The sequence below is a fragment of the Silene latifolia genome, chromosome 10 (assembly GCF_048544455.1).
Source record: "Silene latifolia isolate original U9 population chromosome 10, ASM4854445v1, whole genome shotgun sequence".
NCBI lineage: Eukaryota > Viridiplantae > Streptophyta > Magnoliopsida > Caryophyllales > Caryophyllaceae > Silene > Silene latifolia.
Genome location: NC_133535.1, coordinates 109,301,987 through 109,372,164, shown reverse-complemented (window position 1 = coordinate 109,372,164; position 70,178 = coordinate 109,301,987). Strand labels below are relative to the sequence as shown.

The following is a 70,178-nucleotide window of genomic DNA, read 5'->3' as shown; positions in this document are numbered from 1 at the left end:
ATGCAAACCCTTGACTAGGCTTTGGGTCATGGGTCAAAAGACACTAGTATGACACAATCTAGGGTGTTTTACAACCATTCTAGTAGGCAAAGTCTTAAGTTGAAAAAGTATTTGTAATGAATTAGTTGCTTTTGTCAAAGTTCTCAATTAGGCACTTTTCAAAATATTTCATCTAAATGCAACTATATTCCATGATGCAACTAATATATACATCCTAATGCAAGTGATTCTACCAACTAATATGACATATAAACTAAATGCAAGTCCTAAGTTCACATTGTTGTACCGCATCAATCAAAATAAAGCCACATAGTCATTAACATAAAGAGGAAAAAGGAGATTGGAAAGATCATACCATGCGGTCTTCATGATCCTCATGCCTCGGATGTGGCGTAGTCAATCAATGTGAACAAGGATAGAACAAACACAATATATACAACAATATATACACGACTACACTAAAAAGGAAATAAACTTGTTTTTGGTTTTTCCAGTTTTCAAATTTTTATGATTTTTTCGAAATTTTTTAGTTTTTTTGGATTTTTGAATAAAGTTAAGTTAGAATTTCCCATCCCCACACTAATATGGGCATTGTCCTCAATGGCCAAAATGATGGGAAATTATGCACATATGATGCACGATTTCTACACTAAATGCAAGCTACACTAATCTACACTACATGATGCATAGTTTTTGTTTATGACGGAGAGGATAATTTAGATTACCTCCCGTTGTGTATGCATTGACTTCCCCAAACCGAGTTAGACATTATTGCTAATGTCCTAAGGATGGGTGTAGTTCATGCACACACTATGCAATGCATGAAACAAATTTTGTCATTTTTGATTTTGAAAGGTGGGAACAATAAAATGAGAACACCTCAATGGGGCCGAGGTGTTAGTCCTCTATGGTGCTAGGACTACTCCAACAATATAATGATCAAGATAAATAAATAAAACAAAGAGAGAAATAGATAAACCTCAAGAGGGTAGGAGCCTCTAAAGCTTGCTAATCTTCCATCATATCATCACTATCATCATCTTCCTCACAAGAAGTGGACTCATCACCACTTTCTTCTTCACTTTCTTGTTCACCTTGCTCATCATCCTCTTCTCCTTCTTCACTAGCTTCTTCATCAATGTTATCATCAACCTCTTCATTACCGACAACCTCATTATCACCCGGAACAACCCTAGATGCACTCGGAAAGAAGACTTCCCTATCCGCCCAACTAGACAAAGGATATGAAGGGTCAAGTAGTCCTTGCCTAGCTAAGTGAAGGAGGGGTGGATATTGGGCTAAGTAAGCATCTTTCTGACCCTCGAAATCTTGCTTGTGCATCTCTTGCTTAAGAAGAGTCAAATAATCATTTCTTGCTTCAACACCTTCGGGCTTGAACTCTTGGTACTCAAAAGGATAGGGTGGTGTGACAATGGAAGAGGAGGGCATTTCAATTTCACCCTTTTGTTGTCGGATAATGTACTCGGCCTGTTTTGAAAGAGGAAGTAGATAGTTGGTCCGGTGGACACTTAAACGACAAATCTTCGAAGGCAAAGTGAAAGATCTAGCCTCACTAGTGAGCCATCCATACTTGGTGTCAAGAGGGTTATGGGTAACCCACTTGTACTTGTATATCATAGTATTAATATCAATGAGATGACCACCCTCTTTCGCCTCATACTTGTTATCCTTGTTGAAGTTTGGATCAAAGTATTTAGCTAGGATAGTGACTAGGCCTCCATTCACAATAACGGTAGTGCCTTTCTTCCCACAATCAATATTTAGCCATCTATCCACCAAACGCCTTAGAGAGTTGAAAGGCTTGGTGTGTTCCCTTCCAATGTTCAAAGCCGACTCAAGAAGAACAAAATCGAGTTTGGTGAAATGGTTGGTGTCTTTTCTTGCAATGATGGTGTTTCCTATGACCTTGTGCCACACTCTAATGCCCGGATGGTGGACTAATAGAGCGCGACTAGCATGAAAGTCCTCAAATTTCCTTCCGGAAATCGCCTCCCAAAGAGGGTCGGGGTCATACTTGCCAACATTCTTAAAATAACTCGGTGAATCATCAAGACCCAAAGCTTTACCCATTTCCTCAAAGGAGATGCACCAACTAACATTAGCTAGGCGGAACTCGATGTTTTCCCTAGTCTCAACCTTGTTAACTTTCAAAGAACTCAAAAATTCTAAGGTAAGGGAGGGGTATGTCAATTCTTTTGATTCAAACAATTTCTCCAACCTCATGGCTTTAAAGAAGGCTCTAGTTTGCTCAAGGACACCCAACTTATCTAAGGTATCTTCACAAATAAACTTGGTGGATAGAAATGATTTTCTAGCAAACTTGGCAAAAGTGTCCCTATGGGATTTGGAAATGAAAATTACCTCCGGATAATTCGAAAGTTGAGCAATTTCCGGAGTAGTAGATGTTGTTGTTCCCATGGGAGGTTGTTCTTGTTGCACTTCCAAGTTTGGGCTAGCTACCACCATAGCCAATGCTTTCTTTTCTTGAAGACTCTTTTGTCTTGATGAGAGTGCCTTTGCCTTTGGTGCCTTTGCCTTTGTTGCTTTTGTTGCTCCCTTAGTCCTTGCCATTGATGAATAAACCAAGAAAAGAGTGAAAAATCTTCAATTTCTAGTGCACCCAAATCGATTTAAAGATGAAAGGCTTTGCCTTTATGAATTCAAAAATCGACTCAAAGGTTGAAGATTTTGTGCTTGGTTTTGATTTTTGTTGAAAGAGGAGTGATTGATTTGTTGTTAAAAGGATGTTTTGATTTGATTTTGGTGAATGTTGTTGAGGAATCTTGTTTTTGTGATGGAGAGGATGAGGGTTTTGAAGTTATGGGGTTTATGAGTAGTGTTATGAGTGAAGGAATGAAGAAATGAAAGTGGGAGGGGGTTTATAAAAACCCGAAAAATTTGAAATGCAGGGGCAAGACGGGCGGTTTTTGCTCGAGACGCCCGGATTCGGCCTGTTCTGGGTTGAGAAATTCTCGCCTAAAGACGGGCGTCTTTCAGTGAAGACGCTCGGATTTGCAAACGCGGGACGGGCGTCTTCTACAGAAGACGGGCGGATTCCTTTACAGGGATTTTTCTTGTTTTCCTCAGCCAAGAAGACGGGCGTCTTCCTTTCAGGATGGGCGGATTTTTGATGACGGGTGGATTTCAATGCAGGACGCTCGGATTCGTTGACAGTCAGAAATTTCAAAAATTCAGCTCATGATGGACGGGCGTCTTCTACCCAATATGCCCGGATTGCCTGAAGACGGGCGGATTCTCCTGAATCCGCTCGGATTCGACCCCTTTTACCCGGATTCAGTTCCATCCGTGTACTTCGCATATCCCTTGTCATTTTCCATTCTTCTTCATATATCGTGTTCTTCATTGTGGGGGCACTACTAAGGCATGGATAGCCTAGGCAATTGCCATCCCCACACTAAGCTAAAGCACTACACATTAATTGAAATTATTAGTCCCTCCCTCACTTCTCTCAAACATGATAATTATCTTGATCAAAGTATAAAAATCCAAAAATAACAAAAATGCAATATAAGAATTGAAACGCAAGTCAGGGAGTTAGAAATATTTACAAATGGTGGTTTAGGGAGGACTCCACCAAACTCTCATTCTTGATGAGATGTCAAGGGGGCATGTTCAAGGTGTTGTTGATGTTGCTCAACACCTTGAAAAAGTAATCAAACGCTTGTTCATTGTCATGATAAAGGTCTTCAATGGACCTTGGCCCTTGTTGTCGGTCTTGATCGATGGCATTACCAATGTAGGGATTAAAAATCCCTTCAAATTCGTCGTCCCAAAGACCACAAACTTCATTAAGTTGATCATTGAAAATCTCTTGATTTGGTGGAGACAACTCTCCCATTTCCTTTTCTTGGCCAATAAGGCCATCTTCTTCATTGCTTGACTTTGGTGAGCTTTGCAAGCTCTCTTTGTCACAATTCACTTGCTCTTTGAATGGAGCATCTTCAATTTTCTTCTTCAATTGGAGTTCCGACTTCTTCTTTTCATCCTTCTGACTATAATGATCGATCATAAAACACGGTTCATGTAAACGGGGAGCTCTCATAGTCTTGTCAAGATTAAAAGTTATACTCTCATCTCCCACTTCTAGAGTGAGCTCAGCATGTTTTACATCAATCACCACACCCGCGGTGTGTAAGAAAGGTCTTCATAAAATGATTGGAATGTTGGAGTCTTCCTCCATATCAACAATGACAAAGTCCACCGGGATGAAAAACTTCCCAATTCGTACGGGAACATCTTCCCATATTCCTAATGGTGTCTTCGTCAATCTATCGGCCATTTGGAGTGTGATATTGGTGCATTTAAGCTCTCCCATCCCCAACCTTTTACTCACCGGGTACGGCATAACACTCACACTAGCCCCTAGATCACATAAGGCTTTGTTGATCGTGGTGTCGCCAATGGTACACGGTATTGAGAAGCTTCCCGAATCCTTTAGTTTTGGAGGTGAACTCCCTTGAAGTATTGCACTACTCACCTTAGTGAAGGCGATAGTCTCAAGTTTCCGGATCGACTTCTTCTTTGTGAGGATGTCTTTCATGTATTTCGCATAGGCCGACACGTGATTGATTAATTCCGTGAAAGGAATTGAGACTTCCAAATTCTTCTCAATTTCCATAAACTTTCCAAGTTGGTCATCAAATTTGGGCTTGGCTTGACGACTTGGAAAAGGAAGTCTAATCAAAATGGGCTCCTTCTCCTTGACCTTGTCTTCATTTTTCCTTGAAATTTCTTCTTTTGATGGTTCTCCATCCTTGGAGTTTTGCACAATTTCTTCCTTATCACTAGCTTTAATAACTTCATCCTCAACTTGCTTCTTCGGTGCTTCATAACTTGTACCACTTCTCAAGTGAATGGCACTAACCGTTTCATGTCTTGGGGGATTACTTTGAGGCGGTAATTGCCCCTTTTGTCTTTGTGAGCTTGAAGATGCTAGTTGAGTCAATTGGGTTTCCAACATCTTGGTGTGAGCTAGAATGTTGTTGATGGTGGTTTCCTTTGCTTGACTATCTTTTTACATTTGAGTGAAAAATTCTTGTTGATTCTTTTGCATTTGGAGGACCGCTTTTTGAACATCAAAACCTTGGTCATTTTGGTGATTGTATGGATTTTGATTTTGGTAACCTTGGTTTTGGTTGTAAAAGGGTCTTTGATTTTGGTTTCTCATGGGAGGTGGGGTGTATGTTGTTTGATGGTTTTGAACATTTTGGCTTTTGTATGAGAGATTTGGATGGACTTTGGTGTTTTCATTGTAATAGTTGGAATAAGGGGTACCACTCTTGTATGCTTGGAAAGCATTCACTTGTTCATTTGTTCCCCTACATTCACTTTGGTCATGTCCCAAAGTTCCACAATTCTCACATATCCCACTTGGGATTGATGAAGATGCCGTCATGGCATTAACATGATGCTTTGGTGATTTTGAGGCTTCTTCAAGTCTAGCCATAGCTTTTTCAAACTTCAAATTGATTGTGTCAATGTGAGCACTAAGTTGAGCACCCAATTGAGTAACAGAGTCAACTTCATGCTTTCCTCCTCTAGTAGCCTTGGAGGTCTACTATATTGTGAGTTATGGACCGCCATTTCCTTAATTTTGTTCCAAGTTTGATTGTCATCAACTTCGGTGAACATTCCATTTGATCCCATGTTGAGAATGTTCCTTGAATCTTCATATAGACCGTTCCAAAATTGTTGTACCAAGAACCACTCGCTAAGTCCATGGTGAGGACACGAGCGACAAATTCCCTTGAACCGCTCCCAAGCTTCATACAAAGATTCTTCATCCCTTTGCTTAAAACCCGTAATTTGAGCTCTTAGCATGTTAGTCTTTCCCGGTGGGTAGAATTTTTTGTAGAAAGCTAGAGCCAATTTCTTCCAAGAATCAATTCCGAGAGTGGCCTTATCAAGGCCCTTCAACCATTGTTTCGCGGTGCCAATTAGAGAAAAAGGAAATAAGACCCATCGAATTTGGTCATGAGTTACACCGGTTTGAGCAATCGCATCACAATAGTCACAAAAGGTTTCCATATGAGAATGAGGGTCTTCACTAGGCATCCCCCCAAATTGGCTCCTTTCGACTAATTGGATAAAGGCGGATTTAGCAATAAAATTTCCGGTCAAATGTTGTGGTGTGGGAGTACCATTGGGTAGGTTCTCCTCGGTGGGTACGGAATGTGATGAAAACTTAGGCATTGTGGGTTGATTTTGTGTGGTATTTTGTGTTGGGTTCTCCTCACCTTCTCTTGAAAAAGGGTTGATGAACTCAATAGTTGGTTGAATATCTACAACCTCACTAATACCTCTCAAATTACTCCTAGCAAGTCTTCTATTGGTTGTCAAAGTTCTTTCAATTTCACGATCAAAAGGTAACAAATCACCTTGTGACCTTCTAGACATGCAAAATATAAAACAACTCGAAAACAATTAGAACAAACTTTGAGGAGTTTTACTTCCCCAAGGCAAAGAAATACACAACTAATAACAATATAAGAAAATCTAAATCAAGTTAACACCGTCCCCAGCAACGGCGCCATTTTTGGTTGGACTAAATCTTTTCGGTAACTTGTCGTTAGGAGCACCTAGACCAAAACACAATTTATAGCTTCACAAACAACTCTACAATTAGTAAAGAGGCAAGTAAAGGTCGGATCCCAAGGGACGGGAATTGAGATGAGATTTCTATTGAAACTAGTGGTGTCTTAGGGGTGTCACAATTTGGATTGATGTAGAAGGTCACTAAACTAAATAGCAATGAAAGTAAATAAGCAAGATGAATTGAAAGGGTTGTAAACAATTGATAAAAAGCACTAGGGTGTCATGGGGTCATAGGGGAATCATGGGAATTGATCATACAAACATGATCTCAAATTATAAGCAAGCAATTATTGTTGTGATGGATTGAGTTGGGTTATATGTTACAATCCTAGGAAAGTTTGGGTCCCGGAGCCGAATCGATTAGATTGTACAACACCTACAAGTCGACTTAGTCTTCCTTACTCAACAACATGCATGGTCTAATGAGACTCGAGTTGGTTTATGTCTTACAAGTCTCATTGAAAAGATAGGTGATGGGTATAAAATGCAAGGATTCATAGGCTTAGCATTTCATCAAACATAACATGTGCATGAGTTGAGATCAAAACAAGCAAGCAAATAAACCATGAAAGCATATTAATTTAAGCATGAATCATTCCCCATGTTGGTTTCCCCTAATTACCCATTAACCCTAGCTAGGTCACTACTCACTCATTATCATGTTGATCATGCTAGCAAGGTTGTCAATCATACCAACAAAATGAAACATGATGAACAAATGAAAGTAATAATTAAAAAGGGATTAAGAGAATTATACCTACTAATGATTCCAATAATAAAACAAAGAATAAAAGAAGTACTTGATGCTTGATTGAGAGGTTGTCAATCTCCCAATAATAACCCAAATAATCTTCAATTACCCAAAATAAAGGATGAACAAAAGAGAGATTAAGGAAATAAAACTTGTATTAAAACTTGATTAATTGTTGATTACAAAACTAAAGAGGGATTTGATTAATATTAACTACTCTAATAATTGATAAGAAGAACATGCTCTTCTAATTAGACTAATGGGGTATTTATAGTGGAAATTAGGTGGATGTATTAGGGTTAACTAAGGGCTAAACTAGTAATTACACTTTTTAGACTTGAGCAGGGAGACGCCGGTATTTTTCGAAGGAAGGGCTTCTTTCTTTGAAGCTTAAAGAAACGGATTTGTGCTTGACTGGAATCCGGGCGGATTGGTGTCGGGACGGGCGGATTCCACGGTCTGGGCACGGGCGTCTTTGGGAGAAGACGGCCGGATTCTGGTGGCTGCTGCCCGGGCGTCTTTGAAGGAAGACGCACGGATTGTGCTGTAGAGGACGGGCGGATTCAGGACAATCCGCACGGATTGCTCCTCAGTCTTGTTTCTTCTTCTTTTATTCCCTTTTCTTCGTAAAATCCTTGGGGATTTCCTTGGGGATGCAAGGATCTTTCCTCAACATTGCTCATCTACTATAATATGTACAAAGGCCTTCTAATCTTGTCTCTCCTTGATGCTTGGTCATTGAATTCAATCAATTTAGCCTCATTTTGCCATGAAAATGCAAGGTTTACACTCATTTCCTACCAAGGACACAAAACCTCAAAGAATATGCAAAACAAAGAACTAAAGACAATAAATGACCCAAATATGCACTAAAAAGCATGGGAACAAGGCTAATTCGGGGACTAAATATGCGCTAATTATGGTCACATCATTCATCCTAGTAGCAATCGACTATTTAACCAAATGGGTAGAAGCGTCTTCCTACACTAGTCTCACGGCCAAAAATGTGGCAAAGTTCATATAAAACAACATCATCTGTCGATACGGTTGCCCACATGAGATCATTAGTGATAATGGATCAGATTTCCAAGTTGAGACTGAGCAATTTCTAGCCAAGTACAAAATTAGGCATCACCACTCTTCGTCCTATAGACCTCAGACTAATGGCGCGGTAGAGGCGGCAAACAAGAACGTTGTCACAATTCTCAAGAAAATGATTGACAACTCTCGAGATTGGCCAAGCAAGATACCTTTTGCTCTGTGGGGATATCGCACATCTCTTAGGACGCCCACTGGGGCTACTCCTTTCTATTTGACCTACGGCATGGAAGCTGTACAATCAATCGAGCTAGAGATACAATCCTTACGTATTCTACTCGAAAGTCAAATCCCAGAAGCCGATTGGAAGAGGGATAGATATGAAGAACTCATCCTCCTGGATGAACGTAGGTTACACGCCTTGCATAACGTCCAAACATATCAAGCACGTATCAAACGAGCTTTCAATAAAAGGGTTAGGCCAAGAAACATCAAGGAAGGAGACTTAGTACTCAAGTCGATTAGAGCTCTTTTACCTGTTGACCCACGAGGAAAATTCAAACCTAATTGGGCCGGGCCATTTCTAGTCAAATCCATACTTACAGGGGGTGCGGTTAGAATCACAGACCTAGATGGGAATGAGTTTTCCAACCCAACAAACCTTGACCAACTAAAACGGTACTATGCCTAGAATAGGAACAAAAACGAGCCTCGCGTAACCTCACGTGTCGCTCTTGTGGCACTAAATAAACGGCCCCTGACCAAGCTAAAATAAGCTAATATCACTTTGCTCTTGCATTTTGACAAATTTGTCATCCTCATATCATCGAATAAACTAAACTGCACCTTCAGAGTAAGCAAAAAGCTCATGCTTATTTTCTAAGTTCATTACAAGCTCTTGCTTAGAACAATTATTCCTTTACATTTATTCGAACTACGCGCAAGGGTTTGATTTTATTTTTAATGAATACGTAGGCAATCCTTTACAGGATACAACCCATTATTTCAAAAATGTAAATAGAAGGACATCTGCATTGCACTTGGAATTCGACAAGAATAATAAATAGAAAATCACAACGGTTTCATAACCAATTAACCTTTTTTATTTCATTCATTTTCTAATAATAATACGCTACATAATAATAAATAAAATAGGCTAGGAGTCTAAAAACCCCACTTTTTTATTACAACAATAATAATAATAATAAATAATAGTAAAGACTCGGGCTATTCTTCTATCTTCCCTTTGTCCTTGTCATTCTTGTCATACTTCTTGTCACGACCTCGAGCTGGACGCTCTTGCGCCACTTCGGACCTAATCACCGACGGTCTTTCTCGAGGCCTAGACTTCCCATTCTTGCCAATCACCATCTCCACGACAGGAGAGGTCTTCGGTTTCTTCGAAGGATGAACAACTCGGAACCCGGCTTCTTCCTCTCCCTCGGTTAAATGCTTCTCTTTCTCTTTTTCCACCTCGCGCACCTTGTAGTCAACGGGCTCGCGCTTCCTCAATCTCTTGCGCTCATCCGGGGTAGTAACTTTCCTCCATCGCAGATAAGAATCCGACACCCATAAGGCATTAGCAGAAGAGTTCAAGAACCACATGTTTCTTTGGGCCTATTTAATGGCCCACTCCCTTCGGCTCTCGGTAGTAAGCGCCACGGCAGTCTGCGGGACGGTATCAAGCTTCGGGATAGTCTGCTTTAGCCTAACCTGTCTCATCAGCCTTTCCGGGAAGATGCACACCATGAATTCCAAGCCAGGAATGCGTACAGATCGAGTAGGATCCAAAGAAGACACTCCAGTGACAGATTTAAGGTGCCACCATCGTACGATCCACCTAATCAAGGGACCATCATGTAATACTCCGTATTTATGAGTCTTGGGGTACTCTATCGAGTAGGCCTTACTCTGTCGAGTAAGGGTGTTTTGCGAAATAAAATAGTTTCTGACCTGTTGGGTACTCGATCGAGTAACTACGATACTCGATCGAGTGGGGGGGGTACTCGATTGAGTACCTGGGCTACTCGATCGAGTAGCCGGTTTACGGGGGTTGTTTTCTCGGGTTTTGTTAATTATGCAATTACGTATATAATCTTTTCGTCATTCACTCTAATTACTTTTCTAAAACCTAAATCACTGTGAGAAGAGAAACAAACTACGTTCATCACCTTAATCGCATTCTTAACAAATCCCGGAGCTTGGAAGGTCGGATTTCACTTGTCTTTACACCGTTGTAATCCTTGCGTCGAGGGTAAGACCTTTATACCGTTTTTATTGTATTTCGTCAAAGTTAGTTAAACCCTAATTTTGGGAATTGGGGATCTTGTTGTATTATGTGCATAGTAGTAATTATGTGCTTGTATCATTAGGAGGAGGATTCGTAGAGGAACCTTTTTGACTTCAGCTGTGAGATCGTCTGACAATTGTGTTTTCCAGGTAGGGTTTCCCTACTCAGTATTACTTACATGTGGTGTGGTGTTGTGCTGTAATTAGTATAATTGGTTGATTCAGACGATGTTGTGATTGTGGCTGTGATTGTTTGTCTGCGGTTCTCGAGATGCGTTCTCGGCTGAGTGGAGTCACTTGCGGGAGTGGCTTCACGCCCTAGTTTCGCCCTTCGTGGAACCCGCCACGGAAGGGGATGTGCACATTAATGGGACAGGGTTATCGCTCGGTATGATGAGCGGGGCTTAGGTGGGAACGGCTGCGGTCCCCCAGCTGGCGTGGTGGTCCGGTGGACGATCGGAGACGGAGATGGAGTGGAGTGCTTGATCGTGTGTGATTGTTTGAGTTGTGTTAGTTACTGTATTGTTAATTATACCTCTTGTGTAAATTGTACTTACCCCGGTGAATGTTTTGAAAACTTGCGGTGATCCATTCGGGGATGGTGAGCAGATATTGAGCAGGTATGACATGAGTACCGGGATAGCTGGGATTGCCACGATCAGATGATAGAAGTCTTCCGCTGTAGTTTAGCAGTTTTTATATACATTTGATTAGTTCGAGTAGAGATGTACCGTTTTGAGAACATGTATTAGTATTTGGTTTGGTTTTTGGATTGTAACCTTTCGCTAAAGTATTACTATTTAAATATCGTTTCATTATTGTTTATTTGATTATCATTGCCTCGGGTAACCGAGATGGTAACGTCCTTATACCTGAGTGGTCCTGGTAAGGCACTTGGAGTATGGGGGTGTTACAAAATGGTATCGAGCGACGATCCCGAAACTTGTAACCAATGAACCCAATGAATATAGGGAGTAAATTAAAATGAACCCGGGATAAAGGTTGTAGGAGCTAATGCAAAGGCTTGGGAGACGTCCTAAAGTCGCGACCTCGCCCTACAATTTTGAACCGGTCACGTGGGGGGAATATCACGTCGCGTCATATGTGTTGTTTGTTATTTGGTGTGTGGATGTGATGAGGTGTGTTGTAAATGTTGGATGTTTGAAGTAGAAGTTGAGAATATGAATGAAATTGAAGAGATATATACATATATGTATAGAATCGTGTTGGAATGAGAAGCATGTTGAGTGATTACTATGTGGCATTAATAACATGATATAATTGTTTGTTAATCGCATGAACAGTTGAGTAGCATAGTATGCATAATGAGGACATGATATCGTGTTTATAAGCTGTTTTACATGTTAGAATATGTCATAGCATGCGGGTAGCATATTCGAGTTAGCATGACTCGATCGAGTGGGACTGACTTGATCGGGTGGGTTTTTGACGTTTTTACGACCAGAATCGAGTTTTAGGGTACTCGATCGAGTAACTAGGGGTACTCGATCGAGTAGGGGGTCACTCGATCGAGTAGCCTCTTACTCGATCGAGTAGGTTGGGACACTCGATCGAGTAGCACCTGGGTAGCATGTTTTCGTGTTTTGAGGTTTAGTACATGTGTTTATGTCTACTCGGTCGAGTATGTTAGAGGTCAGAAGGTCTGTTTGTGTTCTGAAGTCGAGGTACTCGATCGAGTATGGGAGGCACTCGATCGAGTAGCCTCTTACTCGATCGAGTAGGTTGGGACACTCGATCGAGTAGCACCTGGGTAGCCTGTTTTCGTGTTTTGAGGTTTAGTACATGTGTTTATGTCTACCCTTTCTTATATATAGCTTCAAGATGCCGCCTAAGAGAAACGCTTACTATGTGCGAGCTGAGTCCATGAATACGGATGATATTGTTAAGATGTTGGAGCACCAGGATGCTCTTACGGAGGCCTTAAAGAAAGTGAATAAGGATAAGGAGGTTGATCACTCTAAGATCAGCCTTTACATAGCTAGGTTCAACCCAAAGGAGTACAAAGGCACCGGGGAACCAAACCTTCTTGACATAAGCGGCATCGTGAGATGGAGAATATATTGGACTGGTTCCTTTGTCTTTGATGAGATGAGGGTAGAGCAAGCTGCGTTCTATCGAGAGAGAGGCGGTGGTGAGTGGTGGGATAAGGTGAAAGTGAGTGCCAGAGAGATGTATGCTAACCAAGGCTTACCTGCTATACCTTGGGATGAGTTACGTAGGGCTATGAGAAAAGAGTTTGTGCCAGAGCATGTGAGAAGCAAGCTGAGGGAGGAGTTCGACGGGTTCAAGATGACATCGACATGTCCGTGGTTGAGTACTATAAGCGAGTTTAATGAGAAGTCAAGGTATCCGAGGACATGGGATTGAGTGATGAGAATCGCGCCGAGGTTTGAGAGGGGTTGACCACTAGGATCATGGATAAGTCGTTTGTAGGAGTCCTTATCGATGTTAAGGACGCTTATGAGAGAGCCGGGAGGGCCGAGAGGTTAGTGGAGATGGCTCGGGAGAGGTCCGGTGTTGAGAAAAGAAAGGTGAGAGTGAGGGTGGTGGCCAATCTAGTCATAAGAAAGGCAACCACAATCAAGCTAAGGGTTTTCTCATTTGGGTCGGGGTTTAGTCTTTGGGGCTTCCTTCAGGCGTGGCCGTGGGGGTAGCAGTAACAGTTGGGGTATGACTTGCTTTGGCTGTGGCGGTGTCGGCCACAAGTGACATGAGTGCACGAGTGTATCTGGAGCTTTTCAGGGAACGGGTCGGGGAAGTTATTCTCAGGGACCGGCACAGAGTTATGCGAGCAACAGACCAGGTGGATCATGGTCTAACCGGGGGAGCCAGAGCTATCAGAGTGGAGGTAACCGCAACGGCGGTAATTCTTATCAGAAACCAGCTACGAACAACAACAACAACCAGGGATCGGGTGCTAAGCCGGCCACATCAGCCAGTACTGTCCAGGGAGGTGGACAGAAGACCAGTGGAAAGCTGTTCATGATGGACAAGAAAGCAGCTGAGGAGGATGCACATGTTATCACTGGTACCTTTCTTGTTAACGGTATTCATACCTTTGTCTTGTTTGATTCAGGGGCTTCCCAGTCGTTTGTATCGTCAAGTCATGTTAAAAAGTTGGGTTTGAGAGTTTACGAGTCTGTAAGTGAGAAAGTTTTTATACCTTCGGGAGAGTCTGTATCTTGTGGAACGTTGTTTAGGGATGTGTCTATGATAGTTGGGCAAGTCGACCTACCTGTAGACTTGCTAGAGTTTCCTCTTAACGGTTTTGAGATGATAGTTGGGATGGATTGGCTGGGAAAGTATAAAGCTAAGATAGACTGTCATCAAAAGAAAGTGTCTTTAAGAGGGCCTAAGGGTGTTACTGTGTCTTATCGTGGGTTTTTAGTCAAACCCAAAGTTAAGTTGATTGCAGCTATCATGTTGAAGTCCTATCTGAGGAAGGGATGTCCTTTGATTTTGTGCCATGTGAGAGATGACCGGATAGAGAGTCCGACAGTTGACGAGATACCAGTGGTGGAAGAGTTTGCCGATGTGTTTCCTGACGAGATTCCGGGGTTGCCACCGAAGAGGGAGATAGATTTCACCGTTGAGTTGAAACCGGGGACGGGGCCAATCTCTAAGGCACCGTACCGGATGGGTCCTAAAGAGATGGAGGAGCTCAGGAAGCAGTTAGATGATCTGATTGAGAAGGGATACATTAGACCTAGTGTATCGCCTAGGGGAGCACCAGTTCTGTTCGTGAAGAAGAAGGATGGGAGTTTGAGGTTATGCATAGATTACAGAGAGCTGAACAGAGTGACGGTGAAGAACAAGTATCCTTTGCCAAGGATAGATGACCTGTTCGATCAGTTGAGTGGTGCATCAGTCTTTTCCAAGATTGATTTGAGGTCGGGGTACCATCGGTGAAGATTAGAGAGGTGGACATACCAAAGACAGCTTTCACGTCGAGGTATGGTCACTATGAGTATGTGGTAATGCCGTTTGGGTTATCTAATGCACCGACCGTGTTTATGGATTTGATGAACAGAATCTTCAGACAGTTTTTGGACAAGTTCGTGGTGGTGTTCATCGATGACATCTTAGTCTACTCTAAGACTAAGGAAGAGCATGAGGAGCATTTGAGGATCGTGTTGCAGACGTTGAGGGACCATGAGTTGTATGCTAAACTGTCCAAGTGTGAGTTCTGGTTGGAGAAAGTTGCTTTTCTGGGGCATGTGATCTCTAAGGAGGGAGTAGCTGTGGATCCGGCAAAGATTGAGGCAGTGACAAAGTGGGAAGCACCAAAGAATGTCGCTAAGATTAGGAGTTTCTTGGGTTTAGCTGGATACTACAGACGGTTCATGAAAGATTTCTCCAAGATAGCTAGACCTATGATAGCTTTGATGAGGAAAGAGAACAGGTTCCGTTGGGATGAGAGTTGTGAGAAAGCGTTCCAGACATTAAAGGAGCGTTTGACCACAGCTCCTATCTTAGCATTGCCTGAAGGGATCGAGAACTTTGAGGTTTATACAGATGCCTCAAAGAATGGGTTGGGATGTGTGTTGATGCAGAACGGTAAGGTGATTGCCTATGCTTCTAGGCAATTGAAGCCGTATGAGGAGAACTACCCTACACATGATTTGGAGTTGGGTGCGGTGGTGTTTGCTCTCAAGATTTGGAGACATTACCTTTATGGGGCGACCTTTAAGGTATTTTTTGATCACAAGAGTCTCAAGTACATCTTCACTCAAAAGGAGTTGAACATGAGACAGAGGAGGTGGATGGAGCTGATTGGCGATTATGACATGGATATTATCTACCATGAAGGGAAAGCCAATGTCGTTGCAGATGCTTTGAGTAGGAAGAGTGTACACTCCCGTGTACTGACTCTATCTTTGATGAGGTTGAGAGATGAGGTGGGGAAGTTTGGGATACATATGATTCAGAGAGGAGATGCTGTGGGAGATTTGACAGTACAGCCTGGTCTTTATGATGATATTCGAGGTAAACAAGCTTTGGATCCTAAGATAGTTGAGTGGAGAGCTGGGGTAGAGAAAGGGACAGTGTCCCGATTTTCTATTCACACAGATGGTAGTTTGAGGTTTGATGGTAGGTGGTGTGTCCCTAATGATGAGGAGCTGAAAAAGACAATCATGACAGAGGCACATTGGACACCATATTCAGTACATCCAGGCGGAGACAAGCTATATAAGGATTTGAAGAACACGTTTTGGTGGCCTGGGATGAAGAAGGAAACAATTTGAGTTTGTGGCCCGTTGTTTGACATGCCAGAGAGTTAAAGGGGAACAGCGACGACCATAAGGTAAGATTCAGTCTTTGGAGGTACCTGAGTGGAAGTGGGAATCCATTTCTATGGATTTTATCGTGGGTTTACCGAAGGGCCAACAAGGTAATAACATGATATGGGTGATAGTGGATCGACTGACCAAGTCAGCTCACTTTGTTCCAATGAAAGATACATGGACTAAAGCACAATTGGCTAGGGCTTATCGAAAGAACGTGCTTAAGTTACATGGAGTCCGTAAGGACATAGTGTCTGACAGAGATGCGAGGTTTATATCACGGTTTTGGAAAGAGTTGTAGGAATCTTTGGGTACAACTTTGAAGATGAGCACAGCTTTTCATCCTGCGACAGACGGTCAGACTGAGAGAACAATCAAAACTCTTGAAGATATGTTGCGAGCTTGTGTGATGGACTTTGGTGGTAGCTGGGAACAGAGGTTGGATTTGATAGAGTTTTCTTACAACAACAGCTACCACACTAGTATAGGCATGGCACCGTTTGAGGCGTTATATGGGAGGAGATGCAGGAGTCCGATTTGTTGGGACGACAGTGCTGAGGCAGTGGTTCTAGGACCAGAGATGGTACATGAGATGGTTGAACAGATTAAGATGATCAGGGAACGGATGAGAGCAGCTCAGGATCGACAAAAGAGTTATGCAGATCTACACCGCCGGGATATAGAGTTTCAGGTTGGGGATAAGGTTCTTCTGAAAATGTCTCCTATGCGTGGTGTTATGAGATTTGGGAAGAAAGGCAAGCTGAGTCAGAAGTTCATCGGTCCTTATGAGATCTTAGAGCGAGTTGGGGAGGTTGCTTACCGTCTGGCTTTACCTGCTGCTTTAGAGAGAGTGCATAATGTGTTTCATGTATCGCAGCTGCGGAAGTATGTGAGTGACCCGTCACATGTGTTAGAGGCAGAGAGCATAGAACTAGATGAGTCTTTATCATATCTTGAGGTACCTAAGCAGATCCTTGACCGGAAGATTAGGAAGACTAGGAGTGGTGAGACAGTGTTGCTTAAGATCCTTTGGTCTAACCACGAGACAGAGGAAGCTACATGGGAAGCAGAGGAGGTCATGAGAGAACGCTACCCTTTCCTTTTTGATCAGGTATGTTTGGTTACGAGGACGTAACCTTGTTTCTTTTAGGGGGGTAGGAGATGATCGCAAAGAGTTTTTAAGAGTTTTATACCCTTTTTATATGGGGTCGGTATAGTTGTTGTCGTTGAGTCGGGTTGAGTTTGAGTTAGTAACAAGTTTTTATGTTGAGTTTGTTTCGATTGTTGAGTCGGGAGTGTGGTAGTGTGAGTCTTTGTTTTGTGTTGGTTTGAACTTCGGGGACGAAGTTCTTTTTAAGGAGGGAAGACTGTAATACTCCGTATTTATGAGTCTTGGAGTACTCTATCGAGTAGGCCTTACTCTGTCGAGTAAGGGAGTTTTGCGAAATAAAATAGTTTATGACCTGTTGGGTACTCGATCGAGTAACTACGATACTCGATCGAGTAGGGGGGGTACTCGATCGAGTACCTGGGCTACTCGATCGAGTAGCCGGTTTACGGGGGTTGTTTTCTCGGGTTTTGTTAATTATGCGATTAAGTATATAATCTTTTCGTCATTCACTCTAATTACTTTTCTAAAACCTAAATCACTGTGAGAAGAGAAACAAACTACGTTCATCACCTTAATCGCATTCTTAACAAATCCCGGAGCTTGGAAGGTCGGATTTCACTTGTCTTTACACCGTTGTAATCCTTGCATCGAGGGTAAGACCTTTATACCGTTTTTATTGTATTTCGTCAAAGTTAGTTAAACCCTAATTTTGGGAATTGGGGATCTTGTTGTATTATGTGCATAGTAGTAATTATGTGCTTGTATCATTAGGAGGAGGATTCGTAGAGGAACCTTTTTGACTTCAGCTGTGAGATCGTCTGACAATTGTGTTTTCCAGGTAGGGTTTCCCTACTCAGTATTACTTACATGTGGTGTGGTGTTGTGCTGTAATTAGTATAATTGGTTGATTCAGACGATGTTGTGATTGTGGCTGTGACTGTTTGTCTGTGGTTCTCGAGATGCGTTCTCGGCTGAGTGGAGTCACTTGCGGGAGTGGCTTCACGCCCTAGTTTCACCCTTCGTGGAACCCGCCACGGAAGGGGATGTGCAGATTAATGGGACAGGGTTATCGCTCGGTATGATGAGTGGGGCTTAGGTGGGAACGGCTTCGGTCCCCCACTGGCAGGGCTGGTCCAGTGGACAGTCGGAGACGGAGATGGAGTGGAGTGTTTGATCGTGTGTGATTGTTTGAGTTGTGTTAGTTATTGTATTTTTAATTATACCTCTTGTGTAAATAGTACTGACCCCGGTGAATGTTTTGAAAACCTGCGGTGATCCATTCGGGGATGGTGAGCAGATATTGAGCAGGTATGACATGAGTACCGGGATAGCTGGGATTGCCACGATCAGATGATAGAAGTCTTCCGCTGTAGTTTAGCAGTTTTTATATACATTTCAATTAGTTCAGTAGACAGCCGTTTTGAGAACATGTATTAGTATTTGGTTTGGTTTTTGGATTGTAACCTTTCGCTAAAGTATTACAATTTAAATATCGTTTCATTATTGTTTATTTGATTATCATTGCCTCGGGTAACCGAGATGGTAACGTCCTTATACCTGAGTGGTCCTGGTAAGGCACTTGGAGTATGGGGGTGTTACACATCATCACTTTTCAGTTTGTTCTCCCAATAATTGCAGACTCGAGTGAAGTCCAACATGTACAACATGGTCCTCATCGCAATCGAACGAGCATGATAAGAAGGAACATGAACTGGGGGCTCGATCAATCGAAGCCGTTCCATAAGTCAAACCTACCAAAAGCAGGTATTAGACATCGAAAACGAAAAAAAAAAAGAGAAAAAAAAAAACGAAAAAAAAAACGAAAAAAAAAAAGACAAAAGACGAAAAAAAAAAGAAGAAGGAAAAAAAGAAAAAAGAAGGGAGATGTTCTTTTACCTGCAGAATGACGGGACTTCCCAAGTACGGTAGGTCACGATTGGCTTTCCTATTTATCCAAGCCCAACAGGATCTCTCCTAGACATAAACAAGCTGGGCTCCTGCGCAGCTCCATTTGCTCAACTAGGCCCAGAAGACGGGGATCACCTCTCAAGTCTTCATCAACATGCCCTTGGAAGACATACACATGCAACAAGCAAAATCCAAATGCCCTTCGCCTGGCAACATAAGAAACGGTGGGGTCGGCCCTGTTGATGAATCGGTCAATGAAGTCCAACATTCGCACTCCTTTCGAGGTCACTAAACGGTCCACCTCAAGTCTTGTTAATCCAAGCAAGTCTCTAAATTTGCTCTTATACCCTTGCGAAGTAGAGGGAATGGCAGGCAAGTGTTCAGGGTCCCATCCACCAATCGCAGCAATTTCTTCAGGAAATGGGCAAATGTCGCCTCCGGGAAAAGCAAAAACATGATAATTCGGGTCCCAGTAATCAAGACAAGCATCTAGGAACGGTTTGACAACCTTTATAAGCTTCAAACTCAACAAAGATCCAAGATTATAGGCGCCCATGTCGTATTTCTCCATGTTGGAAAATTCGTTGGTCCATTCTTTTAGACGAATCTCCAAAGTATTCATGATGAGTGCTTATTTTAAGAATTTTTATGTAATAACACGAAGAAGAGACGGAAGAATTGTGTGAATAAAAGCTCTATCGACGTCTCTATTTATACTAATTTCTGTTTTCTAAAATCGCGTAACGAAAACACTGGGAACAGCGCAAAGACTGCTGCGCCTCTTCAAAGGGACGCAGCTCATGCTGCGCCTCTTCTTCAGCTAGGTTTCTATGATTTTCCGCGTTGGATCTTTCCTAAATTCCTTAATGAATGATTTCCTATTCTTACGGGTTATTATTTTGGTAAAAACGTGGAAGTTACCATATTTCGTGTTTCCTAAATTCCGCGGGCACGCATTTCGAGACAATATCAACATTTTCGTCATTTTACCACACTTGTACATTTTCATTTTTTTAGGAAATAATTTTCATTATCATTTAATTCATTTTAAAATTCATATATATTCATTTCATTTATATATTTCTTTCATTTCTTTTTTCACTTCATTTCTAACTTATAGGTTTCTATTTTTTTTCTTTTTTAGGGGTAACCCTCCCTACCATCCGGTCATTTCCGCCAAATTTTTTGCATTTTTGCATTTTCGCTTTCATTTTTGAGTCATTCGTTTTGCGCTAATTCTGGCCGTGTGTATGTACAAATGTATGTTCTACGTGATTTCTATGTAATTTTCGGCAGCATGACGGCGTAAACCGTCATCTACCAAACCTATTCAAAGCTAACCTTCAGATACAAGCAACGCAACCCAGCAGCAAAGGCACTTAGGCCATCATATATACAACAAAAAGGAAATGTACAACAAACTGGGGGCTCAAACCCCAAGAAAAGTCCAAAATGTTCAAAATGAAGGTCCTAATGTACATATGTGCAAGATACAAACAACAACTAAACAAAACTACTGCCGGTCGCCCTCTAGCTCCGCAACTCTTGCCGCGAGAGCAGCAACCTCGGCGTCTCGAACCTCGAGCTCCCTCAACAAGCGAGCTGTCTCCTCCCGAGACTGGGCCAACTCTCGCTCCAGCTCACGATCCCACTGTAAACAACAAATTGGCTCATGTCAATCATTTCAAGCAATTACAAGAAGAGTTGGAAAATCAAAATTCAAAAAATGAATGAAATAGACACGAGGTTCATACCTGATGACCTCGACGGCAGTACCTCGCAGCCGGTTGGCCACCCTCCATAACGCCACGAACCGAGACAGCGCAACCTGCATTTTCAAAAAGAAGTTCTCAATGATTGAATAAGTTCAACCAAATGTGTTCTTACACAAAAATTATGCAAATTAGAGGCTCACCCTCAGAATCAGATGCTGCCAATTGTCCAGGCCAGCATTCGTCACAGCCACGTCAAAGTCACGTAGCTCGGAGATTATCGTCCTCCCGGTCGCGTCAGTGTACTCGAGGGTCTCGGGGTACTCTGGGGGCTCGATGCCCGCCGCCTCAACCTCCTGCAAAGTCAAATGTTTCCCATTAATCGATGATCTTTCATCTTAGTTTTAAAATCAAGAATAAAGAAGAGAAAATATACTCACCACAACCGGCCAGTACGCCAACCTCCCGTAGAGGAACGCCGAGTAGTCCTCGCCAGGAAGAAGGAGGGCGTCACCACCAACGCCAGCCAAGTCAGCCTCCCTCTCAGCCTCAGAAGGCTCCCTGAACATCGTCCTAGGAGGATCGATGGGAACCGTCAACACGTCCCGAGAGCACTGACAAGCCAAGCGCTCGCCTAAGTACCACACAGGACCCATCGACGTCCTCAACAGCAGCCAACTCGAGCTCCTAGGTCGAAGGACCTCAGCCACAAAAGGAGGCGCTCCAGCGTACTCCGCCCAAGGTCTGGGCACCCACTGGGACAAAACAAACTAGGAATCATTCTTATGATCGATTAGAAGTAATCTAGAAGCAAAATGAATATAAGTGAGATGCTCACGCTGTCTAGCTGAAGAGCGTTCACGTCCTGCCGGTAAACACCGTGAGAGGAACGCTTGCTCCTCGTCCTGCACATCACCCAATCCCTCACCACGGGATAGGTCTTCTCCAGCGGCTCCGTCCTCTTGGGCGAGAGGCCCGGAATGTAGGAGTACACCCACGCCTGTAAAGCGAGATAGTCAATAACGATCTTTCGTAATTTGATAAGGAAAAGAATTGATTTTAGTCTAAATAAAGGTTCATACCTCCAGCAGAAGTCCAGGGCCGACAGCACCAGGAGAAGTCCCCTTCTCCATCAACTCCGGACGAACCATGGCCCTCATGAAGCGGATGAGGACCGCAAAACCAGCAGTGACCCAGTCCAACGCCCTAGGGAGCTCAGGTTAGAAAGGAAGGGAAGAAGCTTCGTCGACAGCCTCTCTCCCTTGTCTCCGAGGTAAATCGAAGACAGAAACCACCAAAGCCGCAAACGAGCCCTCTGCTCAGCAGTACAGGGAGGAGGAGCCGTCTCCCTCCCGTCAATCGTCACCAGCACCGAGATCTTTCCCGCAAAGTAGTCTCGAACGTAGGAACTGGGCACCAAACCAGGCACTATAACAGCCTTCGGCGACAAGTTCCAGCCGATCAACCTCCTAGCCTCGGCCGAGTCCACCCTCATGGCAGTCTCCGGCCACTCCACAGCCTCAGACCCACATGGCAGACCAGAGATCAGGCCGTAGTCCTCCAGAGTGACTCCCACCTCACCAAAAGGCATGTGAAACGTGGAAGTCGTATCCCAGAATCGGTCCAAGAAAGCACGAACCTGGCTAAGGTTAGCCCGCAGATTCCTCTTCGCAATATCCCTCCAAGCCTGCACCAAGGCACCGAACGCTCCACGCTCGATCATGGCACGCTCCTCCGCCGACAGCCGCTCGTAGCACTCCATCGCTGTCGTGTAACCCGAGAACGACCTGATATTCCCAGCCTCCTATTGTGATTTGAAACAAAAGCTATCTTTAGTTTTGAATGAAAATTGGAAGAGATATGAACAAGTGAAATGAATGAGAAAAGGTGAATGAAGAGTGATGAATTCCTATTTACCAAGCTCTTCACCGTCCTGTAGGACAGGTGACCCTCCGCAGCCCAAAGCAAGTGACTGCTGTCCCAGGTCTCAGCCCACTCGGGAGCTCCCCTCAGCTGACGACCTCCTCGCCCAACGTTGGCCCGCCTCGGGGCCTCCTCCTCCTCAACAGCCTCCTCCTCGTGGACCTCGTCCCCAGCAGCCATCACCGCAGCAGTGAAAGCCTGCTCCAAAGCCTCCTCGATAACAGCAGCATCTATCTCCATGGGATCTCTCCCAGAAGTAGAAGCCTTATCACCTGCAACATTAAAGTAAATTTAGGCCGCGTCACGTGACGACAAGCCTTGGTTAAGGGATTTTCGAGCCGTCGGAAGCCCTGAAATCGCTCTTTTCTCGCCATCATTGGCCATATTCTCACAAACCCGATCACTCTCGTAGTAATTAGGGTCGATTCAAGCCTAATTTGAAGCCTAGTTCCGGGTTCGAGTCGAAATTTCGGCAGCATTTCGTTATAACGACGATTATGCCCTAGAAAAGTGTCCTGAAAAAGCCGTCACAAACCAAAATTCCGATATGGTAGGAAGTTTACCCATCATCCAAGGATCCCAAATATCAAGTTTCATCGCAAATGCGTAATCCTAAGGCTATTTTCGAAGCAATTTACGGTTTAGTTGTGAAACCGTCTCAATTTCACTCAAATGCTCAAAACTCAACGAAAATTCGAAACAAATACATGGTTATGTTCCTTATATTACCAATTATCCATTTATAATACCAATTTTAAAAGGCAAATCCATTTGGGGGAAAAGCCCCAAATTTTCGAATTAATTGGGTTGAAAACCCTAATTTTTTCGATCCAAATTGAGCAAATATAGAAGTTTAATGCAAGAATGGTACACATACCTCGATTAGTCATGATTAATGCAGCCTTTTGGATCAAACTTTGGCGGAAATGGTTAAGATTTGAGAGAGTATTGTGTGATTTATGTTTCGAAACAAATGAAATAATCCCTCTGTTTATCGCGTTTTTACGCAGAAAATACACCTTCAGGAATAGACGCAGCAGGCGCTGCGCCTCTTCCAAGAGACGCAGCTCTTGCTGCGCCTCTTCCTGGTGTTACCTCCATACGAGTTTTCAAAAATTCGTTATGAGTTCGTTATTTGTGGGCCCATCTTTGGTGCGCCTCTTCCTTGATGCTATTTTATCTTTTTTGGTCCGTTTGACGATTATCTTTCCTTCAGACCCGCATTTCTAAGCCAACAGCAGACTATTAAACGTTATTTATGGCTCCCAAGACCTTTCTTGTCACAACGAGCACTTATTTCTTCACAGGTGTTTCGACACGCCTTCCTTATATTTCCAACGAGAGTAAGCGAATAGACTTTCCCTCTCGAGACGTGGAGATTAATTTCCGATTATGTTCCCCAACGAGAGTTCACGACCAACAGTCACTTCCTCTCGAGACATGGAGATCAACATCAACCCCGAATTCTTCCGAAGTTTGTTTGAAGCTGAACACAAGCAGATTTCTCCCAGCGGTTCCAGACTGTGTCCTGCTGTCTTTCCTCAATATTTCCTTATAATCCTTCAGACACCAAAGTTATCTTCAGACCAAAGAGTTTTGCCGAAGCGCCTTCAGTCCCGTTTCGTCCAGAAGTCTCAGGTATGATCTCTTCTTATGGCTGGCGAGCCTCCTTACGTAGTCTAATAGACTTTAAATGACCCTCCCCGATAGTCGACAGACTCTAAAATGTTCCCGACGACAGGTCCTTGGCTCAGACCCCTTGAGCCGCCTCGCGTCGCCATAGTCGTCAGGTTGTAATCTTCGATTGACCTAATGGCTATACTTTGACTTTCGCCTTGTCCAAGCCTCAGTTAAAGTGGGGGCTCTGTAGATACCTCATTTCTGCACCCCTCGCAAACCACCCGGTGATGATTGGGCCGCATGTTTGGTACGCGGAACGATTTGTGACAGTTCGTAAGTTTATCGTCAAGTGATTGCTCAAACACTGATGTCTACATCTTAGTTGTCATCTACGTGCCGATACGGTCGTTTTGACAGTAATTAGAGTACATTTGGAGTCCGGGCCTAAAACCGTCTTCATTTTCTAATAATCGCTAAATCCCGAGTCAGAATGTTCTGGAATGTTCCGGATATTTCTATTCCATATTTTATAAATATTTCACAATCTTAAATCTTTGGTAAACAATTTCCCATAATATTCATACAAAATATTAAGGAAAACCAAATTATTGCGTCATTCCATAACTTAAACACGGAAATCTTTCTTCCGCATGAGGAAACCACTTGGGAACAGACGCAGCAGGTGCTGCGCCTCTTCCAAGAGACGCAGTGCCTGCTGTGCCTCTTCCCAGGTCCTTTTCTGCGTATTTCTCGTATCTTTTTCATATCTTTCCGAGATTCACTTCCAAAGTCTCTCCGAAACCCTAATTCCTTTACGTGATTAGTATAAATAGGAGCCCTCGCTCCTCATATTTCTCACGCGAGTGTCCACCCTTCTCTTTTCCCTTTGCATTCTAGACCTTTGTTCTTACTTTTTGGCGTCTACGTGCTTGAACATTCGACCACGTAAGCTCGGATCTTTCTGAGTACCAGCCTCGTTTGCATGACCGACCAATTTGACCAACTCCACATCAATCAACTTAATTAATCTAATCGTTTTCCTCTTACGAGGGCACTTTCGTCTACATTCGAGTCGAGCATCACTAATCGATAACTTAGTTCATCTCGTTTCGTCAAACATGTAAGTCTGAGGGTGTAAATCTCTCTTTATTTATTGTTATTTACCTTTTGTATCATTAATGTAAGGTTTATATCGAAAACATCTCTTTAAAACCGATTTCTAAAACCTCGTTCAAAACCCTTTTTACGGATTTCCAGAAGACAACCGTCGAGAAAGGACGCACCAACTGCTGCGCCTCTTCGAAGGAGCGCAGTGCCTGCTGCGCCTCTTCGTGAGGCTGCTGCAGTTCCTGCTTCCTTTCTTCTTCCTTCGTCCTCTGTAATTCGTTGTTGTTTTTATTTGTTTTCATTTGTTTTGTTAATTCTTTGTTCCAATCATCATAATTTCATATGTATATTAATCATCACCACTAACATGTTTAATTCATCATTAAATCCGACTTAAATCCCTTATAATCCAATATTTGCGGGTTTTCGTCATTAAAATCAATCCGGGTTGTAGAAATTCGATTCTTTCATATTGAGTTTCTGGAATTCGTCATTGATATATTTTTTCATCTGTTTAATTGCCATATTCATCATCAATTCGTCATTAATTCGTCATGTTTAACCTATTTTGTTCACTCATGTCACTATTCAATCAATCATTCATGTAATTAATTCGTTTGCATCCGTCTCATCCATGTTTTGTTGCTTTCATGACCATTAATCATATGTAAATAACCTATTAATCACTTTCATCCGAGTCAAATATCGTAATCAATCATTAAATTTACCAATTAATATTAACGATTTGCAGTTCCGGCTTCACAGCCAGAACTCACCCTTGGAACAGACGCAGCAACTGCTGCGCGTCTTCCAAAGGGCGCAGTCCTGCTGCGCCTGTTCCAGGATGATTTCTGTCTCTGAACTCCGTCGTTGCCTGACCTAGTTTAATTAGCTTACGGGTAATTGACTATTATCCGTATTATCGCCTACTGATGTGTTCGTTAGTTCTTTCTTTTATTTCTTTTTCTCAAATTATCCGTTTTAAAGGTATTTTCGACGTAAATCACTAACCCCATTGTAATTATTGTAATTTTCATTATCGTAATTTTCTTTATTGTAATTTTCTTTATTGTATTATTTATCGCATTTTTATGATTCATTTGTATGCCTTCACATGTAATTGAACCTTAAATCCTACTTTAACATTAATTGTATGCTAATTAATTGTCTACCGACTTAGTCTAATCTTCACATGCTAGGATCAAAACTTGGATGTTGCATTGCATGCATATAATCGACGATATATCGAGTATAGATGATGTCCCTAATCATTAGTAGAGGCCGCTATCGAGGCGGGCGGGATTAGGTGTTCGATCAAAAGAGCTTCCTAATACGTACCCTCACCCCTTACTCCAGATCTCTGTGAACATCCGTGTTCATTGGCATCCACGAGAGTCATTCTAGACATAGAATGCGAAGGGTAACGATTGCTTGGTGTTCATGTCTCTACTTTGTGTCTTGACATGGCACGAGATATTCGAACGGTTCCAATTTCCCATAAAAATTGGTGGCGACTCCAACAAATGCAAACGCTTGTTCTCTCTCCCAAGCGCCCCCGTGGGCCCCCGTTGTCCACACATGGTTTTCATCTATACGCATTGCGATGATTGTCTACTCGTTATTCTACCTCACATGACTTAAATGTTGATCTTTTATAATTTGGATAGTTGCATATGTCAAATCTCAATGGAATTCGTGTTTTTGATTAATTAACCGCATCTATGTTATTTTCTTTACTTTACTTACGTAAATATGCCTATGACATCCTCATTTCTACTCTATCTTGTTTCTCTTATTATTCTAAAATGAATGATCCCATGCTTATACGTTCAAGTGAATTGTATTCCGTTTTATCATGTCTTGCCTTATATGAGTTCTTCGTTATGTCCCTTTTGGCCTATTGTGGCTAGGAGAACCCTGAGTTACTCCCCACTGACTGTGGCATTTATATTTACATGACACTACTACAAATACACGCTATAACAACGGTAAAAAACCGTTGTTGTATAAAAAAGCGGACGTTGTTAAAGCGTCCGTTGTAAAAGGTTTTAACAACGGTTGGTTTTCTTAAGGAAACCGTTGTTAAAAATATTAACAACGGTTTTAAGTATAAAAACCCGTTGTGGAAAGTGTGACTCAATTTTTGGGGGAAAGTTATAACAACGGGTTTTAATATACAAAACCGTTGTTATAACTAAAGACAACGGGTTGTTTGTAAATAACCGTTGTTGTTTGTTCTTAAAAAATAAAAAAAATTATATTAAATATTACTAGATGCATGCATAATTACGGCCCGTTAGAATTCCGATGCATGCATTATTACTGACATCACTGTACATATGAACGGATAATATGGAATGAGAAGGGTTAGTAATAAGATTTGAAGCAGCATTGGGAGATATCATGATGATTATGGCACAACTTCCTAACATATATATTAATTAAAAAACAACTCAACCCACACATTGCTTAGTATAAATACATTGCATTATCTCAACTAACATTTCCATTATCTCAATATATTCATCTCCAAACCCTAACTGCTAAAACAAACTCTACTTAATCTTTCAAAACAAACTCCAAAAACTCCAACAAAATGAATGATTTCATCCTTAAGACTCTTACCATGATCGAGAACAACAACAGCTTCATCCGCCGGTTCCTCCATATTGAGGAAAGTTTCAGGAGCTACCTTGCGGATGCTCGATCCGCACTGAAGCACGCCAAAGAAGATGGCTTGACGGAGCAGAAGCAGTTGCAGCTATATGACGATATAACAAATGCTGAACGGAACCTCCAAATAGCCAAGGAGGAGAGGACGGATACGATAGAACAGAATAAGATCCTCTATGAAAATATAAGAATTGCATTTTTATATATGTAATTTTTTTTTTAATTTATGTATTTATGTATTTATAAATATATATATATATATATATATATATATATATATATATATATTAATTATGTTTATCTTGCTTCTTCATCTTGCTTCTTCATTGTTTTACTAACTAATTATGCGAACAATACTTAAACAAATAACATAATCGTCGATAAAAACACATACATGCAAAAGAAATAAATAGAAAAAGAAAATAATGACGATGAAACTAACAAAGACGGCGAGATTTACCGAAAAATACGTAACGTAATAGACGATGAAATCAACAAAGTGACGGCGAGAAGATAAAGTGACGATGAGAAAGAGAGAAAGAGAGTGTGTGTTTTGTGTTTGTTTGTCTGCTGTGTTTGTGTTTGTGTATTAAGGGTTGTGTTTTGTGGTGCAGCAGACTTCATTTGTGTGGTTTATAGTATGGAAGGTATTGACAACGGTTATTAAACAACAACCGTTGTGAAATATGTTTTAACAACGGTTGTAAAAAACACCCGTTGTTAAATAAGTTTTAACAACGGGTTTCAAAAATAACCGTTGTGATTACTTTTCACTAACTTTGCGCCAATTTTGCGCCAAATTATTAACAACGGTTGTTCATGTGTAACCCGTTGTTAAAACTAATAACAACGGTTTTTATAACCATACCCGTTGTAATTGATTTTAGTAAAATTCGCGCCATACATTCTACAACGTCTATTGTGATTTTCGTGAATAATCGTTGTTAAAGGGGCGTTGTAGTTGCCTGGATTTGTAGTAGTGTGAATGACAGGTTTGTGATGCGGATTATATGGGGGAGACATGTGAGCTAGCGAGAACGTTGACCCTTGGACTTTAGTTATCGTTTTCTTAGACTCACCTATCTTTAGACTTGTGCTTATTCGTGGGATATCTTTTCCCCAACGCACTTTGTTTTTAATTGTAAAACTTAATTATATTACTTTTCATTTCTGTTTGATCACTTATGGTGGATTTCTCACTTTAAACTTTAAAAAGTTTTAAAAGTCTCGTATTTTCCGCTTAGATTTATTAGTTCTCTTTTGATGCCCTATCGAGGGGTGTCATAGCACTCATGCCAGATTTCATACACAAGACATCCCAAACTACAACTTGTCCATTTGGTTCTCCAATGCGTCTGTTTCTTCCTCTGATTGGTCCAGAGTAGAAGAGATGTTAGATCTGTGCTGCTAGTGTTCATTTTTGTCCATTTCTTAATGTAGTAGAGTAGCCCATTAGTGTAGTTATAGTTGAAGAATAAGTGAGTAGCATTCTCCTCTGGATTTTTACACAAGCTACACTTGTTCATCAACTAAATACCTCTCCTTACTAGCTGATCCAATGTTGCTAGCTTCTACTGTGCTGCCAACATGAGGATTTTACGATGCCTAGATACCATGGTCCCTGCTTGAATTGCTTTGAAAATAGGTTGTGCTGGGAATTTTTGCCTTAGGCTGTCATAGGCCTTACTGACTGAGAAACGTTCACCGACAGTGCAGTTGGCCAAGAGATGCTTCACATCCTGGACACTCCCCATATGCTTAATGTAGGCATCTCTGACTTGGAGAATACCCCTAATGCTGTCAGGGTGCTGCTCCTTTCTTTCAGGTCCCATATGGAGCATTGTTGTGTAAGATACTTAGTTATCCATTGGGTCCAGATTGCCCCTGTATTCCTATCCAAATGCCACAGCCATTTCAGTAAAGCAACCTTATTCCATGCCTTCACATATTTGACCTGAAAGCCTCCCTCCTCCCATGGAGCACAAATGCTGTTCCAGTTTTTAAAGACAAGTTTTCTCATTATTATTATTATTATTTTTTTTTTTTTGCAGAAAGATTAGGATCATTCTCATTAATCATGAACAATAAACATACAGATCTGCAACCATCTACAAGGAAACCAGTGTGGCTACCATAAACAAGAACCAAAATAAACAACTAACTAACAGAAACGAGAGAGGAATTCCTCAAAAGCAACAACATTAGTATGAAGCCGAGTTAGAACAAGATATTGAGCTCTCCTAACAATGACATTAGGAGAGGTATGAAGTCCTTTGAAGAGTCTCTTGTTGCATTCATTCCAGACCAAGTAAATGACGCATAACAACAGACATCTGCGCAGCTTTTTGACCTAACGTTTACCCCTTTTATGAAGCTTGTACCATCTGAGAATCTTGCTAACCTGTCTGGTTTGTGATATGCAACTAGGAAGAAACTTGACGCCAAATAGCTGCAGAAAAAGAACACTGGAAGAAAAGGTGAGTAGCTGATTCACATTGGCTCTCACACAGCACATATCGATTAACTATCACCATCCCTCTGCTGCACAAGTTATCAACAGTTGGCAGTTTGTTTTGCATTTCAAGTAAGCCAATGAAAGTATGCTTTGGAAAATTGAAAGCATCATTCAGTGTCCTATGCATTGCAATCGTAGAGCTTTTGTTTCTCAGACTGACATAGATCAAAGACTTATAGTCAGGGACTCCAAGCATGCTTCTGGCCTGCTGAATTCCACCAGTGAGCAAAACTAAACAGTCCCTGCAAGCAATAACATTACCCCAAAACCAAGAATGAGCAGCAGTGAGCTGGAAATTCCAGAAGTTAACACCCTTGAGTATGTCCATATATTAGGGGCATTAGTCTCAAGTTTTTTAAGCCATCCCATCATCTGTGCTTTATTCCAGCTCAAAAATCTCCTTAATGTCTACTCCTCCCTCTCTTCTGGGTCTACACAAGCTATCCAAACTCTTAAAACCCATCTTCTGGCTCCTTCATCATTACCTCAGAGAAAATCCTTACAAAGTTTATGAAATTTCATGGCAATCCCCTTGGGCAGTAGGATGCTAGCACCGCAAAAGTTCTGAATTCCAAAAATTACTGAATTAATGAGGGCAATCTTATCAGCATAACTCAGACACTTGTTAGCCCAGTGAGAAATTTTAGTTCTAATCTTGTCCATCATGGGGATAAACACACTCTGAGTCAACATAGCCCCAAACAAAGGGATGCCTAAGTATCTAACAGGTAGCTCCCCTTCAATATAGCCATTGGTTTGCAAAATAAGTTGTTTCAGCTGTGGATTGACTCCTCCAAAGTAAAGGTTAGATTTCATAGGATTCACTCTTAAGCCTGAATACCCAGGAAAAATAGATAAGCACTTATCAACTGTCTGAATTAAAGGCAAGTCCCCTCTAGTGAAGTCCAAAAGGTCATCTGCAAAAATTAGGTGTGTGAGCTTAACTTTGACACACTTTGGGTGATAGGAAAATAAAGGATGAGAAGGGAGTTGTCTGAGTAATTGGGAAAGCACTTCCATACACAGAGTAAATAAATAAGGGGATAGGGGGTCCCCTTGCCAGAGACCCCTCCTACCAGGAAAGAATCCTTTAGTAGAACCATTCACACATATGGAAAAATAAGAGGATGTGACACAAGCAAGAACCCAACTGGAGAATCTAGTGGGAAATCCAAACCTATGCAAGCAGCTGGCGAAAAATTGCCAATTGACTGAGTCAAAAGTTTTTTGTATATCCACTTTGAGAATGCTTCTGGGAGTAAGAAGACTTCTATTATACTTAAAGGCAAGCTCAGGAGCAAGCATTGAATTATCAAAAAGATCCCTCCCTTCAATAACTGCAGCCTATTCTAAACCAACAATTTCTCCAAGCAGAGTTTTCATTCTGTTAGCCAATATCTTACTCACTTTCTTATAGAATACAGTACAGCAAGAAATAGGCCTAAATTCAGTAACAGAATGGGGAGCTTCAGTCTTAGGGATCAAGGTTATCAGAGTTGAGTTAGCAGCACGTGGCATTTTCCCATGATGGAAGAATTCTAGGACTGCTGCACTAAAATCAGGACCAGTGATATCCCAAGTGTCTTTGAAAAATCCTAAAGAGTACCCATCAACTCCGGGACTCTTATTATTATCAATAGAATTAAGGGCAGCACGAATCTCCCGAGGAGTGATCATACTATCCAAATGTGCAACATTATGAAGAGTGTCATGAGTGAATAAATTCTGAGGGAGCGGCTGGATATCCTCCTCAGAGCCAAGCAAAGTTTTGTATTAACCTAGAAAAGCTTGAGTGACTTCAATATGGCCTTTGCAAACCCTACCCTAAACATCATGAATAAGCCCAATAGTATTCTTCCTTGCAGCTATACTAGCATAAAATTATCTGGTATTAGCATCACTTAGTTGCAAATGTTGAACTTTGACTTTTTGGGCCAGAATTCTCATTTCAACATTTTTTAGCTTAATATAAGCAGCAGTGAGATTTTTCTCCTCTACCAGAAGAAGCTGATTTAGGGGGGAGTTTTGAAGAAGGAACTGGCACTGGGAAAGACCAGCTTTAGCTTCAGCAACTCGTTGTTTGATGCCAGAAGATTTCTGTTGATGAATGGCTCTCAACCGGCCTCTAAGGTTTCTAAGTTTATAGAAGAGGGTGAAAATTTTAGTGCCAGGCAGAGTAATACTCCAGTTCTCGTATATAAGCTGATGAAAACCAGCAGAAAGGGCCCAACAGTTAAGGTACTTAAAAGACCTAGGTTTAGGCCGAAAACCAGGTAAAGTAAGCACAATCAAGGCATGATCAGAAACTCCTGCAGGTAAAAATGCTACAGAAGAATTGGACAGTTGGAAAAACCAGGTAGGATTAACAAGCAGACGATCTAATTTAGCCCATTTGGGAGATTTCTCCTGCTTATTGTGCCATGAAAAAAGCCCGCCAGTGTAAGGATGATCAGACAAGTCACAGTCATCCAAACAGTCTCTAAATTCCTGCATTTCCCTATCATGGACTATACACCCAACCCTTTCATCAGCTGTGAGAGAGACATTGAAATCTCCTAGACAAACCCAGGGTAAAGTAATCCCAGCAGAAATAGTTCTAATACTATTCCAGAGCTCTATCCTCTTAGCAGCTCGATTAAAAGCATAGATAAAAGTAGCCACAATAGTCTTTTGACTAGCATGATGAAGAATATAACAGTGAATGAATTGTGCCCCCTTTGATAAATCCTGAACTTGCACTGTTACAGGGTTCCACAAAACCCAAAGTCTACATCCAATATGCATATCATAGTTAGTAATGAGATTATAATTCCCAAAATTTTTCCTATGAATAAACCCAGCTTTTTCTTTCTTAATATGAGTTCCTACCAACACACCACAATCAACCTTGTGGCCAGTCATCCCCCAAACATTCCGGGAGGAAATGATCATTGAGGTGATAAAGGGAGAGAATGACCTCCTGGTTCAATTTCCACTACACCTCCCAGATCAGTATCCTCATGAACAAGTTCATGCTCCACTGCAATAACAATAACTGGGTCTTCTTTTTGATCGATGCCATTTCGTGTTCACAATTAGGTATATGTGGTCGTTGGTCAATGGTCGATACAAAACACAATTTATACTTCACAAACAACTCTACAATTAGTAAAGAGGCAAGTAAAGGTCGGATCCCAAGGGACGGGTATTGAAATGAGAATTCTATTGTAACTAGTAGTGTCTAGGGGTGTCACAAATTGGGTTGGTGTAGAAGGTCACTAAACTAAAATAACAATGAAAATAAACTAGCAAGATGAATAAAATAAGGGGTGTAAACAATTGATTAAAAGCACTAGGGTGTCATGGGTTCATAGGGGAATCATGGGATATGATCATACAAACATGTTTTTAAATTATAAGCAAGCAATTATTGTTGTGATGGATTGAGTTGGGTTATATCTTACAATCCTAGGAAAGTTTGGGTCCCGGAGCCGAATCGATTAGATTGTACAACACCTACAAGTCGACTTAATCTTTCCTACTCAACACATGCATGGTCTAACAAGACTCGAGTTGGGTTATGTCTTACAAGTCTTGTTGAAAGGATAGAAGATGATAGTAAATGCAAGGATTCATAGGCTTAGCATTTCATCAAATATAACATGTGCATGTATTAAGATCAAAACAAGCAAGCAAATAAGATATGAAAGCATATTGATTTAAGCATGAATCATTCCCCATGTTGGTTTCCCCTAATCACCCATTAAACCCTCGCTAAGAGACTACTCACTCATTATCATGTTGATCATGCTAGCAAGGTTGTCAATCATACCAACAATATGAAACATGATGAATAAATGAAAGTAAATAACAATAATTAAAAAGGGATTAAGAGATTATACCTACTAATGATTCCAATAATAAAGCAAGAATAATAGAAGTACTTGAATCCTAGATTGAGAGGTTGTCAATCTCCCAATAATAACCCAAATAATCTTCAATTACCCAAAATAAAGGAAGAACAAGAGAGAGATTAAAGAACTAAAACTTGGATTAAAACTTGATTAATACTTGATTACAATATTGAAGAGAGATTTGATTGATATTAACTACACTAATTATTGATAAGAAGAACATGCTCCTCTAATTAGACTAATGGGGTATTTATAGTGAAAATTAGGGAGGATGCATTAGGGTTAACTAAGGGCTAAACTAGTAATTACACTTTTTAAGTTGAGCAAGAAGGACCCGGTATTTTCTGAGAGAAGGGCTTCTCTTTTCGTAGCTTGAAGAATGAAATCCGTGCTGTACTGAAATCCGTGCGGATTAGAGTCGGGACGGCCGGATTTGGGCGGTGCAATCCGAGCGGATTCAGGAGAGGGACGCTCGGATTGTTGAGGGGGAATCCGAGCGGATTCCAAGGAGGGACGCTCGGATTGTGCCGGGCCGGGGCGGATTGTCCGCAATCCGTTCGGATTGTTGGTCAGCGTCAATTCTTCTTCTTTTCTTCCCTTTTCTTCATAAATTCCTTGGGGATTTCCTTGGGGACGCAAGGATCCTTCCTCAACATTGTTCTTCTACTATGGTATGTACAAAGGCCTTCTAGTCTTGTCTCTTCTTGATGCTTGGTCATTGAATATAATCAATTTAGCCTCGTTTTGCCATGAAAATGCAAGATTCTTACTCCTTTCCTACCAAGGGATCAAAATCTCAAAGAATATGCAAAACAAAGAACTAAAGATAAGAAATGACCCAAATAGGCACTAAAAAGCATGGGAACAATGGTAATTCGGGGGCTAAATATGCGCCAATTATGGTCACATCAAATATCCCCAAACCGAACCTTTGCTCGTCCCGAGTAAAGAGGTGACAAAGACTAGGACCAAAACTAACCTATCCTAATAATAATAGCCGATATGAGACAATTAGCGGGTCTCACTCCGCCCCTTCAACTCACAATAAGACAACCATGAGGTAGGATGCCTTCTTGCAAGGCAAGGTGGGTCTTGCCAAAATGGCGACACATCCAAACATTAAAGCACATAAAATCACATAATGGATGCATCTACAAAAAGAATAGCCACTTTCCTCATCTAAGTGGCGGAAATTATCTACAAGGGAAGCAATTCAAGGGTACACAATCCTTCATAGATGCAATTTGTTCAAACTACTAAGCCTAGAAGGATACCAATAAATCACCGCCAAAATGTGTCAAGCTAGGGTACCTTTGTCCTCAATCGTTAAATGCTTTTGTCAAGAGTAGACTCCCTATGGTGTTAGAAACACTGGAGGATCGCGGAATTCCCCCTCTTGCCTAGACAAGAAGAAGGGTCGTCCCCTCTCTACCATGCACAAAAATGGATACGATGGATAAAGGGATCAATAGATGTTTGAGTTTCACTTTTGGGAGTTTGCTTTTGTTTTTGTTTTCCCCCCAATTTCATGTGGCATTTGACATTTGAGAACACTTTCTTTGCCATTTCTTTTTGATTTTTGGCTTTTCAATACTTGACAACTTTTTGCATTTCTTTTTGAACATTTTTAAAGTCACCCCAATTAGTAACGAGGGTGCCTTGTATTTGAAGCTTTAGGAGTTCTATTTTTGCTTCTCTTTTCATTTGATGCATTTTTGCAAACTTTCTTTCACTTTTCATTTCATTGAACTCAAATTGATTTCTTTTTTTGTGCCCATTCCCTTTGATTACAAAAATATGGTAGAACATGGATGAATGATGGAAGTATGCATGGTTTCAAGGGTCACCTTGGAATAAACGGTAGCCAAGGAATTATCACACCACAAGGTACTCTTGACTCGGCCTTAATCCATGGATCAAAGGATACTAGCATGACACATCCTAGGGTGTTTTACAAGCATTCTAACAAGCAAAGTCTTAAGAATAAAAAGCATCTACTAGGGCCTATATACACTTGTCAAGCTTCCCAAATAGACGGTTTCGCAAAATTTTTCTAACATGCAAACTACATGCCATGATGCAACTAGCATATAAACATCCTAATGCAAATGATTCTACCAACTAATATGCCATATAAACTAAATGCAATCCTAAATTCACAATGTTTTTACCGCATCAATCAAAATAAAGCCACATAGTCATTAACATAAAGAGGAAAAAGGAGATTGGAAAGATCATACCATGCGGTCTTCAATATCCTCATGTCTCGGATGTGGCGTAGTCAATCAATGTAAACAAGGATGAACAAACACAATATATACAAGACAATATATACAAATGAAATGAACTTGTTTTTGGATTTTTCAATTTTCAAATTTTTATGGTTTTTGAAATTTTTCAATTTTTATGGGTTTTTGAATAAGAGTTAAATGTTAGAATTCCCATCCCCACACTAATATGGGCATTGTCCTCAATGGCCAAAATGATGGAAATTATGCAAAGATGATGCATGATTTCTATACTAAATGCAATTCTACACTAAGCTATACTACATGATGCATGGTTTTTGTTATGACGGAGAGGATAATTTAGATTACCTCCCGTTGCGTATGCATTAACTTCCCCAAACCAAATAAGACACTATTGCTAATGTCAAAGCATTGGGGTAGTTCATGCACACACTATGCTATGCATGAAACTAGATTTGTCATTTTTGATTTTACAAATGGGAACAATAAAAACACCTCAATGGTACCGAGGTGTGAGTCCTTTGATGTTGCTAGGACTAAACCAACAAATGATCAAGATGAAATAAAGTACAAAGAAATAAGATACAAAGTTCTTTTCATGAAAAATAAAGATAAAGAGGAGAGATGAGAAAACTTCACTTGAACTAAGGTGGGTGCCTCTTGCCCGCTCCACCTAGCTATGAAGTAGTCTCCTAGATATCGGCATCATCTCCTTCAATATCGGTATCCCAAATATCCTTTGAAGCATCACTTAAACTTGGATCCATGAACTCATCTTCACTCTCAAGCTTCACCGTATAACCTCCACAAGAATCCCCACTCTCTTCCCCTTTGCGACCGTTCGCCCCTTCATTAGCCTTCTCCGAGTTAGGAAAGAGCAATTCCATTTGAGCCCATGAGGGGAAAGCTCCTTCCTCACTAATCCGTCCTTTTTGAGCCATCTCATAGTATTGGGGGTAAAGAGCATAATAAGTGTCCACGGAGGTCTCATATTGACGGTAGTGTAAATCTTGCAAAATTCCCGTTACAAAGTCGTCACGGGGGAGGATGAAGGGATTTGGGTGGTTATATGGTTGGTAGGGAAAGGGGTAAGGAGGCACTTTTATCCTCTCATTTTGAGTTTGTTGTTCTTGTTGTGGTGGTGGATTTTGTGGAGGTGGAGTTTGCCTTTTTTGACTTGGGATGAGGTAGGAGGGCATTGGGGACAAGCTTCCTCTTCTTGGGGAGACCCGTGGTAGGTCATGCATTGGGAGATAGAGTGGATCGCTCCCTTTTGTCAACCACTTTATCCTCTTATCAACCCCCTCAAGGGTTATCCAATGGTGTTGGACGACAAGTAGATCTTCATTAATTCTTGTTCCCCCCGTAAGTGGAGTGTACTCATTGTTCTCATTGAACCTTGGGTTGAAGTGCTTTGCAAGTCTAGTTATGAGTCCACCATTCACTATGTGCTTCATTTCATCATCATCCCCATTTCTAAACCTTGCCCACTTCTATAGCAAAACTAGAGGTGCATTGAAGTGATACCTATCTCTCCCTTGAATGTTGAGGTATGATTCCATAAATACAAGGTCCAATTGGTTGACAATGGCCGGATCACGGCGGGCGAAAAGAGTACCCGAAAGAAATCTATATGTAAGCCTCAAGATCGGGTTTTGGATGTGAAAAGCAAGACACTCTTTGGTAAGAATGAAATCCCGGCCCGTCATGGCCCTCCACAATGGTGCAACATTATACTTTTTGGGCTTTGATGTTCGGGTAGGCGAAACATCAAGCCCGAACACATTGGCAAACTCGACAAGGGTCATCATCCTAGAAACATTTTCTAACCTAAACTCTATGCATATCACTTTGTTTACGGTTGTGATCTTCAAAAAGCTTAAGAATTCTAGCACAAGGGACCGATAGGTTGGTTCATACATGCGAAAGAGAGTCGAAAGACCAAAAACCTCAAAGAGTGCTTCTACTTGGTGAAAAATTCCAAGCTTTCTTAAGGTATCATGACAAAGAAATTTAGTGGGAAGAATATTCTTACTTAAGAGTCGGTGGAAGACCAATCGCTGCACATCATCAAGGAATTCCACATTCGAGAAATCATCGAGCCTTGTGAGATCTACAATCTCTACATGTTCCCTTCTAATGGTGTTGAGATGTGAGGTAGAGGAACTTCCCACCATCCTTGGTCTTCTTGCACTTCTAAAGGAGGATCTCCTTGGTGCCATTCTTGCTTCTTTTGTTGGGTTCTTTTGATTTGAAGATTTGCTAAGGATGTTCCTTGTTGATTGAGAATTGGAAACCCTAGAAAATTGGGGATTTTTAATTTTGAGGGCAAAGAGAGTGATTTGGATATGTATGGGAGTCATAAGGAGGTGGGTTTTATAGGGTAAGTGGAAGGAGTAGTGATGTGGCATTATATGGGTGGTGGGGTGTATTTTAATTGGAAAAAGTCGGGTCGAGAAATAGTGGGAGGAGACGAGCGGATTCGGAGGGAAGACGCTCGGATTCCTCTTTCACGAGACGGGCGGATTCTGGGCAATACGCCCGGATTCTGCCACAGAGTGAAATTCCAAAATTTTTGTCGCCACAAGACGGGCGTCCCGAGCGAGAGACGCTCGGATTCATCAAGGGTTGGACGGGCGTCTTATTGAGAGGACGGGCGTCTTATTGAGAGGACGGGCGGATTCTTCGACAGAGATTTTTCGTGAAATGCACAGGCGGAGAGACGAGCGTCTTTCCACAAATCCGGCCGGATTCAACCAGACGGGCGTCTTCTTCCATAGGACGCTCGGATTTTCAAACAGCCCAGAAACCTTCAATTTTTCGACACAGCTGGACGTGCGGTTTCTCTCCTAGACGTCCGGATTCGGCCAAGACGGCCGATTCAGGGAATCCGCTCGGATTCGGGTCGCGAGCTTTGACTTTTTCTTCTTTCTTTCAATGCATCCCCACACTTAGGAATTTGCTCCTTCCTTCATTCAAAAACTTGTTAGTAACCCTCCCTCACTTACGCTCATGAAAAGAGTTTATGACATTTATTAAAATAAAAGCAATTAAATAATAAATACAAGTTAGAGGGTTAGTATATTTACAAATGGTGGTTTAGGGAGGACTCCACCAAACTCTCCCTTAGATGGTCCTTTCAAGGGGGAGGAGGCCCGAGGTAGGTAGCCTCGACCTCTCCAACAAATGCTCCTTCATAGTATGGCTTCAACCTTTGACCATTTACCTTGAACTTGCTTCCATCTTCCGCCTTGAGTTCGAAATCTCCATATTTTCCAACTTCGGTTATCACATAGGGACCCATCCATCTAGAGTTCAATTTTCCCGGAAAGAGTCGGTAGCGGGAGTTGAATAGAAGGACTTTGTCTCCCTTGTGCAAGGCCTTTTCTCGAATTCTCTTATCATGAAGCAATTTTGTTCTTTCTTTGTAAATCTTTGCATTCTCATAAGATTGTAGTCGGAATTCCTCCAACTCTTGGATTTGGATCATCCTCTTTTGACCGCTCAATTTGAGATCAAGATTGAGTGCTCGGATTGCCCAATAAGCTTTGTACTCCAATTCGATTGGCAAATGACATGCTTTTCCATATACAAGCTTGTAGGGGGAGGCACCAATGGGAGTCTTATAGGCCATCCTATAAGCCCAAAGAGCATCATCAAGCTTTGTGCTCCAATCTTTCCGAGTCTTGTTCACAACTTTTTCAAGAATTTGCTTGATCTCTCTATTTGAAATTTCCACTTGACCGCTTGTTTGAGGATGATATCCCAAGCCGGTTCGATGTTGAACACCATATTTGGTCAAAAGGGATGCAAGCTTCTTCTCATGGAAATGTGTTCCTCCATCACTAATGATAGCTCTAGGAACTCCAAATCGTGGGAAAATTATCTTCTTGAAAAGCTTGGTGACCGTTTTTGCATCATCATTTGGGGTGGCAATTGCCTCCACCCACTTTGAAACATAATCTACGGCCACAAGGATGTACTTGTTCCCTTTGGATGTCACAAAGGGTCCTTGGTAGTCGATTCCCCAAACATCGAAAATCTCCACCTCTAGAATGCCCCTTTGTGGCATTTCGTTTCTCCAAGATATATTGCCCGTTCTTTGACAAGCATCACAATGAATGATGAATTCTCTTGTATCTTGAAACATTGTGGGCCAATAGAAGCCCGATTGGAGAATGTTTGCAACGGTTCTTCTTGCTCCATGGTGCCCACCGTAGGGTGATGAATGACATCCTTCCAAGATTCCTTGGATTTCCCATTGAGGGATGCATCTCCGGTAGAGCCCATCACTACACTCCTTGTAGAGGTTTGGGTCATCCCAAAAGTACCTCTTCACTTCGAATAGGAATCTCTTCCTTTGGTTGTGGTTCAAGTTAGGAGGGAGCACTTTTCCAACAATATAGTTAGCATAATCGCCAAACCATGGGGTGATGTGCCTTTCAAGTTGAGTTTGAATAGCCATCAAAATATCGTCGGGGAATGAGTCATTGATCGGGGTTTCTCCATTTTCATCATGAAACCGGATTCTTGACAAGTGATCCGCTACTACATTCTCGGCTCCTTTCTTGTCTCTTATCTCCAAGTCAAATTCTTGAAGAAGCAAAATCCATCTCAACAATCTTGGTTTTGCCTCCTTCTTTATCAAGAGATGTCGGAGAGCAAGGTGATCCGAGAATACAATCACCTTGGATCCAAGTAAGTAGGAACGAAATTTATCCAAAGCATAAACAATGGCAAGAAGCTCCTTTTCGGTTGTATCATAATTCACTTGAGAGGGGTCGAGGGTTTTGCTTATGTAATAGATGGCATGAAGAGCTCTCCCTACCCGTTGGCCAAGAACCGCTCCAACGGCGTAGTTGCTAGCATCACACATAATCTCGAAATGTAACTCCCAATTTGGGGGTTGGATGATTGGTGCCGAGATCAATGCTTCTTTGATTCTATTAAAAGCTTCAACACACTCGTCAGTAAATTGGAATTGGGCATCTTTAAGCAAAAGTTGAGTGAGGGGTTTTGCTATTTTCGAAAAATCTTTTATGAAACGACGATAAAAACCCGCGTGACCGAGAAAACTTCTCACCCCTCTAACATTCACGGGAGGTGGGAGTTTCTCTATCACCTCAACTTTAGCTTTATCGACCTCGATGCCCTTTTCCGAAATTAAATGACCTAAAACAATTCCTTCATTGACCATGAAGTGACACTTTTCCCAATTTAGAACAAGACTAACATCTTCACATTTTTGCAACACAAGAGAAAGATTATGCAAGCATGAGTCAAAGTCCTTTCCATAAACACTAAAATCATCCATAAAAACTTCCATTATGGTCTCTAAGTAATCGGAGAAAACACTCATCATACATCTTTGGAAAGTGGCGGGGGCATTACATAATCCAAAAGGCATCCTTCTATATGCAAAAGTGCCATAAGGGCATGTGAAGGTGGTCTTATGTTGGTCATCCGGGTTTATAGGGATTTGGAAGAATCCCGAATACCCGTCAAGGTAACAAAAGAATTTGTTAGAGGCTAACCTCTCAAGCATTTGGTCAATGAATGGTAAGGGGAAGTGATCTTTCCTTGTTGCGGAGTTCAATTTCCGGTAGTCAATGCACATACGCCAACCGGTGATCATCCTTTTGGGTATTAATTCATTTTTCTCATTTGTCACTACCGTAGTACCTCCTTTCTTAGGTACCACTTGGACGGGGCTAACCCACAAAGAATCCGATATGGGATATATGATTCCCGCATCAAGTAATTTCATGACTTCTCCTTTGACAACTTCTTGCATGTGGGGGTTCAATCTTCTTTGGGGTTGAATGGTAGGTCTATGGTCGTCCTCTAGATGAATCCTATGCATGCAAAAGTCGGGACTTATCCCCTTAAGGTCATCTAGACTATAACCTATAGCCTTCTCATGTTGTTTTAACACATCAAGTAACTTTCCCAATTGGTCATCATCAAGTCTATCATTAACAATCACGGGTTTGGTCTTTGATTCATCAAGATAAGCATACTTTAAATTTGGGGGAAGGGGTTTTAAAGTAGGAGTTTGTACCTTACTTTCTTCCTTTGGAGTTTCATTGAGAATTTGCTCCATCTCCATTAAACATTCCATTCTCATGACATACTCATCTTCACTTTCATCAACCTCATCATATTCGAATTCCATGATGGGTTCCTCTTGCTCTTGAGTTTGTAGAATATCCTCTAGGATGGATTGCTCATCTTCTATGGGTTGACATGCTTCCACTAGAATATTATGAACCAACTCGGATTGTGCATGAGTGAGTTCCTTGTTAGCTAGAGCGGCCTCGAAGAGATCCACCTCCAACTCCCAATACATGCTCTTAGCCTTACTTGCTTCTAAGGCCTCTAATGCTTGCATGGGATCCTTGAAGTAAGGGATACTCAAGTGGTCCTCTACAAAACAATCTATGAAATCCATTCTCGCAAAATATCAAACAACTTGAAAACGATTAGAGCAAACCTTGAGGTGTTTTACTTCCCCAAGGTGAAAAAGACATAACTAATAACAATAAAAGAAATCTTAAATCAATTAAACACCGTCCCCGGCAACGGCGCCATTTTTGATCGATGCCATTTCGTTTTCACAATTAGGTATATGTGGTCGTTGGTCAATGGTCGATACAAAACACAATTTATACTTCACAAACAACTCTACAATTAGTAAAGAGGCAAGTAAAGGTCGGATCCCAAGGGACGGGTATTGAAATGAGAATTCTATTGTAACTAGTAGTGTCTAGGGGTGTCACAAATTGGGTTGGTGTAGAAGGTCACTAAACTAAAATAACAATGAAAATAAACTAGCAAGATGAATAAAATAAGGGGTGTAAACAATTGATTAAAAGCACTAGGGTGTCATGGGTTCATAGGGGAATCATGGGATATGATCATACAAACATGTTCTCAAATTATAAGCAAGCAATTATTGTTGTGATGGATTGAGTTGGGTTATGTCTTACAATCCTAGGAAAGTTTGGGTCCCGGAGCCGAATCGATTAGATTGTACAACACCTACAAGTCGACTTAATCTTTCCTACTCAACACATGCATGGTCTAACAAGACTCGAGTTGGGTTATGTCTTACAAGTCTTGTTGAAAGGATAGAAGATGATAGTAAATGCAAGGATTCATAGGCTTAGCATTTCATCAAATATAACATGTGCATGTATTAAGATCAAAACAAGCAAGCAAATAAGATATGAAAGCATATTGATTTAAGCATGAATCATTCCCCATGTTGGTTTCCCCTAATCACCCATTAAACCCTAGCTAAGAGACTACTCACTCATTATCATGTTGATCATGCTAGCAAGGTTGTCAATCATACCAACAATATGAAACATGATGAATAAATGAAAGTAAATAACAATAATTAAAAAGGGATTAAGAGATTATACCTACTAATGATTCCAATAATAAAGCAAGAATAATAGAAGTACTTGAATCCTAGATTGAGAGGTTGTCAATCTCCCAATAATAACCCAAATAATCTTCAATTACCCAAAATAAAGGAAGAACAAGAGAGAGATTAAAGAACTAAAACTTGGATTAAAACTTGATTAATACTTGATTACAATATTGAAGAGATATTTGATTGATATTAACTACACTAATTATTGATAAGAAGAACATGCTCCTCTAATTAGACTAATGGGGTATTTATAGTGAAAATTAGGGAGGATGCATTAGGGTTAACTAAGGGCTAAACTAGTAATTACACTTTTTAAGTTGAGCAAGGAGGACCGGTATTTTTCCGAGAGAAGGGCTTCTCTTTTCGTAGCTTGAAGAATGAAATCCGTCTTTGCATCTTGAAATCCGTGCGGATTAGAGTCGGGACGGCCGGATTTGGGCGGTGCAATCCGAGCGGATTCAGGAGAGGGACGCTCGGATTGTTGAGGGGGAATCCGAGCGGATTCCAAGGAGGGACGCTCGGATTGTGCTGGCTGGACGGGCGGATTGTCTGCAATCCGTTCGGATTGTTGGTCAGCGTCAATTCTTCTTCTTTTCTTCCCTTTTCTTCATAAATTCCTTGGGGATTTCCTTGGGGACGCAAGGATCCTTCCTCAACATTGTTCTTCTACTATGGTATGTACAAAGGCCTTCTAGTCTTGTCTCTTCTTGATGCTTGGTCATTGAATATAATCAATTTAGCCTCGTTTTGCCATGAAAATGCAAGATTCTTACTCCTTTCCTACCAAGGGATCAAAATCTCAAAGAATATGCAAAACAAAGAACTAAAGATAAGAAATGACCCAAATAGGCACTAAAAAGCATGGGAACAATGGTAATTCGGGGGCTAAATATGCGCCAATTATGGTCACATCACTTTTGCAAGAGCAGAGTATCTGTTATCTAAAGAAGAGACTACAACATCATCAGCTGCCACAGTAGTCTTCTTAGGAGTACTCTTTTTAGGTGGAGTCACTACAAATCCTTCCTTATCCTTGGTAAGAGGTGCAACAGGTGGAGCTGTCACAGTGACAAGTTGCGTAGGCCTGTACATTGGTTTAGGTTTGTTCCTATTGTACCTATCCTGAGTGTGCCCAATCTTCTTACAAATATGGCAAAAATGGGGAACCCACTCATAGTCTATCTTCTGCAGGACTGTACCTCTATAGAGAGTCTGAAGAGTCATCCCTTTTGGGAGCTCCTTAGAGAGGTCAACCTCTACCAGAATACGAGCAAATGCAATCTTACTCTTTGTAGTGGTTGGCTCATCTGCACAGATGGGATGACCCACAAAACTGGCCACCTTACTTATGGCCGCCTAAGACCAAAAGCATGAGTTCAAATTAGGGAACTAAACCTAGATTGGTACAGTGGTGAACTCAGCTAATTCTTCAGCCACTGTAGGAGACCATGATTTGAAAACTAATGGATACCCATTGACATTCCAAGAGTCATCCTGAATAGAAGTCATATCCTCTTTTGACAGGAACCTGAAATAATACCACCCACGAGAGAAATAGAGAATCTCAGGCATGGTGATATGACTTCACTGCTTAGAAACCAATGAATTAAGTTCAACAATAGAAGTCTGCTTACCCATAACAGTCCCTACCAACGTACAACTCGAATAATCTAGTTCGTCAGCTATGTTTGCTTCCTCAATCACAACCTCCTTGTCACTACCCTTAACAAACGAAAGTGACATACCCTTACTCGAGGATATCAAAGCCTGAACATAGGGTTTTTTTGGGGGAGGGTTGGGAACAACATGAACCACAGGAACAGCAGGGACAACAGGTACAACAGAAGGGTCTAAAGTTACCTTTGCCTTAGATGTAGACCCAGACGACGTAGTTGCCATCGGGGAAGAGCGTGAAGTAACCATAGATGAAGTACCAATGAAATCTGCTAAAACGATGGACCCAGGAGAACGAGTCGAGGAATCCCCATCACGTTTTTGACCATCAATAGATTTATCACTTAATTTGGTATTACGGCCAATGACTGGAAGTTTGGGCGTCCGGCCCCTCGGCATGACGGCGAAGCCCTCAAAATGAAGGTTGAGTGAACCACTCTATCGCTGTATTTTCAGAGAGTTTAGAGAGAGAAAGAAGAGAGAGACCGGATTATTATTATTATTTTATTTTTTTTTATTTTTATTATAAAAGGATGCGCGCAACTTTCATTAAAAGAAAATTAAAAGTTTACATGAAATTGGTGGGGAGCCGAGAGACAATCTGGGCTCCCACACCCCTAGCAACAGCAAAGCTAAGTCTAGTAAAAATGTAAGCGGCCACTCGAGCCCCAGCATCCTGAGATACCGAGAATTTCTGGATCCGCTTGAGCAAGTGAACAGCATCCGAACCCAGCTCCCCAAGTGAAGAGAAAGAGAAAGGAAGAAAACCATATCCCGCTGTCGCGCACAAATCCCCATACTTAGCACACTTTCATTTGAGCAAAGATCGCCGACAACCCGACAGGCACAAAATCCGTCATCCCGACCGAGTCAAAGGAGAAGAACTGTCAAGTCACCGCACACATCACGCCCCCGTCCCAAGAATAAAGCAACAAATCCGCAGGACGAAGAGAGCCACCATGCCCATCAACCAAACCGATATCAACCTCCTTTCCCCGCAAAGAATACCGGATCTATAACGGATGTCGAAAAGAGTGTCCCGGACGAGGTTATGCCGATTTTTAACGCCCACAAGATCAAAAGACAAGAAACAGCGTGGTCCCCAAAAACATCCTCAGCAAAAACCCGAGAGCAAGCAGGACAGGGCCTAGATACCGTGAATAACGGAACACCCAGACGATACCCAAGCACACTACGGTAAGTCCTCCCGTTCATAGTTTGACCCAACCCTGAGATAAGAACCGCACGTAACCAATCAGAGGAGTGAGAACCCTGCAGAGACTGCCATAAAGCAAGCTGGCGTGGCGTCAAAGAGAAAACAGACTCTGAGGCAGCAGCAACCGTCGCGAAATAAATGTCTGCCAATTTCTTCATAAGTTTGGGGGCAGCAATTTCACTAGGGTTAACTAATATACCAGAGCTTGTAGTCGCAGTAAACACCCGCGCAGCATCATCAAAAGTAGGGCCAACAGCTACAATACCAGAAGGGCCGAGGATCTTCTCATTAATCATAACAATGGAAAACAGATCCGTAAAAATTCTACAAAGGGAGCCAGTGAGGCCACCTAGCTAAATAAACCCAAATTACAAACCAACTAAGAAGTAGCAGCAAAACGCTCAAATGCTTCAGTATTCAGTCTAGACCGAAATAATAATAATAATAATAATAATAATAATAATAATAATAATAATAATAATAATAATAATAATAATAATAATAATAATAATAATAATAATAATAATAATAATAATAATAATAATAATAATAATAATAATAATAATAATAATAATAATAATAATAATAATAATAATAATAATAATAACAATAACAATAACAATAATAATAATAATAATAATAATAATAATAATAATAATTATTATTATTATTATTATTATTATTATTATTATTATTATTGTTATTGTTATTGTTATTATTATTATTACTACTACTACTACTACTACTACTACTACTACTACTACTACTACTACTACTACTACTACTACTACTACTACTACTACTACTACTACTACTACTATTATTATTATTATTGTGATTGTGATGATTATGATTATGATTATGATTATGATTATGATTATGATTATGATTATGATTATTATTATTATTATGATTATGATTATTATTATTATTATTATTATTATTATTATTATTATTATTATTATTATTATTATTATTATTATTATTATTATTATTATTATTATTATTATTATTATTATTATTATTATTATTATTATTATTATTATTATTATTATTATTATTATTATTGTCATTATTATTAATATTATTACTATTATTATATTACAATTATTATTAATATATTTAATATTATTATTATTATTATTATTTCAGCTCAGTTCAGCTCCAATCAGCTTAGTTCAGTGCAGCTCTATTCAGTTCAGCTCAGCTTTATTTAGTTCAGTTCAGCTTTATTCAGCTCAGCTCCATTGAGTTCAGCTCTAAAAAGCCAGAAAAAACTGGGCCTATATACTACAAAATTATATATTGTATAACTTTATTGCGGTATATCCTATAAAACACGGTTTCATAATACCATATTATAGCCAATCCTCCTATCCCCCTTTAATCCTCCTATAACTAAAAATCTAAAACTGAAAGATTAACTGTAACACCCCTAATTTCCATAATATAATTCTTTAATTTTATTTTCCCATATTTTTATATTTTATTTTCCGGGAAAATATCCGTCTTTTATCTTTTGGGCTCGTTGGGCTCGAAAAACGATGAAGACCCGCTTCTCCCTTGGGTCTCACGTGATTTTTGGTGTAGATGGGTAAGTTTTGGGCCTAAACCTAGAATAAACCCATGAGCTTCTCTATAAATATGAAGGGAAACCAAACCCTTGTTCTTCTTTTCTCATAATCTCACAAAACCCTAAACCTAATTCTCTCCTCCTCTCTTCCTCCTCGTGCCGCGCGCCACCTCACCTAGGGTTTCGTGCCGTTCTTCCTCTTCCTCTTTCCTTCATCATATTTCGTGCTTAGATCAATCCTACTTCTTGGATTTATCTATCTTCTTCGTAAGTTTTTACGTTTTCGCATAGTTTTATAGTTTTTATAGTTTATATATATATATAATTAGTGTATTTAGTAGATTCGTTATCTTTGGCACGTGATGATTCATTAAGGCGTGGAAGTTGCTCCTGGAGAAGACGTTTATATCGTTGAAGACGATCTCTAGGGTTTATTTGCTTAAAAAGGTAACTAGGTGTTTTCTTTTAATTGTGTTTATTCCAATTGATGTAATTAATATGATTTAATGATTGTCTTGTATGATTGGTACGTGTTAGATTGTTTATTACCATGTTAATTATGTTTTCGCACGTTTGTATATGTTTTAATGTATTAATTATATGTCGTATGTTGTTTATGTGTTTATTATGGGTGTCATGAGCGCAATTAGGGTTTACGAATAAACCCTAGTGGCGGCATGATAGGCGGCCAAGGGTTCCTTCCAAAGTTATAGCTAAAGCTAGTATAACATTGATGATGATTCAAGCGTTATAGCTTAAGTTAATACAACTTTGGGTAGCTACTCTAGTTATGGCTGGACCTACTATAACAATGAAGTGCGAGTCAAGGTTATGGCTGTAACTAATGTAACCCCGAGATTATGACTCAAGGTTATGGTTATTGTTAGTATGACTTTGGGTTTCGTGTCAAGGTTATGGTTGAGGTAGTATAACTTCCGAGTTATATTTACTGAAGTTATAGTAGAGGTTACTATAACCTTGCATCAAGAGTTTATGTTATGGTTAGGGTTACTATAACATTGAATGGTTAATCTTAAAGTTATAGCTGAAGTTACTATAACATTGGTTGCTTATACTTGTTTCATATGTTGTATTGTGTTCAACATGTTATGTCCTTGTGTTTGCATATATATCTTTGGTTACTCTTGTTCATATGATAAGTAGGATGGTCAGTCATACTATTCTACGAGTTGAGTCGTGATGTTGTTCACGCATGTTAGTACGGTCCGTTATACTGTGCATTTGTGGTTTGCTAGTTTGAATAGATGGCGGTAGTATCAGTTATATACTATCGGAACGAACTAACGCCACCCGTCGATGCGGGATTTATTTTGGTACGTGTTCGGAACTAGCGCAGGAGGCGTGGTTATACGCCGGTTCCCGAGTGTCGTTCGGTGTACAGTTATTGCACCGAGAGCCTGGCCAGGTCTTAGACATATAGGCAGTGGTTATACGCTATACATAGTACCGTGGAGGCAGTGGTTATACGCTCCATCAGTTAGAGGCAGTGGTTATACGCTCTAACGGGCGTTCGCTCTATTCGCTATGCTTTGACTGCTAGCTTTATGCCTTCTGTTGTTGTGGGTTGTTTGTCACTACTGGTCTTGTAAGTATTCAGGGTCTAGTGGTTGCATACGGTCTAGGTTGCATGAACGCATTCGTTTAAGATCGATAAGTCAATAGTAAGCTTTGTTGGGTCTTTCATGAGTACACATGATCTCGCATGTTTACTGGTTTTACATTTCATTTGTTAATGATTGTTGATTATATTCAATTGTTGTAAACATGACTGGGAGAGCATCTAGTTACTCCCGACTGATTGTCGACCCCCTTCTCAGGTTGTTCAGACTGTTGCTGTTTTGAATGATATCTTGCTGGGAAGTTGTGTGCGGCGAGATGAATAATGAATTAGGACTTTACTTTATGTTTTAAGAACCTTTCGAATAATGTATTAGTTTGTTTTGGAGTTAGTAGCGAACCGGATTTGGGCTTGGTGTTTCCGCCACCTTGACCCTTTTATCAGTATCGTACTCTGATATTCATTTTATATAAGTTTCTCCTTTGTTTATAATCCGGGTTGTTACAGTTGGTATCAGAGCAAACTCGCTCCCAACTCTCGCTTAGTTGATGACTAAAATAAATGACCTAGTTAATGAGTGAGAGAAAATGGGGTAGAAACCAATAGGATTCGTTGGTTTTCTTATGTTGTAAAGTGCATGAGTAGTTGTTTGGAGTGGTACGTAGGTTCTACCACTTATAACGAGATTTCTTTCTTGCAGATGGTGCGTAACGCTAATGGTGAGACCGATGCTGACCGCATCAGGAGACTTGAGGCCGCTTTGGATCTATGGCCGAAGGTTTCACCAACCACCTCAACAACAACAACAACAACAACAACCATCCACAACCGACTGTGTTTGATCGCTTTGCTCGTCACCGTCCTCCGACTTATGATGGTGCAAATGATCCTACTGCTTTGGAGGCTTGGATTCGAGAGATCGAGAAGCTGTTCCTTGCTACTGGATGTCTTGAGGATCAGAAGGTGGATATCGCCACCTATTATCTGAAGGACGAGGCTGACAACTGGTGGGCTCTTGCTAGAGCTGGTTTGGAAGTTCAGCCAAGATATGGTTGGGCTCTTTTCTCTGAGGCTCTGAAGAAAAGGTTTTATCCTGAGGAGATGCGCTGGCAGAAGGAGCAGGAGTTCCTTCGTCTACAGCAAGGCTCCATGACCGTTGAGGAGTACACCAACAAGTTCGTGAAGCTATCACGTTTCGTTACTTCTGTAGCTATGGAAAAGGTTTCGAGGACTCGTCGCTATGAGAAGAATCTAGCTCCTAAGGTCTGGACTGCTATGTCTGAAATTCCTTCAACTTCTTTCCAGCAGGCTTACGATCGTGCTCTTAGTATCTATGATTCAGTTCTTGCTACCGAGGCTGAGGAGAGTGCAAAAAGTAAGTTCTTGAAGAGGCCTTATGTTGCTCCTAATGCTTCCCATAAGAAGCATAAGTACGAGGCTCGTCCTTATACCCCGCGTGATCAGAATCAAGCTAGGGAGGGTATGACCTGTTTCAGATGCCGGAACCCCTACCATCCGGGTACGAGTTGTGCTCCTGGTACTCCGATCACATGTTACACGTGTAAAGCTCCGAGACACAAAGCTGTTGATTGTCCCCAGAAACCGAAGGTGGAAACGCCGAAGGTTGAAGCTCCGAAGGCTGGACGAGTGTTCGTTATGAGTCGTGCTGAGGCAGATGCTAATCCAGATGTGGTTACGGGTACCTTTCTCGTTCATTCTTTATCTGCTTTTGTTCTTTTTGATACGGGTGCATCGATGTCTTTCGTATCCGAATCCTTTTCCGTCCGTGCTGGACTCTCTTCCTCTTCATCTGTTCATACCGCTATATCCCTTCCTACGGGTGAGATTGTTTCTTGCTCCGTTCTTTTCAAGGACGTACACGATCGATCGCGGGGCGATCCTTCCTGCCGATCTCGTACAATTCAAACTCGGAGAGTTTGATGTGATTTTGGGTATGGATTGGTTATCTCGCTATGACGCTAGGTTCCTATGTCGTGATCAGAAGATTGTGCTCAAGAGTCCTACAGGTTCGAGGGTTTCTTATCAAGGTGTTAGGGTTACACCTACGGTCAAGTGGGTTTTTGCTTTGAAGATGGTTAACATGGGTAGAAAGGGTCATTAGATCTATCTGTGTAGTGTTCATGGTATTTCAGTTGAACCTAAGCTAGAGGATATCCCTGTGGTTAGGGATTTTCCCGATGTCTTTCCTGAGGATCTACCTGGTAATCCTCCTGAGCGAGATGTAGAGTTCTCGATTGAGTTGCTACCGGGAACTGGTCCCATCTCGAAAGCTCCTTATCGTATGGCACCAGCTGAGTTACAAGAACCTAAGAAGCAACTTGAGGAGATGATCGATAAGGGTTTTATCCGACCGAGTGCTTCGTCGTGGGGTGCTCCTGTTTTGTTCGTCAAGAAGAAGGATGGTAGTATGCGTTTGTGCATTGACTACCGTGAGCTGAACAAGGTTACTATCAAGAATAAGAATCCTTTGCCGAGGATCGAGGATTTGTTTGATCAGCTCCGTGGTGCTAGTGTGTTCTCGAAGATCGATCTGAGATCAGGTTACCACCAGATCCCTGTTAGGAATGAGGATATTCCTAAGACCGCCTTTCGTTCGAGGTATGGCCACTATGAGTTCGCGGTGATGCCGTTTGGTTTGACGAACGCACCTGCCATTTTCATGGATCAGTTGAACCGCACTTTCAGCGAGTATTTGGATAAGTGTGTCGTGGTGTTCATAGACGACATACTGATTTACTCGAGAGATGAGGCTGAACACGAGAATCACCTTCGTGTTATCTTGGAGATTCTGCGTAAGCAGAAGTGGTATGCTAAGTTCTCGAAGTGCGAGTTTTGGTTAAAGGAAGTTACCTTCTTGGGTCATGTGATATCTGGCGATGGAGTTATGGTTGATCCGTCGAAAATTCGAGCCGTGGTCAATTGGGAAAGTCCAAAGAATGTGAACGAGGTTCGGAGTTTCCTTGGTCTAGCTGGGTACTACCGTCGGTTTATGCATGACTTCTCTAAGATTGCGAGACCGATGACTCAGTTAATGAACAAGGAATCCAAGTTCATTTGGACCGAGGCTTGTGAAGCTGCCTTTCAGGAGTTGAATAAGAGGTTGACTACCGCTCCTGTGTTGACTCTACCAGAAGATGGTGTTGAGTTCGATGTTTTCTGCGATGCGTCAAAGTTTGGGTTGGGTTGTGTCTTGATGCAGAAGGGTAAAGTTGTGGCTTATGCTTCCCGTCAGTTGAAAGTTCACGAGACGAACTATCCGACTCACGATCTTGAGTTAGCAGCAGTGGTGTTTGCACTTAAGCTGTGGCGACACTACTTGTATGGAGTCTCTTGCAACTTTTATACGGATCATAAGAGCTTGAAGTATATCTTCACTCAGAAAGATCTTAACATGAGGTAGAGACGTTGGTTGGAGTTGCTCAACGACTACAAGATTGAGCTGCAGTATCATGAGGGTAAGGCAAACGTGGTTGCCGATGCTTTGAGTCGTAAGGTGTGCCATGCTATGAGATCTGTGTTGGTGTTATCTGATGACTTGAGTCGAGAGTTCCAGAAGATGAGCCTTGAGGTAGTTCTTCCTGGTACTTTAGATTTGAGTGCGATGGTTGCTGAACCCGAGATCCTTCATGAGATCCGAGTTAAGCAAAGAGAGGATGAATACTTAGAAGGAGTTCGAGTCGCTTTAAGCGAAGGACGTGCCAAAGACTTCGACGTTGGACTTGATGATGGTCTACGATTCCATGGTCGTTGGTGTGTGCCTAGCTGCGAGGTCTTAAAATGTAAGATTCTCAAAGAGGCTCATAGTACTCCCTATTCGGTTCATCCTGGTGGTGATAAGATGTACAAGGATCTGAAGTTAAAGTTTTGGTGGCCGGGTATGAAGAAGGAGATCGCCGAGTTTGTGAGCCGTTGCTTGGTTTGTCAGAAGGTTAAGTTCGAACATCGGAGACCTGGTGGTCTACTGCAACCTTTGGAGATCCCCACTTGGAAATGGGATTCGATTTCGATGGACTTCGTTATGGGCTTGCCGAGGTCGCCGAGGGGAATGAATGCGATTTGGGTCGTGGTTGATCGTTTGACTAAGGTCGCGCATTTCATTCCGATGAAGGAGACTTGGAGTCTCGAGGAACTAGCGAATGCTTATCAACGAGAGATCATTCGTCTTCATGGAGTTCCTAAGGATATCATCTCTGACCGTGATCCGAGGTTTTGTTCTCAGTTTTGGAAGAAGCTTCAGTTAGCTTTGGGTAGTGAGCTTAAGATGAGTACAGCTTTTCATGCTGCAACTGATGGTCAAACTGAGCGTACGATTAAGACGCTTGAGAATATGTTGCGAGCTTGTGCTTTGGAGTTCCAAGTTAGTTGGGAGAAGAGTTTACCGCTAGTGGAGTTCTCCTACAATAACAGTTACCAAGCTAGTATTCAGATGGCTCTGTTTGAGGCACTTTATGGAAGGAAGTGTCGTAGTCCTTTGTGTTGGGACGATTCTAGTGAGGCTGTCGTTCTTGGCCCTGAGTTGGTTCAAGAATCGATTGAGCAAGTGAGGTTGATCCGCGAGAAGCTTAAGGCAGCCCAGGATCGATAGAAGACGTATGCAGACTTGCGGCGTAGGCCGATTGAGTTTGAGGTTGGCGATAAGGTTTTCCTTAAGGTTTCGCCGATGAAAGGTGTTAAGAGGTTTGGACTTAAGGGCAAGCTTAGTCCTAAGTAAATTGGACCATATGAGGTGCTCGAGAGGGTTGGCGAGGTAGCCTATAGGTTGGCTTTACCTCCGAATCTATCGAGGGTTCATGATGTTTTCCATGTGTCGCAGTTGCGTCGTTACCGCAGTGATCCTTCTCATGATCTTCAGGCTGATGTTATCGAGGTTGAGCCTAACCTGACCTATGAGGAACGTCCTGTTCGCATTTTGGAACGTCAGGAGAAGAGGTTAAGAAATAAGGTGGTACCTTTGGTTCGGGTTCTGTGGAGAAGTTAGAAGTTTGAGCAAGAGACTTGGGAAACCGAAGCGTCTATGCGAGAGAAGCATCCACATCTTTTCGAGTGAGGTAGTTCTCTTATCAAGTTTCGAGGACGAAACTTCTTTTTAGGGAGTTGGATTGTAACACCCCTAATTTCCATAATATAATTCTTTAATTTTATTTTCCCATATTTTTATATTTTATTTTCCGGGAAAATATCCGTCTTTTATCTTTTGGGCTCGTTGGGCTCGAAAAACGATGAAGACCCGCTTCTCCCTTGGGTCTCACGTGATTTTTGGTGTAGATGGGTAAGTTTTGGGCCTAAACCTAGAATAAACCCATGAGCTTCTCTATAAATATGAAGGGAAACCAAACCCTTGCTCTTCTTTTCTCATAATCTCACAAAACCCTAAACCTAATTCTCTCCTCCTCTCTTCCTTCTCGTGCCGCACGCCACCTCACCTAGGGTTTCGTGCCGTTCTTCCTCTTCCTCCTTCCTTCATCATCTTTCGTGCTTAGATCAATCCTACTTCTTGGATTTATCTATCTTCTTCGTAAGTTTTTACGTTTTCGCATAGTTTTATAGTTTTTATAGTTTTTATATATATAATTAGTGTATTTATTAGATTCGTTATCTTTGGCACGTGATGATTCATTAAGGCGTGGAAGTTGCTCCTGGAGAAGACGTTTATATCGTTGAAGACGATCTCTAGGGTTTATTTGCTTAAAAAGGTAACTAGGTGTTTTCTTTTAACTGTGTTTATGCCAATTGATGTAATTAATATGATTTAATGATTGTCTTGTATGATTGGTACGGGTTAGATTGTTTATTACCACGTTAATTATGTTTTCGCATGTTTGTATATGTTTTAATGTATTAATTATATGTCGTATGTTGTTTATGTGTTTATTATGGGTGTCATGAGCGCAATTAGGGTTTACGAATAAACCCTAGTGGCGGCATGATAGGCGGCCAAGGGTTCCTTCCAAAGTTATAGCTAAAGCTAGTATAACATTGATGATGATTCAAGCGTTATAGCTTAAGTTAATACAACTTTGGGTAGCTACTCTAGTTATGGCTGGACCTACTATAACATTGAAGTGCGAGTCAAGGTTATGGCTGTAACTAATGTAACCCCGAGATTATGACTCAAGGTTATGGTTATTGCTAGTATGACTTTGGGTTTCGTGTCAAGGTTATGGTTGAGGTAGTATAACTTCCGAGTTATATTTACTGAAGTTATAGTAGAGGTTACTATAACCTCGCATCAAGAGTTTATGTTATGGTTAGGGTTACTATAACATTGAATGGTTAATCTTAAAGTTATAGCTGAAGTTACTATAACATTGGTTGCTTATACTTGTTTCATATGTTGTATTGTGTTCAACATGTTATGTCCTTGTGTTTGCATATATATCTTTGGTTACTCTTGTTCATATGATAAGTAGGATGGTCAGTCATACTATTCTACGAGTTGAGTCGTGATGTTGTTCACGCATGTTAGTACGGTCCGTTATACTGTGCATTTGTGGTTTGCTAGTTTGAATAGATGGCGGTAGTATCAGTTATATACTATCGGAACGAACTAACGCCACCCGTCGATGCGGGATTTATTTTGGTTTGTGTTCGGAACTAGCCAGAGGCAGTGGTTATACGCTCTGGTTCCCGAGTGTCGTTCGGTGTACAGTTATTGCACCGAGAGTCTGGCCAGGTCTTAGACATATAGGAAGTGGTTATACGCTATACATAGTACCGTGGAGGCAGTGGTTATACGCTCCATCAGTTAGAGGCAGTGGTTATACGCTCTAACGGGCGTTCGCTCTATTCCCTATGCTTTGACTGCTAGCTTTATGCCTTCTGTTGTTGTGGGTTGTTTGTCACTACTGGTCTTGTAAGTATTCAGGGTCTAGTGGTTGCATACGGTCTAGGTTGCATGAACGCATTCGTTTAAGATCGATAAGTCAATAGTAAGCTTTGTTGGGTCTTTCATGAGTACACATGATCTCGCATGTTTACTGGTTTTACATTTCATTTGTTAATGATTGTTGATTATATTCAATTGTTGTAAACATGACTGGGAGAGCATCTAGTTACTCCCGACTGATTGTCGACCCCTTTCTCGGGTTGTTCGGGATCGTTCTTTGTTTTGGATGATATCTTGCTGGGAAGTTGTGTGCGGCGAGATGAATAATGAATTAGGACTTTACTTTATGTTTTAAGAACCTTTCGAATAATGTATTAGTTTCTTTTGGAGTTAGTAGCGAACCGGATTTGGGCTTGGTGTTTCCGCCACCTTGACCCTTTTATCAGTATCGTACTCTGATATTCATTTTATATAAGTTTCTCCTTTGTTTATAATCCGGGTTGTTACATTAAGTCATCTATAAATTTTTCCGATCAATTCAATAACAAAGTAGTGACTCTATATTACATTATATTATTCCATAATAGTCAGCTATTAATTTTTTTAATAATATAAATAAGTTCAAACCAAAATAATTTAATCTAAAATTCCTTTGAATAGTAAACTTTTTTTTTAATAATATTACTAACATTATAAACAGTACAGTTCAACATTCTATTATAAGTACAACTCCTTTATGTAAACATTTTGAATTTATATGACCTCTATATATTCAACCCTCATAATTGTCGTGCTTTAGCATGAGATCTCAACTGGTAAAACAATATTAGGAAAGATTTGGTGCAATTTTCTCTTAGTAATCCACTATAACAAAGTTTGGCTCATATCTCCTTTTTATTATCTACCCAATACCATTGCAATACCCCATATTTTAGTGTCTTATTTGGTGACGGTAATAATAATAATAATAATAATAATAATAATAATAATAATAATAATAATAATAATAATAATAATAATAATAATAATAATAATAATAATAATAATAATAATAATAATAATAATAATAATAATAATAATAATAATAATAATAATAATAATAATAATAATAATAATAATAATAATAATAATAATAATAATAATAATAATAATAATAATAATAATAATAATAATAATAATAATAATAATAATAATAATAATAATAATTATAACAATAACAATAATAATAATATACAATAATAATAATAATATACAATAATTATAACAATAACAATAATAATAATAATAATAATAATAATAATAATAATAATAATAATAATAATAATAATAATAATAATAATAATAATAATAATAATAATAATAATAATAATAATAATAATAATAATAATAATAATAATAATAATAATAATAATAATAATAATAATAATAATTATAACAATAACAATAATAATAATATACAATAATAATAATAATATACAATAATTATAACAATAACAATAATAATAATAATAATAATAATAATAATAATAATAATAATAATAATAATAATAATAATAATAATAATAATAATAATAATAATAATAATAATAATAATAATAATAATAATAATAATAATAATAATAATAATAATAATAATAATAATAATAATAATAATAATAATAATAATAATAATAATAATAATAATAATAATAATAATAATAATAATAATAATAATAATAATAATAATAATAATAATAATAATAATAATAATAATAATAATAATAATAATACATGTTGCTAGAAACTTCCACCCACCTATATATACATATCCCACCTACCCTTACCATACTCACCTTATCTCATAATATCACAACTCACCTAATAACTTATAGAGAGAGGAAAATAGAGATTATAAGGGAGAGATTTCAAGGGAGCCTTTTGTCCCTCCGCCTCAAGATCTTAAGGTAAGATCGTCTTATACTAGTCCGTATGTTAATTAATTTATACTGTTGACCCGCCTCGACCTTAACCCGTCTCTGACCGTCGTTCACTGACTAATTTAGGGGCTTGACCGTTTATAAAATGGTTGTTATTGTTGTTTTATGTACCGGTTTTGGGTTGGTTTTTGTCCTTTCGTGCGTGACTGACCAGGGCCGACTTTGGGTGGCTTGTTTCTTGGGTTGAGAGGAGAGTACGGTGGTGGTCAGTGATGGTGGTTATGTGTATAAAACGTCTGGTCATAGCTCGAACGCTGCCACTAGTGCGTGTTCATCTCGTCTTGCTATCACTCAATTTGACAAATTTGATCCAAACAATTTAACTCCTCGTGAGTTGGAGGAATTGGGCAATATGTGGAGTTCCCGTAAAGCTGACTCTGGAAATGATCGTGTCAATGGTAATTTTTCTCCTTTTACATGGATTATTGACACAGGCGCATCCCACCACATGTCGGGATGCCTATCCCATTTTACAAATCTTCGTACTATTACACCTCTCTCCGTTGGCCTGCCCAACAGTGATCTTACGATCGTCATTCAAAGTGGTGACATACACTTATCTTCTCGACTTGTCTTACGAAACATTTTATATGCGGTTAACTTGAATAGTAATCTTCTTTCAGTTTCAATCATGTTAATTGATACGTGTTTATCCATTCAATTTTCTCACAAACTATGTCTTATTCAGGACCGTACCTCGAAGACGATGATTGGTACGGGTGAGAAACACGAGGGGCTCTATTACCTTACGGGGGTCCATGACGACAAGGCACATGCGTGTATTATAGGATCCACCTACCTATTGAACTTTGGCACCGAAGGTTGGGGCACCCCTCTTCCAATATTTCCCGTTTTTTACCGTTTATTATTAAGAAGACTTCTCGAACTCACAATGCTTTTCATAGCAAAAATTGTGACATTTGTTTTCGTGCGAAACAAACTCGCAAACATTTTATTTAAGTAATAGTAATGCTATCTTATACATTGTGACCTATGGGGCCCGTACTCCGTAAATGCATCATGTGGGTCTAGACATTTTTTAACAATCGTTGACGATTTTTCATGATCGATGATACCCGTCGTTGTGAGTACCAAAGATAAAATTTATAATCTCCTATTAAGACTAACCTAGGCTAGTGGTAACAGGGTCGAACCACAAGGAGGCAGTTGTAAATTCTAGTTGTTTTATGATCAGTCCGAGGTAACAATTATGGGGGTTGGTTTGGATTGGTCTATAGCTAAAAGTCAACTAAAATAATAAACTAAAATACGAGTTTAAACAGATAAAAGAAGGGTACTAGGATGATCGGTTCATTATAGCTTTGGCGGCAGCAAACTAAGTCGGTCTGAATTAAACACAGGTAAGGCGGGAAATAAAGAGGTCCTCTCGGTCCACTCCTAACATATAGCATCTCTCGATCTCGCTATAGGTCCCTAATGTCACTAATACTAACTTTCGTCCTGAAAAGCGACTAACGGTCTAAACTATACCTATCTTCCGATCTTAGCACAGTTTAGTCGAATTAATTGACGGTCAAATAACCTTCCCTATCTTTCGATCTAATGGGTTGGTCACAAAATAAGTATTTAACTGGTCGCATGCATTCGATTGGCTAAATACACGATTAAGAACAATTAAAACGAAGGGTAACCTTACAAGGTCAGTCGATCGACCAACAATGTCGATCGATCGATCGATCGACACGGTTCGATCCGTGTTCAATCTAATGCCGCCTATGCCACAATTCCCCTACATCCTAGCACTCTGATTTAGATACTCATGGTGAAGGTAAAAACAACAAATAAATTAACAACGATTACTGTATTCATGCTTAATGTAAATCACAACAACGAAAATATGATAATTGGCTTTGGGGCACTAACTATCAATTCTATACTAATAATGAAAGCGAAGCAATAAACTAAGATTAGGGCAGAATCAATACCGAAAATTCCAGAGGAAAGATTAAGAACAAAGGCAGAAATTCCAATGCTAAAGTCGATATATCAAACCCTAATTACTCGGAAAATAAACTAAACTTAAAGCACTGTATTGTGATGTGAAACTTGATATATTATTCGATGATATGAAACTAGACGCTGGTGTTACGTTATATAGAAATCAACGTAACAACTTATTTCTAAAACCTAAACCTCACGGGCCTTGAGTTTCTCAATCTTTTAATTCCCGTCTGGAATCGAAATCTGGTCGATCGACTACTCAGTGGTCGATCGATCGCTCCTCAAAGAAAAAGTAGCTCACGGAACCCGATAGTTGGTCGATCGATCGATGTGGATGGTCGATCGACTGGGTGAGCTGCTACTTGACTTCTTTAAACTCGTGGATTCGTCCTTTGGGCCTTGGATTGCGCACCAAGCTCGTTCCTTAAGCAGTTCCTTTACGTCATTTGCAATGCAGATTACTCGAGGGCGGATTCGGCTTGATTTCCCGTCGAATTCTTCACATTTCTGCAATAAAGTACAAAAACGCGAAAGTAGAGGAAAATAGGGAAATATAGGCATATATCGCACATTTGAGCTCTGAAATGCGTGTAGAAAAGAGTGTGAAACATCGTATTTTAGACACGCATCAAATCTCCCCAAACCAAACCTTGCTTGTCCCCAAGCAAGAACTAGACTCGATCTAATGACCTAATGGAACGAGTTCAATCTCAGAGCGAGATGCACAAGTAAAGCCTAAGCCAAATTAATGCACAACTAACAATCAATCAGTAATGTGAACCATGCAAACGAATTATAAGGTCGTCAAAAACTGCTGAACCGTTGACTGTAGAGACTTATCAAATTGGACTCTCGCGGGTCGCTCAAATCACTCAATTAAGCACAGGTGATATATTTGTAAGATAGAAAGAATTAACTTTGTAGTGACTCTCACCTAACTACGACCTATGAGGACATGCCAGCAGTAAAATATGAAAATGACCTCTACAACCGTACATACGCATTCCAACCAAACAGATGACCAATGACACATGCCGAGTTATATATGGGATATGTGAGGTATGGGTAAGAAGTGGCAAAACATTTTATGGAAAAGTGGAGGTACAGGTGATCAAGCTAGTACCGAAACGGAACCATATGGCAACATCCAACTTCTTGCTCAAAAACAAATGAAACGGTGCTATAGCAAGCACAAATCTCACAATCTCCAGGTATAAAAGTAATCAACTAACTCCCCAAAAGAAATGAATAATACATGGGAGCAAAAATCGCTATAAGATAAAGGCTTGAATTATGCGAATTGATTTTCTTTTCTGTCTCGGGCTGCAGTCGATCGACCAATGATTCCAGTCGATCGACCGTATTGAACAGTACAGAACTCTTTTTTTTTTTTTTTTTTTTTCGAATCATTTTTTCTTTCTTTCTTTCTTTCATTTTTTTTTTCTCTTTCAACTGTTCAACTCCTTTCCTCCTTCATTCTTTTTATCCAACTAAATCTCAATGAGAGCAAATGCTACCAAAAACTAAGTAACAATCCCAAGAACATAGACTACTAGCTTGACAAGGGCAGGCTAAATGTAGGATGTAGTAATGGGACAAAAAGGCTGTTTTTGGCAGTGTGAAGCTTATGGGTAAAATGAGAAAAGGGAAACCTCTACCACATGTGTCAACAAACCACAAACCGAATGCATACAGGTATTAAGCAGATTAAATTCATATTTATGCAGATTTATGTAACATGTCTCATAAGGAGTAACTACTCACATCCTAGCTAAACCGGTCATGAATGTCACCAGTTATAGGCTCTAAACCTCAGAAATATGATGTAGCTTGCCAAAAATTAAAGTCAAGTCTCAAGTCCAGCAAGTAAATTAACGAAAACTCGTAGATTATGCATTTATGATTCTACTAATAACATGTCAATTAGCAAGGCTTAGGCATAAACAGCTGCAAATGCAATGTCATCATTGAAATACTACCGTTCCGACTCGACCTATATGCTAAAATAAACGTGCATTTTTTTGAATTTTTTTGAAATTTTTCAAATTTTTTTTTTTTTTGTATTTTGGTATTAATGAAATGAAATAAACATATGCAAAACAAAATTGTAAACGTGAAACAGAAATGCAATAAAACTTATGCAAATGCGACGCAAAACCCTTCCCCAAACCAAATCGCACAATGTCCCCATTGTGCAAAATCATGTAGTGAAAGCAAAGAGAGACGGGAATTTGCGAGAAAAGGGAAATAAAAACACAATGACATAAAGTAAAGACTTGGGAACTCACAAGATTTTAAACGCAGCAAAGGAAACCTCCCCAAACCAGCGTGAGCTAGGAGGTTTCAGTAGCCAGCAGTGCTACCAACAAGAGTGCCTGAAAGACAGAAAACACCACGCATAAGACCGAAGAAAACAATTTTGAAGCGTAGAAATTGTGCACAAATGAGGCAAAAGAAGAAATAGATAATTCGACGGAAAATAAAGTGGAGTAGAAAACTCCCTTAGGTCCGCATATCGACCAAACACAGCAGGGGAGAGGTCGTGAACGCATATAGCAGCAGCAGTGGTCGATCGACCTAAAGAGGCAGTCGATCGACCAGGTGGTCGTGAACAGTAGCTCCTGTAACCCGCAATTCAGTCGATCGACCAAGTGTACCAGTCGATCGACTGAAAACACTGCTGCAATGTCTTATTTCTTCGTAATTGCTCAATGATTTGAGCTAATAAGCTCTAAATACCTGCAAATACACAATAGTACGCGCCCAAAATTGCGTAAAACCCAGAACGAAGTCTAAAGTACTTAAAAATCCTAACAAAACAAAATAAATGCGAAGTTTTTGCGCACACAAAAGCAATAGAAAATAGTTCGAAAGCAATAAAATGAAGTTTATAACGAGCATGATCAACTAATAGTTGATCAAGAAGGACCACGGTATGGCCCATTTCATCGGCTTCTGGCTACTAGAGGTAGCCTCAATGGTGCTCATATTATCAGTTGCACCTTTCTTAGCTTCCACGGTTGGAGAACTCGATTGATCAACTTCATCATCCCCCCAATCAAGGACTCCCTCGGAATCGTCGGACTTAACTGGCCCATCTTCCACTTCCTCATCGGTCCCATAGCTTAGGCAACCAAGACCGCCTCTTTGAATGATAGGCTTCGTCGCAGCTGGAGTATCCAACGGTTCTTCCTTCCCCAAACCAGCTCCTGCATTATCTAAAATAACAGATTCTTCCTCCTTCTTGCTCCCAATCTGGGCGGAGGGGTTAATACAGCAGTAGTAATAGGGACAGTCGATTCAGGAAGCACAAAGTACGATCTCTTTTCGGAGACCGTATTACAAGTAACAGGCCACATGGCGTCTTTCTTTTTAGCAGGCTGGGCAAAAATAATAGAATGTTTCCCAACCTTGAAGGTCAAGGTTCCTAAACCGACGTCAATAATCGCACCGGCGAAAGTGTGCGAAAAACGGCCTTCCCAAAATGATGGGAATATGGTCATCCTCGGGCATATCAAGGACAACAAAGTCAACAGGGAAGAAAAACTTCCCTATCCGGACGGGTATGTCCTCTAGGACTCCTATAGGCTCGACCGCAGATCGGTCACCATCCGAACTGTCATTTCGTGATAGCAAACCGGGTCAACTTGAGTTTCCTAGCTAAACTCAAGGGCATGACACTTATACTGGCGCCTAAGTCACACAATGCCTTTTCGATAGAAAAGGTACCTATGCTACAAGGGACGGAAAAACTACCCGGATCCTCTAACTTAAGGGGTGCAGTGTGAGACAGATAAGAACAAGACTCCTTGGTGAGTGCGACAAAGTGTGCACTTTGTTTCAAGTGACCGCTTTTTGACAACAGTTGTTTCATAAATTTGGTGTAAGCGGGTACTTGGTTAACTAACTCAAGGAAGGGGACTTGCACATTCAGACTACGTATAACTTTCTCAAACTTATTGAAAGATACCTGTTCTTTGGTCGGCACGAGTCTCTCCGGATATGGGGCTGTAAGGAGCACCTTAGCCCTCTCTTCTAAGTCGCGTGTGCCGGTATCCTTGGACTTAGGTTGAAAGTCCGTCACCTTCTCTTTGTTGAAGCTAGATCCCTCCTCAGACCGTCTCAAATGAGAACCATTGACCATCATTGGATCGAACTTCGGAGCCGGGACTGACCCATCAGCACTCGGGTCTGCCCCTAAAATCTTCGGGACTGTAGTACCCCGAAACAAATGGTCTCGTAGATTATTTGGCATTAAAGGACGAGATTCTTCAAAGATCGCGAGTGATATGGGTCGATCGACCACCCTCCTCGATCGATCGATCGGGTTGCACTGATTCGAAGCTCTCAGTAACCCGTAACTTTCGTCGATCGACTAGGTATATCGATCGATCGATCGAAATTCTGTGACGTCTTTTTCTTTGATTTGTTCGTTGAAGCTTTCTCTTGACTTATTTCTGGCTCACCTTTCCCAACAGCATCCTCAACCATGGCAGGGCCATCAAGGGTGGACCCGCTCCTCAAGGTGATGGCATTTAGGGTCTCCTTTTGTTCGGGTTGAGTGGGCAAGTGTCCGGGAGCTCGAGTGTTGCTTTTACTAGCCAGTTGAGCAATTTGGCTCTCAAGTAACTTCATCCCGGCCTCTCTTGCTTGGGACTCCTTTAGCAACAGATTCTTAAGCTCGGAGAACTCAGTGAATTCGTGATTGATTGTTGTTGTTGCGGCACATAAGGAGGTTTTTGATACTGCTGTTGCTTTTGATGAGGGGGTATATAGGGTTGTTGCTGCGGCGGAGGTTGGGTTGGATTTTGGACATTTTGGCTTCTCCAACTCAAGTTCGGATGCGGTGGCTCGTAATAGGTGTTCGTCTGCCTATAGTGTTGAAAGGCAGCACAAGATTCAAAAGGGCTAGGGCAATTTTTCGAGACATGGCCCTCAACTCCACACCTTTCACAAAGGAAGGGACCGTCTGACACAGCATTGACTTGGTATATCCCACCCTTAGAGGCTCCTCCTAGCTCATATTTGTCAAATCTCGCGGTGAGAGCCTCAAGTGCAGCAACAGAAGAGGACTCAGCAGCTCTTCTCTGGTTTCCCCTCGAATTCCCGTACTCGGCCTTGTGGGTAGCTAGATCGTCAATGATCTTCCACCCCTTGGTCGCTCCCAAATTTTCAGCAAATCTCCCGTTGGTCGCAAAGATCCAAAATGGCCCCTCGATCGTCGTACAACCCATTGTAGAAATGATTGCACAAGCTCCACTTTTCAAACCCATGGTGCGGTATGGTTCGCACCAACTTCTTGAATCGGACCCATGCCTCGTGGAAATTCTCATCTGGCCCTTGTTTAAAGCCCGTGATTTGAGCTCTAATAGCGATCGTCCTTGAAGCAGAGAAGTACTTCTTGTAGAACGCCAATGCCAATGTATTCCAATCAGTGATCTCCAGAGCGGTCCGGTCCAAATCTCTATACCATTCCCTTGCAGCATCACGAAGGGAGAAGATGAACATGGTCTCTTTGATTTGATCTTGGGTTACGCCAGCTGGTGGGGGAATGGAGCAACAGTAGTCGATAAAAGTCTCCATATGTCTTGCTGCATCTTCATTTGCGGCTCCACCAAACCGATTTCTCTCGACCATGGTAATGTAGGCGGGCTTCGGTTCGAATTTCTGGCATCTCCGGTAACTCGAACCTCTTATATAAGTTGTCGGCTGTCGGCTCGGAAAAACTAGCTATACTTGCTTCCTCGGCCATGACTGGAATTTCCGGAGAAGTAATGTCTCGGTGAAGAAGTGGAAACGGGTGAAGGCGTGGGTCTTCTTGAACAGATCGTTCTCGTGATAGCTAGACAGAGTACTCAGCTCTTCCTCTGTCGGTAATACACTTTGTGTTCGCCTCAACTTGCGCAAGGATCTCTCAAGCTCAGGGTTCAACGGTACTAATTCTCCACCCTGTGACCTGCGGATAAGATGAAAATACAACAAGAATATAAGAAAAGTTTAAGGAACAAAAGTCCCTTAAACTGAGAAAGACTGAAAATAAAAACAACTAAAATTAGGACTATTGCCTCCCCGGCAACGGCGCCAAAATTTGATACCCGTCGTTGTGAGTACCAAAGATAAAATTTATAATCTCCTATTAAGACTAACCTAGGCTAGTGGTAACAGGGTCGAACCACAAGGAGGCAGTTGTAAATTCTAGTTGTTTTATGATCAGTCCGAGGTAACAATTATGGGGGTTGGTTTGGATTGGTCTATAGCTAAAAGTCAACTAAAATAATAAACTAAAATACGAGTTTAAACAGATAAAAGAAGGGTACTAGGATGATCGGTTCATTATAGCTTTGGCGGCAGCAAACTAAGTCGGTCTGAATTAAACACAGGTAAGGCGGGAAATAAAGAGGTCCTCTCGGTCCACTCCTAACATATAGCATCTCTCGATCTCGCTATAGGTCCCTAATGTCACTAATACTAACTTTCGTCCTGAAAAGCGACTAACGGTCTAAACTATACCTATCTTCCGATCTTAGCACAGTTTAGTCGAATTAATTGACGGTCAAATAACCTTCCCTATCTTTCGATCTAATGGGTTGGTCACAAAATAAGTATTTAACTGGTCGCATGCATTCGATTGGCTAAATACACGATTAAGAACAATTAAAACGAAGGGTAACCTTACAAGGTCAGTCGATCGACCAACAATGTCAGTCGATCGACTGACACGCGGGTTCAGTCCGTGTTCAATCTAATGCCGCCTATGCCACAATTCCCCTACATCCTAGCACTACAGATTTAGCTACTCATGGTGAAGGTAAAAACAACAAATAAATTAACAACGATTACTGTATTCATGCTTAATGTAAATCACAACAACGAAAATATGATAATTGGCTTTGGGGCACTAACTATCAATTCTATACTAATAATGAAAGCGAAGCAATAAACTAAGATTAGGGCAGAATCAATACCGAAAATTCCAGAGGAAAGATTAAGAACAAAGGCAGAAATTCCAATGCTAAAGTCGATATATCAAACCCTAATTACTCGGAAAATAAACTAAACTTAAAGCACTGTATTGTGATGTGAAACTTGATATATTATTCGATGATATGAAACTAGACGCTGGTGTTACGTTATATAGAAATCAACGTAACAACTTATTTCTAAAACCTAAACCTCACGGGCCTTGAGTTTCTCAATCTTTTAATTCCCGTCTGGAATCGAAATCTGGTCGATCGACTACTCAGGCTGGTCGATCGATCGCTCTCAAAGAAACAAGAGCTTCGGAACCCGATAGTTGGTCGATCGACTGATGTGGATGGTCGATCGACTGGGTGAGCTGCTACTTGACTTCTTTAAACTCGTGGATTCGTCCTTTGGGCCTTGGATTGCGCACCAAGCTCGTTCCTTAAGCAGTTCCTTTACGTCATTTGCAATGCAGATTACTCGGGGCGGATCGGCTTGATTTCCGTCGAATTCTTCACATTTCTGCAATAAAGTACAAAAACGCGAAAGTAGAGGAAAATAGGGAAATATAGGCATATATCGCACATTTGAGCTCTGAAATGCGTGTAGAAAAGAGTGTGAAACATCGTATTTTAGACACGCATCAATCGACATGGGTTTATCTTTTACGTGATGCTAAAAAAACTTTATTAAATTTCTATGCTATGATAGAGCGTCAATTTGAAAAGAAAATTAAAGTTTTACGTTTCGACAATGGTACCGAATTTTGATACCTATTTTTAAAGAAAACGACGTCATTTTTAAAGCATCTTTGGTCGACACTGTAATACCTCATAAATTCTAGAGCTAGTACTCGGTCGAGTGGCCGAGTACTCGACCGAGTAAACCTCACTCGACCGAGTGAGGGACGAGTGAGTCTGCAAATTTGTTAAAGCTTCTGATTCGTAAGTCACTCGACCAAGTGGAGGTTGAAAGATCATAGATCCATATTAGACTCTCTAATAAAATTAATTTATCTCATAAATTGTTGTTTATGTGATCTATGTAACATGCATACTAATATGAAAGCATAAAAAGAAAGTATAAGGAAAAACAATTTCCTTACATTGAATATATGGTAAAATGGGCACAAACTAGTTCTCCTTACTAGTTTGTTCTTGAGCTAAAATGATGTGGATGATCCTCCTTGAAAAACCTTCAACTAGAAAGTCTCCTTCAAGTTGCACCCAAGAATTAACCCAAAAATATTAACAAGTATGAACTAGAACTTATTAATATTGTACCCTTGATTTTTATAAGAAAATATTACTAACTAATCTTAGTAATATTATTTATGTATACTAACAACTTAGTAGAGAGGATTATTATTTTAGAGAGAAGGTAGATCAATTTTGTTCACATGCATGAGTAAAATGAGCTAGCTTGCAAAAATGAACAAACAAGATTGATAGTAGTAGTGTAAGTGGCGGATGGAGTGTAGGGAATAAGGGAGTCCACTTGTTTTTATTTTTGTCCAATCTTATATCACATGCAAGTGATCATAAGATGACTTATGGAAGAAACAACAAGTAAAGTGAAATGATTATGTCTATAATCATCCACTACACTCCATTTACACGGTCCAATGTGCCATTTACGGGTCCATTTTGGTTCTTGTATTTGTCGCACAAATACGTGTAAAGATTATTTTAAACATCGTATCATGTTTAAATACTTCCATAATAAATTCGTCCAATTCACTCCGTAAATATACGTGTACCACTACACATATTATTTACGTACTAATATTAATCACATTAATCAATTAGTACAATTTTAGTAAATTAACAGTTAATTAACTAAAACCCGTTTCCCAAAACTTATTATTTAATTATCGCATAATTAAATAATAGCTGCCGCTCCTCGAGTTCGCAACTCGAAATCTCTCTAAAAATAATCGACTAACCTCTTAGTCTATAAATCAAGGGACTAAACAAATTGTATCTCATACAATTAATTAGTTATCAATTGGGGTTTGTTCCTTTAGGTGTGACCGAAAGGGGTCAGTTGATCACCGCCGTCTCACGACAATAACGTCAAACTCTAGTCAGCCAACCGTTATCGATTTACGTTAATCAACTGACGAGGATCAAATAAATAAATATCTGATGATATTCTATTAATGAGATTTATTATGTTAACGCACTATTGTGGAGGACACTAACTCCAACAATCTC

General features: G+C 40.7%; 2 protein-coding genes and 1 non-coding gene across 3 annotated transcripts; 1 reads left to right on the top strand and 2 right to left on the bottom strand.

The window, feature by feature from the left end:
* The first annotated feature begins 5,755 nt into the window (after positions 1-5,755).
* LOC141610090 (small nucleolar RNA R71) lies at positions 5,756-5,862 on the top strand. Its single transcript, XR_012527984.1, has one exon. It is a non-coding gene; the product is annotated as a small nucleolar RNA R71 (small nucleolar RNA).
* Positions 5,863-31,075: 25,213 nt separating this feature from the next.
* On the bottom strand, positions 31,076-32,266 carry LOC141608050 (uncharacterized). Its single transcript, XM_074427401.1, has 2 exons — positions 31,945-32,266; positions 31,076-31,506 (listed from the first exon to the last, which is right to left on the bottom strand). Exons 1-2 carry the CDS (start codon positions 32,264-32,266, stop codon positions 31,076-31,078), a joined length of 753 nt encoding a protein of 250 aa, XP_074283502.1.
* A 204-nt stretch (positions 32,267-32,470) lies between these two features.
* LOC141608049 (uncharacterized) lies at positions 32,471-33,490 on the bottom strand. Its single transcript, XM_074427400.1, has one exon. The coding sequence runs from the start codon at positions 33,488-33,490 to the stop codon at positions 32,471-32,473; it is 1,020 nt and encodes a 339-aa protein (XP_074283501.1).
* Positions 33,491-70,178: the final 36,688 nt, after the last annotated feature.

Bases quoted from the DNA above. Each gene is read 5' to 3' on its own strand.
- LOC141608049 (XM_074427400.1), bottom strand. From the start codon at position 33,490: ATGACTGGCCACAAGGTTGATTGTGGTGTGTTGGTAGGAACTCATATT.
- LOC141608050 (XM_074427401.1), bottom strand. From the start codon at position 32,266: ATGATCACTCCTCGGGAGATTCGTGCTGCCCTTAATTCTATTGATAAT. The intron at 31,507-31,944 runs GTTTAGAATAGG...TAATTTTTGCAG, and splicing joins TCTGCTTGGAGAAATTGTTG to ATGACCTTTTGGACTTCACT.